General features: G+C 38.2%; 1 pseudogene; it reads right to left on the bottom strand.

The window, feature by feature from the left end:
* Window positions 1-447: 447 nt before the first annotated feature.
* Window positions 448-59042, bottom strand: LOC104998268 (annotated as a pseudogene).
* Between the last annotated feature and the right edge of the window lie 13047 nt (window positions 59043-72089).

Consider the following 72089-nt stretch of genomic DNA (forward strand, 5'->3'; position numbering starts at 1 on the left):
ATCATAGGTCATATTACCTTCCATATAGATTTATTGTGAGTATTAAATTTTACACATGCTTCTGAGCATAACCGTTTAGCATAAAATAGGCACTCCATAAATACAAACAATTATACAACTTTTGACCTGTTTCAAAATAATAAAAATGTAACAGTGGTAATGCTGTTCACATTACTAAATAGCATATGTTGGCAGTAGTGATAATGGTATAAAAATATATCCAGATGCTTCCTTTTTTATGACTGGTTACATGTGAGAATGTGTGGAGAATAAAGGAGTACTGGTTAGTGGCAAACTTCTAAATAATTGTCAGTATAGTAATCTTCTCTTTGCTTTTAAAAAATATATGTACTTATTTATTTAAACTACTTTATTTTTAATAAGTAACGAACACACATGAAATACTGTAAATAAAACACCAGCAGTGAGTGCTATTCACGGGCCCTACTAAGAGGTCTGATACTCAACACCACCCCAAGGACGATGTTTATCATCCTCATAGGCTTCTGCATTGTAATGGCGCTATCTTTCCTGATTTGGATCAGAGTCCACTAATTCTTCCTGGTCCATTTCATCAGTCTCTTCTACTTCCTTCTTCTCAGGCAGAAGTTTTTCCAGCAGAGTTTATCAGGAGAGAGAAAAAGCCATTCTCAGGAAAGTTTACCTTAAATTCAATGATTAGGTGACCCTTTTCATATGGCCTATGATAAATTGGCATGCCTTCCTTTAGCAAACACTTGATATCTCCCTGCTGGACAATCTGACCTGGATGAGAAGTGATGACTATGGTTCGGGTGTCAAGAGTAGATATTGGCTTCTGGAAGCCACACAGTGCCTCAACCAGCTGTATGTCCATACACATGAAAAGGTCTTCTCGTGGAGTAAAAACAGCATGGTCCTTCTGATCTAAAGCAATGATAATATCTCCTGGCTCCAGTCCGGGTTCTTGGTCTCTTTCATCATGGAATGTTATCTTCTGGCCATCTTTCATGCGTTTTTCAATATGAACTTTTATAATTTTCTTTTCTCAAACTATCTTCCTTCCATTGCAGCTTTTACATCTATCCTTAGGACTGATCTGCTCCCCATGGCCCTGGCACCCCATGCATACAGACTGAATTTGCTAAACCATTCCAGGTCCCGTTTGATGAATTATTATTTGCATTCCAGTACCTTGGTAATTGGGACAGCATTCTACTGCTCCTTTCTTACCACTTCGGCCTTCATATTTGTCACAAATCACATTCTTTTGCAGAGCTAGTTTTCTGTTGCACCATTATATAAAATCTTCTAAGGTTACTGTAAGTTGACGCACAAGGTTTTTACCTCTCCTCTCTCTCTGCCTCCTTCCTCCTGCTCCGAAAAACATATCAAAGATGTCCATGGGGGAGCCAAAACTAATGACTGCTCCACCATCTTTAATTGCCTGTTCTCCTCCTTTGTCATATAATTCCCTTTTCTTTGCATCAGAGAGCACTTCATAAGCTTGAGAAATTGTTTAAACTTCTAGCCTTCATTTGGATTCTTATCAGGGTGGTACTTCAAGGCCAAGTTCCTGTAAGCCTTTTCAATTCTTCTTGGGTGGCATTGGGTTTGACCCCCAAAACATCATAGTAAAGTGGTTTCTTTAACCATTTTCTACAGCTGGTGAGCAGGCCGATGCCGGTGTGGGGGACCTGGAAGGAGCATGCTGCTGTGCACAGCTCGGGCAGCTGCCGATCCTCTGCCTCTCACTGAGCGTTCTGGAAAGTTTCACTTTATTACTATTTTTACAGAAGAATAACTTTAAGGGCAATTTCAAATAAATGGCAACTTATCAGGGAAATCTGAAGTACCAAAGCTACTCTCTTGAAATGAAGGTTGATTATTTGCAGTTATAAAAAGGTCACTGCAACAGTTGCTGGTAATCAACAAAGAGATAAATTTATACAGTTGTTGCTCTCAGACATAAGTTTTTTCTCTCATTGTCTGCTGGGCATATTTGCAAATGCCAAATTGTGCTCAGTCTTTATCGTATCACTAAGAATATTTTAAGACGGGGGTCAAACCCAATGCCACCCAAGAAGAACTGAAAAAGGTTTATTTCCCATATATATGTGTGGTGAGAGGAAAGGTACATTTCTGGATAAAATAATGATGAATGTAAGTTGATGATTCACATTGGTTTAGATGAGCATTTGGTAGATTTAGATGTGACAAATATGTTTCCTTCTAAATCAAGCATATGAAAACATTTTAAACTTAAAAACAAATTGAAGATCATATGAAGGGAGATAGAGGTCGGATTTAAGAAATGACATTCAGCGCAAATGCTGCACAAAAGTAATTTTGTTGCTTTGTGGTCCTTATGGCTTCTCAATGTCAGGTCAGAAGGATTTGTTTCTGTTAGGTCAAGCTTCCCACAGTTCCTACAAATTTACTTCTCTATATAGTTAGCAGTTTGACTTGGGAGTGAAATTTCAGAGAGAATGTCATTTCTTTGAAAATTTATGAATATCCCTATGCTTCAGTTGCTAATGGGAGTGGAGGCAGGTGGTCTGCAGAGGAACAGATTATCTAGTTTGGGCAGATACTTCCTTAAACGCTATTAGAAATACCCACAGCAATGCAAGGCCTTATACTTACTAGGTGGTCAATAAATATTTGTCAAATAAATGAAATAATTATATAAAGCAAAAAATGAAGACATATGGAATGCTTTGGGCAAGCTGCTTAACTGCTCTGATCTTCGGTTTCATCATGTATAAGATGGAGACAGTATTACTTACCTTATAATAATTGTGAGGATTACATTGTAAAATGCAGGCAAAGTATCTTATACCTTGCCAAGCACATAGCAAAAGTTCTGTAAATATTAACTGTTATGATGATTGTTTTCTTTATATAATGAAGGAGAGAATTCCATAACTTTCATTAGTACTTTCATTCATAGTATAAGGCAGAAATAACATTTTATTGAATAAGTCAGGGCTTTTTAACAACAATTTTCTTCAAAGACAACCAAATAATTTTCATTTGCTTTGCCATGTGTTGTAGTTAATATTGGTTGCCAAAATGGCACCTTGAATATTAAGTCATTTAGTCATGGCTACACTTTATTTGGGCTCCCCAGATGATATTAGTGGTGAAGAACCCATCTGCCAATGCAGGAGATGCAGGTTTGATCCCTGGGTTGGGAAGAACTCCTGAAGAAGGGAGTGGCTATCCACTCCAGTATTCTTGCCTGGAGAATCCCATGGATAGAGGAGTCTGGAGGGCTGTAGCCGATAGAGTAGCAAAGAGTCAGACATGACTGAAAGGACACACTACTTTATCTGTATCATTAGTGTTGAAAGAAACTGCACTGTTGAGTGGATTTCATTCAAAACTGACTTGAAGATTATAGGTATCTTACACATGTCAATGCACTCTTAGATTTCCCCAGTACTTTTTTCATGGACTTTGACCATTTTAACCTAGTTTACCCTTCTAGAAAACTGGGCATATATAAAATAAAATTTGAGCATACTAAGCTAAGTAACTATCTGATTAGAAACTTACTAATAATTAAAAATGGCATATGACAAGCATAAAATAAATCTTTTCATAGGGAAGTCTAAATTCTCTATACCTCTAAAATTCTAATCTATTGATACATTTCAGTGCGGCCATGTATTTGAAACAGAAGGACTGTTTCACAGATGAGTTCTTGAATCTCAGCTGGCATGATTAGCTCTTCTCTTAAAAACAAAATAATTTATTTATTTTTGGCAACAATAAGTCTTCATTGCTACCTGCAGGCTTTCATTAGTTGTGGCTGTGGGTGGGTGGGGACCTGCTTTGTTGTGGTGCTCAGGCTTCTCTTTTCTTTTTTTTTTGTTTGAGATTTGACATTTTTTGTTGGCAGAAAAGGAAAGAAAAACAGCAGGAAATAAGATTCATCTTATATTTGATTTTTACACTTTCCAAGATAAATTTAAACAGAAACTTATTTAATGCATGAAATGTTTTAATTATTTGGTTATTTATATCTATTTAATATTTTAACTGACATGTAATTGGCTTACAATAGTATATTAGTTTGAGGTTGCTGCTGCTAAGTCGCTTCAGTCGTGTCCAACTCTGTGCGACCCCATAGACGGCAGCCCACCAGGCTCCCCTGTCCCTCTGGGATTTTCCAGGCAAGAGCACTGGAGTGGGGTGCCATTGCCTTCTCCGAGTTTGAGGTTATGGCACAGTAATTTGATATTTTATCATTACAAAATGACCACTGTGGTAACTTTGGTGACCGTCTGTCACCATACAAAGTTATTACAATGTTGTTGACTCTATTCCCTGAGCTGTACATTATATCTCCGTGACTTATTTACTTCATAACTGGAAGTTTGTACCTCTTAATCCCCTTCATCTGTTTCACTCATCCCCCAGGGCGTGGTGGCTTCTCCTGTTGAAGAGCATGGGCTGTAGAATGTGGGCTCAGTAGCTGAGGCGCGTGGGCTTAGTTGCCCCATGGTATGTGTCTTCCAGGACCGTGGATTGAAACTGTGTCTCCTGTATTGGCAGGTGGATTCTTAACCACTGGACCACTAGGGAAGTCATTGATTAACTCTTATATTCAAGACCTTATATCTCATATAGTTAATGACGGTTGTTTCCAAAATAAGATGATAACTCAAAGATGAGAGTCTGACGTTTCTGGTCAGCCAAGATATTAGAAAAATAAAAGCAATGTGGTATGTTCTCCATAAATTTAAATTCAGTTTTTATAAAAATTTGAGTGTTTTATCTCAATTTTGATGTTAGATATCCACTATAAAAGGAAATGGTGATAATAGATAACAGCAATCCTTATATATCAGCCAAAAAATGTTGATTATTCCATGTGTGGCTTGTAGCATTTTTTTTCTTTTTCTTAGCTGGGTATAGAGTGAGTTCTAATCTCTCTTAGGGTTACACTTCCCATTCGGCTAATGACCATCCCTCCTCTATGGTATGATATTCTATTAGAACCATACTGCATTTATATTTCTATATTATTATTTGAATTCCACTAAATCCACTATTCCTTCCATGAATATTGAGTTCTCTCTTTATCCTTCTGTCTCTTTGTATGTATGAGTATATATATACTCACACACACACACACACAAAATGTGTATAGGTAGTGTATCACTAGTGTGATGTATAATCACTGGGTATTTGATAACTACTGCCTAGCACTACACCTAATTTGACATTTTTCTTATTTTAAACTCTTTAGACTATCACCTTTTTACTTCTTTTCTATTTCCTGACACCCTGTTCAAATAAAACAGAGAAACTGGTTTACAAATATAAAATTGAAGGGAAATTAGAAAGCGAAGAACAAAAATGTCACCATCAGAATTTCAACAGTATGTTCTATATTCACCTAGAAATAAAAGAATAAAAAGTACCTAAATTAAAAATATATCTTAACTGAACCCTGCAAAAGTAGTATAGAGTCTGAATTATTTTTCTTAAGAAAAATGAGACCTTCACATCATTGAACTCCAGATTTGGGGAAAGGTTCTAGCCCACTACTTTTCGGCACTTGAATCGGCTTAAAGGGAATTGTCTGCTGTGCTTGATGGTTTGGCAGATTTCGGAAGCTGCTGGATGTTCTGGGCTCAATGGAGTAGAACACCAGAGGCTAAAACTGATTCATGATCCAGTTAGGGGAGAAGAAAAAAGTTTTTACCTTGGAGAGTTATCTTTTCCTATAGCATTTTGTCCTGGGTTGTGGTTTGGAATAATTTCACTATATTCTGAAATAGAAATATTTTCCCCATGCTTTCAATATTGTAGTTGATGCCTTTGGGTGAAAAGCTAGTGCTGTCCATAAACTTAATTTTTGACTTAGCTTCACAATTAATTTTGTTGTTGTTGTTTAGTATTCTCATTTAAAATAGTTTGAAGTAAGACTTACAAGTTTAGAAAAATCTGTTTTCTTTTCAAATTATAAACTAAAAGTGAATTCAGGAAATCTACAAAAATGCCTTTGGCTTTTATAGACTAGAAGAGTTCAGAAAATGGATGGTGGTTCCATAAAATACAGATAATTTTATTTGATGGATGGTGGTTCCATAAAAGAGATGTAAGAGGTAACTTGTCTACACTGGCTCAACTCTTATGTGTCCCAAGATGTACTGTCTGATTCCAAGTTTGGAATCTTTCTATGAGAACTGACTACCTCTAATATTCTTTATTTTTTTCTCTCATTTAAAATATTTTTTCTGTTTTATCTACTCATTCTAACCTGATGATCCAGTTGAAAAAATTATAAGGATGCAAAATCTCCTTGATTATTTGCTGTGTATGTTGAAGCTTTTTCATATATTCATTATCTTAGATATTCCTTATCTTTTACCATTTTAATTCCTTTTCTGTGTTTGGAGAAAAATCATGGTTTATGAAAGTCACTGAGAGATAATTATCTGCCTATAATTGATGGTAACTACTCAGAATTTTCCAGGGACTATCGGATTATGGCTGGTCATCACATTAGAATCTGTCTCGTGGGGTTACATCGTACTATTTGGAAAACTGTGAGGAATAGTAGGAAACAACTAAGAATTTCAACCTAAAGTGACCTGAGAGGCTTTCTCTGGATCCTGTGTGATATTTTTCATTTTTAATATGAAGACTGGGATTTGTGATTTAAATTTTATTTTGTGAAGAACTTCCAGCTGAAAACTTCAGCTTTATTTTGTCTAATTTTTATTTCTCTGCTTTCTCCCATTTTATTATTAGAGAATTAAAATAAGATGTAAAGAATAACTTCCCCAAAAAACCTTTTTGATGAGTGCCAGCAATTTCATTCATCTGTCCTTGTTCAGCAGTTTGCATGATCATGAATTATCTTTTGTTTTCTAATTAATGTTTATATTTGGTGCATCTTTACATCCAGTTCTCCATCCTCTGAAATAGGATATGATCTCTACTTTGTTTCCCTGATAGTTATTGTGACAACATTACTGAATTCTTGTCCTGGAAAGAATGCGGGTAGAAAAAATTTTAAATGTATCAGATGTGCCACAGACGATGCAATATAAGAGAACACTGTATCAGAGGTATATGAAATTCTCAGATATCCCCCAAATTTCCTTAGCTTAGAGATTCTATTTGTACCCAATCACAATTTATAAAAGTCGATTTTATTATGAATGTAATGGACATATGGAAGAATGCATAAAATAAATAATATGGGTGCAAACATTATATCCATGTCACTACCACCTAGGTTAAGAAACAGAACATTGCCAGAATCCCAGAAAAATCTCTATATTATTTGTCCCAACTTTGGTGACATTTATGCTATCCACTTCCTAACTTTCCTTTAAATTTCGTATCAATCATGCGGTCTGTAGTGGATGCTGTTTGTTCTCTACTCTACCTCTCACATCTCCTTTAGCAGATCCTGTGAGTTTTGCATGGCAAGAATTCACAGCTGCCCACTTATTTGGAGAACTGCCCTGGGCCAGATGGGAACTGCTACCTGGGAAACTGTGTCTCTTCTGTGCAGCCCCAGTACCGACTGACTGGCAGTATGGCCCCCAAGGGCAACCCTGAAACTCAAGGTTCTAATTGTGTGATGCTCTGGGATATCACTTTGGGATTGACTGATGCTACTTTCTAGCTGAGACCTTGTTCTTGCAGGCTTCTTTCCCCTACCTTATCCTGCTTCCTGTATTCCCCTTCCCCTGACAGCACTTGTCCAATAATGAATCCTTGAACAAGAATCTCTGTCTCAAGTTCTGATGCTAGGGAACTGGAGTTAGGACACCTCCAGTATTAGTTTCCTGTTGTTGTATAATATATTACAACAGATTTTGTGTCTTAAAACAACATTCATATTTAAACTCATAGTTTCTGGAAGTCAAGAACTTCCAGATGTGGCTTAACCAGGTCCTTTGCAAGGCTCCCGTCAAGATGCTGGTTCAAGTGGGGATCTCATCTGAAAGTTTGACTCCACAAAGATTTACTTCCAAGCTCACTTGGGTTGTGATGAAATTCACGTCCTTCCAGTAGGAATAAGAGCTTCATCTTATTGCTGTCAGCTAGGAACACTTGCAAGAATTCAACTGTAAATCCTTGCTGCATGGGTCCCCCAACATGGCAACCTGCTTCATCAAAACTTGAAAGGAAAAGAGACTGTAGAAGGACAGACGTTAGTCTTATGTAACATAATCATATATACATAATTGAGTACATCTCATCGCTTTTGCTGTATCCTTTTGGTTAATAGAGAGTCACAAGTTTAGCCTAGATTCCAGAGATGGGGATCACACAAGAGTGGGAATCTCAGGAGCTGTGAATTATGGGGGCTACCTTAGGAATCTGCCTGCCACACATCCCCCCTAGGCAATTTAGACTATTTTTGCCTGTTCTTGAATTTATATATTCAGGATTGCACATTGTATATTTATTGTGTCTATTTTATTATTTCCCTCTTTTCTGTTTATATGCATACCCACTTTTCTCAAATCATTAACTGTATTTTTAAGATTTATCTGCATTTTGCATGTGGTTGTGGTTTACTCATTTTTATTTCTATGTAATATTGTATTTAATGAAAACCAATAAATTATTTTTTCATTCTACTATGTTAGACATGTTGTTGAATTGAATTGTTTCCATTATGTTTTTTGCTATAGCAAATTATGCAATTATGAAAATAATAATGCATGTTTCCTGATGCATATAATCTCACTTCTCTGTGAAACTGTGCTTCTCAAACTTTAGCACACTTCAGAATTATTCACTGGCCTTGTTAAAACCCAGATTCTGGGACCCAACCATAGAGTTTCTGTTTCAGAGGGTCTTGATGGAGATTTGAATCCTATCATTTGCCCCAGATGATGCTGATGCTGCCAATCTGGGGTCCACACTTGGGGAAGCACAGCTGTAGAATGCATTCTTAGGTGTAGAATTGCTAGGTCAAAAGTATTGGTGTTTGTAAATACATATTTTTGTTGAATTTAACATTTTTTATTGGTTCAGACCATTTCTCTAATCATTTTTCTTATCTTAAGATTTGTTTTCTTTGCTTCGTACCTTGAACTCGCACTGGTCATCTGTTTTACATATGGTACTGTGTATGTCTCAATGCTATTCTCTCAAATCATCCCATCCTTGCCTTCTCCCACTGAGTCCAAAAGTCTGTTCTTTATGTCTATGTCTCCTTTGCTTCCCTTCATGTAGGACTGTCGGTACCATCTTTCTAAATTCCATATATTTGCATTAATATACAATATTTGTGTTTCTCTCTCTGATTTATTTCAGTCTGTATAATAGGTTCCAGGTTCATCCTTTAATATTACTATAGTTGCATTTGAGCTTTGGAAGAAATTTGTTTGATTGAGTTTTCAAAAATCATTTTACATTCAAGATTTTTGTAAATGTCAACTTCAAATGTGTATATTATAAAGGGCTAGGATTAGTTATTATTTTTTAAAAACCGGTATAACAGTCAGTGCTTTCAAACCTGTGTGTAGTTAGTTTACATTTAATGAAATTACCAAAATATTTGGTTTTAAATTGATTATATTCTTATGTGATTAGTAATTGTTTTGCCTGTTCTATATTCTCATGTTTTCTTTGTTGTTGCACGCACACACACACACACACATACACATACACACACAAATATTTAAGAGCTTAGAAGTTATAAATTTTTTAACTGCCAAAATTTTAAGTGCTTCCATTTATGCACTGATAATTTATCAAGGGTTAATAATTATCTTTACCTGAAAAAAAGATAATTATCTTTATCTTTCAGAAAATGAAGATTTTAGCACACTTTAATATTCAATTACTTCTTCCCAATTTATATGCTATTATTTTATGTATTTTAATTATTTTTCTATATATTAAGTCCCACAAGAGACTTTTAATTTTAGTTTCTATAATCAGTGCTCATTTAAATTTACCACATATGTACCATTTTCCTTGCTCATCACACCTCCCTGCATTTCTGAGGTTAAATCTCCATGAATGTAGTGAGAATGGTTATTTTATTGTCTATACCTGCTGATTCCAGCATCTGGATTCCCAGTTGTCTCTTTTGGTTTTCTATTGTTCCTCCTGATCTGACTCATTTTGTCTTATGTGTCTCATTCTCTTTCTTTGTTGGGCATTATATTCAAAAATTACTTTCTGACATAATTTGAGGCCTGAAATAGCATTTGTTTTCCAGAGAAGATAGAATGGTCAGGGCCACAGCAAAAACAGTGTTCCCTCGAAAAGACTGAGGACTATTCACAAAGCGTTGTGGCCTAGAAAACCAACAAAGGGTGTTGAGTCCCCTAGTCTGAGTTTGTAGGGACACAGGCTGGTTCAGTGCAGGGAGGCCAACTGAAGGCCTTCACTTGTAGGTGGAGGCAGCCATTGCCAGAACTGCAGCCCCAAAGCAGGAATGGGGGTGGGGAAGGCAGTGTCCTAATGTCTCTGTCCTCCCACCCTCTGATCTTCTGCCCCTGTTTCCCTTTGTCCAAAACCAACCAGAAGCCAGAGGACAAGGAAGTCTGGACAATGCAGTTTGTTATGGGTCAGTGATACTGCAAAGAGCAGGGAAGATAAGGGTAGAAAGTAGCTCTGGAGAGCAAATGTGGATAGCAACTATAGTGGATGTATTTTTCTCTTCTCTTAGGCTCCTTGCTGGGGCCAAGGCTTGAGTTTTTTCTGGAACATGAGAAATATAGTCCAGTCACTTACTGTCAGGGTGGAGAACCTCCAGACCCCAACCCAGAGGAATGATGACTCGCCCAAATTTCCTGTCTTGGTGGGTACTATATGCTACCCTCTGCTCAGTGAGTCCACTCAAAGCAAAGTTCTACCTTTCAGCTTCTGTCAGTCAATGTGTAAAATCTCCAGCACAGAATCAGGGCTCAGCTGTAATGTTCTTTGACTTCCTCCCTTTAATGTTTGACCCACTCCCTTTAATGTTTTTTCTAGAAATTTTGGAGGGAGATAGGGGCAACCTAATTATTTTGTTTGTCTTCAGTAAGAAGGTTGGACAGGGTTTTGCAAACTATGACTCATGGGACATATCCTGCCCAATGCTTGTTTTTGTAAATGAAGTTTTATTGGGGGGAAAAAAAAAACCTCAGCTATTATTAACATATTGTTGATGGCTGCTTTAATTCTGCAAGTCAGAGTTGAATAATTGTGATAGCAACAATCCATGTCATGCTCAGTTGTGTCCGACTCTTTGCGACCCCAGGCCAGGGTCCTCTGTCCATAGGATTTTCCTGGCAAGAATAATGACAGGAAAATCCTATGGACAGAATATTGAAGTGGGTGCCATTTCCTCTTCCAGGGGATCTTCCCAACGCAAGGATCGAACCCAGATCTGCTGCATTGCCAGCAGATGCTTTACGGCTGAGTCACTGGGGAAGCCCATTAGGGACCATCAGAACCTTAACACTTATATTTAGCTTTTTACAGAAAACCTTGGTTGAATTCTGCTAGACATGCCCTCCATTTTCAGAAACCAACCATCCCCACAAGAATATTTAAAATATATATAATTCACAGTGTGAAGCACCTTCATACATATCATCTAATTAAATTTTAGTGGCAGACTAGAGTTGAGAGCTTCTTTTCCATATTATCACAGATCTATCTAATGATGGTGATATTAATGAGATGTTCAGTACTCAAATTGAAGTTAATTGGAAGGGAAATAAGTGGAAAGAAGTGGTCCAGATTATTGGAAAAACCTAATCAAACTGCCACTGATAAAGATAAATAGAACACTATAACTTTAAGGTAATTAAAATCTGATTAAGAGAGTTAATTAAATGTGCACATACATAAATATAGACATAATCATTTAAATCACACTTTGATAATTTCTAGCACCTACTGTGTGGCTGATAATGTGCTAAATTTTAAATGTGTACTATCCTGATTAAGTTCCAATCTCTAAATCTCTGTTGAGTTAATTATAATTCTTCTCACTTTACAGATGGGTAGACTGAGTTCCAGTAAGTTTAAACAAATTTGATTATGATTTCAAGCTTGCAGGTAACAGGGGATTTGGATCCACTTCAGAAGAACCAGCCAGGGCCATTTCATGTACTTCCTTTAGACAACAATGCAGCCCCAATACGTTTTGTTTATATTAAACCCAGTAACAATCACATCTCTAGCTTTTTAAATATATCTCTTTCAGTTGTATGCCAGAAAAAAAGTCAAATGGCCCAAGCAGAAATATTTCCTTCTAAGAAACAGTAGGACCATTCTGATTGATTCGGGCTGAGAGGTACTGACAATTCAACAGTAGCCAGCTGAGATTGCCTTTCCAACTGAAGTGGTTAAGCCTGGCCCAGAGCACTGCAGTCAGCTTGCACCTGCTGCCCAAATCCTCCTAGTGCTTCAGAGGCAACGTGGGTCTTTGAGGCGTCTTATGGCCCTGTTATGTATTTATTAATATTATGTTCGTGAATATCAAAGAAGTGGAGGGCAAGTTTGGAAGCTTTAAATAAACTACAGATAGGCTCTGGAAACTTCTAATTGCATTTTTAAGTTGTACTTTATGGTACTCTTTAGAAAACATATTTTTTTCTGCCCAGAAATTCCCAAGAGACTATTCCTTATCCTGAATTGAACAACTGGAAAGTTTTTATCTCTTAAAATCCAATTGATTTTTAGATTTTCTGTAACTTCATAATGTCCTCAATTGCTTTTTAAGCAATATATTTGTACTTAGAGGACTTTGTCTTGCTTTAATTTTGCCAAATATTTGCCCTGAGCCTGAGGCCAACATGGAGTTGATTGAGTCCCCGGAAGGACAATTTTATCTTGACTGATAAGTAGTAGAAAATGGGGGTTTTATTGCAGAAGACTTAAAGGTTTCACTTTAGCAGTTGCAAATACTGCAATTGATTTAAAATGTTTATGTTTTTAAGATAATTAAGCAAAAAATGCATAATTCTAAACAATGTTATACCAGTAGGCATGTTTACAGATTATAATTAGTTTGAGGTGAAAAATTAGCAATGTAGGTGACTGAACCACTAGAATGTTTCCAGTGTTAGTGTTTCAGCATTTCCTTCTCTATTTTCTGTTCCACCACCCCCACCACCCCCTGCCAGTTTTTAAACTGGCAATGGTAGAGAGAGGTAGAAAGTTAGTAATTAAAATTTTTTTTATGGAACTACAGTTGATTTACAATATTGCATGTTTCCAGTGTACAGAAAATTGGTTCAGTTACAAATATTTTGTACAAGATTTTTTTTTACCACTGTAAGTTATTACAAAATATTGACTATAGATCCCTGTGTATGCATGTGTGCTCAGTCATGTCCAGTTTTTTGTGACCCCATGGACTGTAGCCCACCAAGCTCCGGGGATTCTCCAGGCAAGAATACTGGAATGGATTGCCATTTCCTTCCCCATAATTTCCTGTGTTATATAGTAAATCTTTGTTCTCTATTTTATATTTAGGAATATATATCTGTTAATCCCTAATCCTAATTTATCCCTCTCCCTACCACTTTCTGCTTTGGTAATCATAAATTTCTTTTCTATGTCTGTGAGTCCATTTCTGTTTTGTAAGTTCACTTGTATTATTTTTTATATTCCACACATAAGTGATATATAACATTTGTCATTGTCTGGCTTACTTCACTTAGTATGATAAATCTCTAAGTCTATCCATGTTATTGTAAATGGAAATATTTCATTCTTTTTATGGCTGAGTAATATTCCATAGGGTATATATACTGTATCTTCTTTATCCATTCATCTGTTGATAGTTAGGTTGCTTGCATGTCTTGGCTATTGTAAAAAGTGCTGCTATGAACATTGGTGTGCATGCATCATTTTGAATTAGAGTTTTTGTCTCTTCTGGATATATGCCTGGGAGTGGGATTGCTGGATTGTATTGTAGCTCTACTTTTAGTTTGTTAAGGAATTTCCACAGTGTTTTTCATAATGGCTGCACTAATCTATATTCCCACCAACAGCCTAGGAGAGTTCCAAAAGGTTAGTACTTTCTCATAAAGGAGATTGTTAGATCATAGACTATCACTGGAGAATCAAGCCACTTAGAGATTCAAATATATGATCTCAACATAATGTAGCATGAGAGACTGCAGAAAGTTAATCTCTGTGTTTTTCATAATGTATCTTTCAACAAGCATACAGTAACTCTACTATCTCTGGAAGAGCTGATCAGTGCATGAAGTCTTCTCTCACACAACTTGAAAACACTGAAAAATATTTTTGTGAGTTACCTTTACATGTCTTCTGTAGGACAAAAACAAAATAAGGAGATGGCCTAGAATATTTTTTAAGACAGTGAAATGGCCTTTTAAGGATAGAGAAAAGAATATCAGTCCATTCAACCAACTTTGTTTGCTTGCAATAATTTTTTAAGTTTCAAACCCTCTTCTAGTTAATGACTACTCTGTCATGCACACACACACACACACGTGCACACACATCCATACCCATGGGTTACTATTATCTTGATAGTTGCACCATCATAGGTTAGTTTTGGAAACTTGTGCATGTGGAATTATACAGTATATATTCTTTTATATCTTTGCTTTTTCATCCATGAGATTCACCCACGCCATTACATTTAGTTTTAGTATATTCATTCTCACTGATAATAGTCTTCATACTATTCATTGTGTGACTATACTAATCAATATTTATTAATTTTACTTTTGAAGGTATTAGGTTTGCTGGGCCACCCCTAAGGTATGAAGAATTCTGGAAAATGTTTGTTTTTTGCCTGTATAAATGATTCAGTTAAAAACTAATTACAAATTTGTGGGCCCATATGCATAGGATGATTTACCAATAAATGTTTGAAAGCATAAATAGAGAAGAGGTACTTACCTGTCTATTGTTCAAGCAGTAGACATAAAGATTCCTCATAATGTTCAGGCCTAGGAACTGTATCTTCATGTTCTTTATCATCAAATTTCCTATTCCTGGCTAGTAGTATCCTTATTCATGACATAAGGAAAAGATAACAGCACTGTTACTATCCATTATGTCTTGGCTCTTCAGACCTGTTGGTATTGAAGCAATATAGATCTTCTTGCTTTTGCATTACCCTAGTAGCTTTTATTAAATGCTGGTTACCTCATTACTCATGATTTTGCATCATCCACTGTGCCATCTGTGAATACCGGCTTCCAATGACTCAAAGAATGTAACTTCACTTTGTTGATTATGATCACAAATGTAAGTCTTATCCATAATATGTAGAAAACAGTTGACAATAATTCGTTTTCTAGTCATGTTAAATTTACCATTTATCGTTTTATAAGATAAACACATGGAGAAGGCAATGGCACCCCACTCCAGTACTCTTGCCTGGAAAATCCCATGGATGAAGGAGCCTGGCGGGCTGCAGTCCATGGGGTCGCTAAGAGTCGGACACAACTGAGCGACTTCACTTTCACGCATTGGAGAAGGAAATGGCAACCCACTCCAGTGTTCTTGCCTGGAGAATCCCAGGGACGGCGGAGCCTGGTGGGCTGCCATCTATGGGGTCGCACAGAGTTGGACACGACTGAAGTGACTTAGCAGCAAGATAAACGTAAATCAACACATCTTATAACTGTGTCTTACCTTGAACTCTTTTGACCGTGATCACTTAAAGTCTTAGAATGTGGTATCTTTCAATGCCTTCTGCCTCCTCTCACCATTGGGAAAGAGAGGCTAGGAATCTGTCAGTAGAGCGAACAGTGTGGTCTCACGTACATGAAGGATGTCTTTGCCTTGTTCAGTACATCTCAAGACCCATCCAGGGAAGCATTATGTTGTCCCACCTGTTGAAGCAAGAAGAGATACAGATCGAGGGGACCAGTGAGCATTACATAGTATCAGCCTGGATGGCTATGGAGGACATAGGCATGACTAGTCCTAGAGGACTGGCTGATATGTCATTTACGTTCTGTGGAGAGGTTCTACTATTGTGTTCCGGGTGGAATGTGTGCTGCAAAACCCATCACTGCAAAGTATAATAGCTTAGAGGTGGCACTGAGGTAAGAGCTGGTGCGCAAACATACAAAGGTGACTCAAGTTCAAGGGTTGAGAGCAGACTATTGGTAGCCCGGAGCTGGAATCTATCATGTGTCACCCAAAATTAGTGTATTAGTACTATTCTGGTGACTCAGTCTCATTTGACACAATAAAACAACAACAAATCCAGCATTTGCCAGCCAAGAAGTTCTTGATCTCCTTGGAGCGACTAGTCAACCTCATGAGTGGCATAGAGGGTTGGAAGGTACCTAGAGGGAGAAAATAGGACCAGCACCCATGTGAGTCCTAGTCTGGGCTCAGACACACCACATGGGTGGCATTTCCAACTCCAGGTCATCCTGCCCACTAGAAAGAGATGAAAGTTTTAACAATGACACTCCAAAGCATGAGGCTTCTTGAGGCATTGCTAGATAGGGCACTACTTGTTTAGGGACAATACTGTTGGGTCATTTCTAATTTCAGATGAAGCTTCTATGAACATTTTTGGTGCACATATGAACTGATTCCTGCTTGTTTTATACCTAGGGTGGGTTACTTGATTATAACTAATTATAATTGAAATAATGTGCATGTTAACTTTACTAAAGTTAACACATTAACTTAACTTCAGTAAAGTTAAGTTTAGTAAACAAATCCTGACAGTTTTCTAGAGCGTTTAGACTAAGTCACGCTCCCAGTAGGACGATAGTACCAGAACTCCACATTCTTTTCGTATTTGGTGAGGTCATTGTCATTACTTAAAAAAAGAAATATAGCTCTTCTAGTGGATTCGATGGTACTTCATAGAGATTTTCATTCACATTTTCCTGAATAATAATGATTTAAAGTACCTTTTCATATGCTTATTGGTTATGTTGATATCCTTGTTGAATTACCTGTTCATCTTTTTTCCTTATTGCTTTGTAGAAGTCTTTTCTTACTAATGTATAGTAGTTCTCAGTACACATCTTTAATACTCACCTATTATTCATATGTGAATAATATCTTTATTATTATTCAGCACATATCTTTATCCTATTAAGGCTTGCAGTTTCATTCTCTTAATGGTGTCTTTGAGTGCCAAAACCTTTTAATTTTAATGCAATTTAATTTATCAGCATTTTGTTAATTGTTAGAGAACATTTTCCTCTTTGAGAAATCTTTGACTCATGGGTATGGATATACTCTCTTTTGTTTTCTTCTACATGCTTAATTTTTTCTCATTATTCCAGTTGTTCTAGCAGCAGATTTAAAATGAACACTGTTTCACCCACAGCATGTTTGTGGAAAAGCAAGTGACTGTGTTAGCAGGATTCTGGGCTCTCTTTCCTGTTAACCTTGTACCATTACTGCAATGTGTTAGTTTTACTATAGTTACAGTAGAAATCTTAATATCTGGGTGTGTATTCCCTTTAAAATTATATTTTAAAACTATATTTCCTTTAAAATCATATTGTATTCCCTTTAAAATTATATTTTTTAAAGATATTTCTTCAGTAATCTTGATCTTTCTGACATCATTCATACATATGTATATTATCAAAATTTATCTAGGATTTTTCTTATACTTGAAAAATTTCCTTTCCTTTTTAATTTCAGTGTATGCATCTTAAAAAGATGCATCTCAGATTTATTTTAGACATTTTATTGTCTAAAATATGTTTATTTTTGCCTTCATTTGTGAAGCACATATTTGCTGATGTAGTGAATTCTAGATGGGCAGGTTTCTTTTCTTTAAGTTTCAAATTGTTTTCAAGAAATGGGTTTTTGTTGTTGTTGCTGTTTGCTCTCATTGTTTCTGATGAAAAGTTAGCAGTAGTTACGCCCTTTGAAGAGAACTTTAATTTTTGTTTCATTTTTTTCCCCCTTCTGCCTGCCATTTTCTTAAAAAAATTTTTTAGAATGGCTTTAGATTAACAGAGGAGTTAGGAAGACAATTCTGAGAATTTTCATATTCCCTTTACCCAGTTTCCAGTTAACATGCTACATTAGTGTGGTACACTGGTTACAATTCCTGAACCAATATTGATACATTATCAACAGAAATCCATACTTTATTTAGATTTCCTTATTAAAGCCATCTATTAAATTTTTAATCTCAATTGCTTTTGTTTCTGTTTCAATTCTAGAACTAATGTAAGATATGTCTCCTGTGTAAATCCACAGCATTAGCCTAAGAAGTAAAATGGAAGAGGATCCTAGGCTTAAATGGGCAATAGTCGTATTATAGTATAATTCTTTATTTAGAAGTCAACCATAACAATTAAAAATACTTATTTCACATTTGTTTATTTTAAAATGTTTAAAAATACATACATACATATAAACATTCTTGGTAAAACTCCAGAATTTCACGTGAGTCCCCAAAAGGCTATCCCATAGGTAAAAGGTAATTGCCCTAAGAATGGGTGAAACCAAGACTTTAGCAATGATTGTTCCTTCCTTTTTTGTCTATGAGAAGAAAACTGAATCCTTTCTGAAGAAAGATATCACCTAAATGCTTGTACACAGTGTCCAGCATCCAGTTAAAAGGTATACCGAAATTAAAGAGCATGTAATCAAAAGCCAAATGAAAAACATAAAACAGAGTCTTTGGTAAGACAGATACTGGAGATACTAGACAGACTTTAAATAAATACAATAAAAATTACAAGAAAATTAAAGTAAAAATGAAAAATTTCACCCATTTAAGCCTAAGACCCTCTTCCATTTTACTTCTTAGGCTAATGCTGTAGATTTACCTAGATGCCATCATTTAAACAGATTCTTGGGCTTCCCTGATGGCTTAGCAGGTAAAGAATCTGCACGAAATGCAGGAGACCTATGTTCGACCTCTGGATTGGGAAGATCCTCTGGAGGAGGAAATGGCAACCCACTTCAGTATTCTTGCCTGAATATTCCCATGGACAGAGAAGCCTGGTGAACTACAGTCCAAAGAGTTGCAAAAATATGGACAGGACTGAGTGACTAAACACATAAACAGATTCTCAATGTATAAGAGCTGTTCATTCATTCAACAAGTATCTGTCGAATGCTAACTCCATGCCAGATTCTATGCTATTCTAGGCATACTATGGTGAGCAAAAAGCATGTGGTCACTGTCTTCATGAAGCCTACGGTTCTAGGGTAGGAAAAGATATTAATAAAATGGCATAAAAATAGAAACTACAAATTGTGAAAATTGTTGAAAAGTAAATGTGCGCCTCTGTGAGAGCATAGAGGGATCACATATTGTCTGGGAGTTGCCAAACAAAGCCTCATTATGTTGAGATTTTACCTAAAGTAACATGTAATTTCTGTCATTACCCTAAATAATCAGCAAGGTGAATGATTTTCAGTTACAACTGAAGTCAAAGCTTTTTTTCTGAATGTAGCACAAAATTTCTAATAACCACAAGATTGCAATAATAAAATTCCAGTGTGTAGGAGGTATCCCACAAGACTATATAGTATGTGGGTAGGATGTCCTTTATTTTTAAGAATTGTTCTATTTAATGGCATAGGTGGGTGGCATAGGGATAGAGAAAAAAAGAGAGTTCTTTGTTACATAGTACTAAGTATTCAGTGTATTATTTTAAAATTTCATTTGTGTTCCAGGTTGGTGCTGATAGATGGAAAGAAGGATGTACTAATATTTTTTCAAGTCACATTTACTCCTGGTCCTTGGGCATAAATTTCCATGCATATGCAAAAATGGTGAAAGTTGACTATCTCAGAAGAGAATTCCTGCAGACACTATTTTCGTTTGAAATGCTACTAATTTTACTCTTGCAGTTTTGCCAAGGAAGCGCTATGAAAAAAAGGAATGGAGGCATAAATGTGTGTAGTATTCTCAGGGAATGGCAAGCATGACCAAGACGTGGAAGAGAGGCAGAATGGAGTAGAAAAAATAGATTGTACCAGATTACGGGTTGAGGGGTACCTTGCAAAAGATTGGTAGGTAGTCGGGGAGCCACTGAAATGGTTGCGTGTATGTGTCAGGGAAAATATCTGTTATTTGGTAAGATTGCTCTGAGAAACCTCAGAAAGGAGATTGAAAAGAGGAAAGCTCTAGACTGTGAGACAGGTTGGAGCACATTCTCAGTCTGCTAAGAGGTGACGCTCAAGTGTTTCAGAAATATCATCTCTGATTAAAAGTCATCTCTTTGTTTTTGTTTGTTTGCTTTTGGAAAAAGTCCAACAAATGGGAATTTTAATGAATCTGAATGGATTGAGAAATACTAATGGTTTGAAAACCCTCACTTTTAGGAGAATTGATCTGTTTGAATAATTTGAGTTCTTTAGATGATTTTCACATTACTTAAAACATTCTATGTTCTGACCTTTTGCTTTTTGACTCCCTGAAACCTTGCTGCCCCACAATTTAAGAATACATCAATATAAATATATAAGGAAGTCCTCAACTTTATCATTTGCTACTGTGCCCTGGACAGTTCTGATGGAAATCATTTCAGAAGCCTCCCTAATTAAAATGGAAACCCATTGTGTCAGTTTGTGTGACAAAGCTGGAGCACATTTGAATGTTTGTTTGAATACAGCTTTTAGGCTATTGACAGAAATTTGAGACCAAGGCCAAGCTTGGTAGCATGGGCCCTGAGAAAGACCAAAGCCAGACATGAATGTTTACTGACAGGCGGTTAAGCAAAACAGCTACTCTGCTGTTTGTCTTTGTCCTGGATATTTGCTTCTTATTAATCTTTTAGGATGTATTCTTCCTTTGCTGAATCCATTATTAATCAGAGAATAGACATTGTGTTCCCATTGTTTGTTCTTGCTCAGGTCGATGGAGAAAAAAAATGTGTTAGATATAGTTAGAAGAAGTTGTATTTTCTAATTATAATTACAACAAATAGAACAAGATTTCTAATAAGATACTTTGTACTTTTGGTTGGTTTTAGGTAAGAAAATGTATATCTTAACACTAGATTGCAAAGAATGATCTCACAAATTCTCTAAAATCTTTCTCCTGTTCCCTGGGAATTTTAGTGACTTATAAAAGCAATTATGCTGATAATTTTTGTGATATAAAGAATACACTGGATTTTGTGTCTCATAGGCCAACTAAGCATTGTTATTTGAGATGATGTTGCTATATTTATCTGCAGCTTAATTATTGCTTTGTAATAATAGAATAATATTATATTGTTTTTAATATTATGGATATATGTATTTATAATTATCTTTCCTTTAACAACCATACAGTTTCGAGATAAAGTGACTGTGGCCCAGAGAGTTTAAATAACTTGCCCAATATCAACCACCTATAAATAAAAACATTGATATTCAAATTTAAGTCTGTCTCCAAAAAGCCTATTTTTTCCTAACACATCCTGCTGCTTTTTTATAGAGATAAATGTCACACCAAATTATTTTCCTTTTTCTACTAAGGGTAGGAGGATGAGCAAGGAGGAGCAGTGCCTTGACAACATGAAGCAGTAAGACCTCATTGTAATAAAAAATGGCAGCCAATCTTCTGGTGGCCTGCTCATTAGCGTCTGAAAATAAAGAATTCTGTTCTGGTGGTGGCAAATTCTTGGCAAGAAAGAAGCAAAATACGAACAGTTTGAAGTATGCTTCTACTGTTACTTCTATGTGAGGGAATTATACTTTCTGTCTTTTTATTTTCCCAAAGTGTTAATTTCAGGAAAATCAAATCTCCATTTCAGTTTGACCTAAATGGAATCTGTGAAGCCTTGTAACTTACTGCCTGATGGATGATGTCGTGGTGAGTGGCATGTACAAGGATGGAGTCAGTGATCCCAAACTTTCCAAAGCTTGATTTGTATTTTAAGAATGCATATGTCTAGCTGAAAGGAAAGATACATTCAGTGGTAAGGAAGCAGATTTGGGCATTTTAAAAATCCGTATTATTAAATAGTGCAATTGGAATTATATCAGCAATTAGCCAACCACAGCCCCTTGGACCAAATCTCCATCATCTGAGATCTGTTTTTATATAGTCCCTCCAAGTTAAGAATGCCCTTTACATTTTAGAGGGTTGTAAACAAAACAAACAAAAATCTCCAAAAGCAAAGAATATGTGAGAGACCTTATGTGGCACTCAGAGTCTCCAAATGTTTGCTCTCTGCCTATTTACATAAAAAGTTTGCCTATTTCTGAACTAAACAATGGAGGTTAAGCTATCTGAACATATATCAATTCTATTCCATGTAGCTTGCCTTAGAGAAACAATAGATTTGGGCTTGAATCCTATTTACTGCTTGTGTGAACTTGGGCAGAATACACAATGGTTTTGAGGCACCGTTACTCATTCTTGAAATAAATATAATATTACCTATGTCATAATATAGTCAGAGGATTCTATATGTAAAGAGAGTTTTAAGTGCCAAAAGCAGATTGCAAAGTAGAATATTGGGTATAATCTCTTTGTCTTAAAAATGTTTGTTTTTATGATTATAATCACATGAAAAATGCCTGGGAACATAGCCTCTGAATTGTTAACAGTGGCAGGCAAATCCTGGAGAGTGAGAATAAAATAAAGATGTTTACTCTTTATTCTGTATAGTTCTGTATGAAAACTTTTATAAGGCACTGCTTTGTTAATTGTCACCTAATGGTAATTTAAAAGTTTTTGGCGTACAGTAGGGATAGGCCAAATGTCAATCCTTTCTTGCTCCTTAAAGAAGGGAGAAAGATTCTCCAGATAGCTGATTCTAACTTGTGGATTGGAACAGCATTAAGCTCAGATTTTTTTAGGAGAATAAACATGCAGTGTTTTAAAATGTATTTTATAATTTAACAGCTTTGACATCTTGACTTCTAAAAGGGAAACAAGATTCACTAATTCATTTCCGGGTTTAGCCTCTAACTATCTGGCAAGATAGGGTGTCTTCACATTCAGTTCAGTTCAGTCACTCAGTTGTGTCCAACTCTTTGCAACCCCATGAATTGCAGCACGCCAGGCCTCCCTGTCCATCACCAACTCCTGGAGTTCACTCAAACTCATGTCCATCGAGTCGGTGATGCCATCCAGCCATCTCATCCTCTGTCATCCCCTTCTCCTCCTGCCCCCAATCCCTCCCAGCATCAGGTCTTTTCCAATGAGTCAACTCTTCGCATGAGGTGACCAAAGTACTGGAGTTTCAGCTTTAGCATCATTCCTTCCAAAGAACACCCAGGACTGATCTCTGGATTGGACTGGCTGGATCTCCTTACAGTCCAAGGGATTCTCAAGAGTCTTCTCCAACACCACAGTTCAAAAGCATCAATTCTTTCGTGCTCAGCTTTCTTCATAGTCCATCTCTCACATCCATAAATGTCTTTACATTAGGATATCATTTTCTCATGTCTCATGTGGGGAAGATTCCACCACTTGCATGTCCTTCTGGAGTCTCTTTTGTCCCTGAATTCAAATTCATGGATAGCTTAGTCTAACCTCAGGAACCCAACACTTCTGTTATTATAGGCTGTTATTGAAATTCTGTCTGTAACTAATAAGAAATTAAAGGCATAGTTAGTCACCTTCTCTGGAGAAGGAAATGGCAGCCCACTCCAGTATTCTTGCCTGGAGAATCCTATGGATACAGGAGCCTGGTGGGCTGCTGTCCAAAGGGTCGCACAGAGTCAGACACGACTGAGGCAACTTAGCATGCATGCATGCACTGGAGATGGAAATGGCAACCCACTCCAGTATTCCTGCCTGGAGAACCCCAGGGACAGAGGAGCCTGGTGGGCTGCCGTCTATGGGGTCGCACGGAGTCGGACATGACTGAAGCGACTTAGCAGCAGCAGCAGCAGCAGTCACCTTCTCCTTACATTATAGATTAACTGGGGCTCCACAAGGTCTGTAAAAATCTAGGATTCTCTTAGGCCGATAGGCAGCCTTGTTTGTCATGGTTTGGCTGTGTATAAGCTTCATTCAGATATATAATGAAACTTGAAAGAGCCCAGTTTCTCTTGAAGTTGAATAAACATGTCCATTAGCATTATTCCTAAATTTCATGACTTCTTACTAATGCTGCTAGAGTTCTAAGACTTCCAAAATCCCCTCATTAAATATCTCAAAATAACCCAAACTTCCTCTCGGTCCCCAAAACCATAGGATCCTAGGTAAGGTCACTTAAGGAGTTTCTCACCAAGACTGATGACTGCTCTTGTCCTCTGTCATTGCAGTGCTCTTTTATTTTTTGCACAGACCCTGGATATCATGTCCCGTAATGCCCATTCTTCCAGGACCAGTTTGCCTGTCTCAGGTTCCTCTCCAACTAGGATTCTGACTCGCCCTCACCCTCTGTCTTCCAAGGTGGGTCATCCATCTTCACCATCTCTTTTCGCCTGTCCCTAGGATTGCCATTATTCATCTATCCTTTGGACCTTTATGGAGAAGCCTTTCTCCTTCTGGACATATTTCTTTTACAGGATGTAATACAGATGATTTAATTTTATTATTCAGCTCTCTTGAATACAATTATCTCAATGGAGTGACTCTCTCCTGTCAAAGGTGTGTAAGCAGTTTGGAGACAGGAAGGGGAGAGACTGGTTAAGTTCAAGTTCAATTTAACTTTGCTTCCATCCCAAGCCCTGGTAAGGCCTAGTGAATCTCACTTCTCACCTCTCAGTGATTATCCCTTAGAGTGCTGGCTTGTCTCCCTGAGTCTGACTGAGCGGCACCGTTGTCCTTTCTCAATCAGGTCTCCATTTGGTCTGCAGTTGTGAGCAGGGATTTAGTGAAAATTGTAAAACATGTACAGAGTTCTCATTATACACCTCACCAAGTTTTCTCTATTGTTAACATTTTACATTACTGTAGTACTGTTGGGTAGTTACAATAGGAAAAAGGAGTCCAGAATGGTGGTGACTAAAAGACAAAGAAGGGAAAACCCTGAGAAAATAGAACAAAGAAAGGTCCGAGGTACACACTCCCCGGACAATACGTTTGTCTCCTCTTTTGCAGACAGCTTGTGACAATTAGTTGCTTGGCTGACAATTAATTGCAGTATTTTCTAGGTGTGTCCTGATCAAATGATTTGAAAGGGGTGTGATTAGGGACAAACTTTTTTTTTGTATTGTATCAGCTTTTGCCTTTGGCGTTTTGGGAACTCCATAGTAAGAGGACAAATTAGGGTAGCCTGAGTCTTCTTTTACTAAAGTCTTTGCTGAGAAAGAGTAGGCTAGGGTAGTTGCTCCTGTGGGGCTCTATGGGACAGAAGCTGAATTCAGGCAAAACTGAAAATCTGGGCAGTAGGCATTTAGGTGAGGCTTTCAAATAGGGAAGAAATAAAAATCATATTGGATAGAGCAGAATGAAATAAAACAACTATCAACTTGAAAACATGTAAAACCATTAACGTGTCCAAAGAAATTATGGTTGATGGTCATAAAGTCGTTATATATATATATATATATATACTGTACCTTCTTAAAATATAAAGTTTATCTCTATAAATGTTCTGAAGGTGTGTGTGTGTCTGAGTTATAGTGAGCAACTACCTATGGACCAGACACTGTGTTAATTACTAGAGATACTGACTAAAGAAAACCATGTTCTTATCCCCAAGAAGCTTATGGCCTGGATGGCGATGATCTTACATATATATAACCTAACTAGTTTTCCTTAACTGTTTCTTTTCCTCCAATTTGTACTATATTTTATCTGGCAGGGCAGGAGATATCCAACAATGGGTGATATGACCATCATCAAAAATGTAATTATCTGCTAAGAAAGTGACACAAACACCAAGTGTCACCCTCATTAACAACTATCCATTAAGCACTTGCTCTCTGTGGCACACTTTGCAGCCATTAATTAGGCAAATAATATAAGACCACGTGACCACCCTCTCTTACCTTGTTCTCAGGGTGTTTCCTAAAACGAAGAACGATGATACAAGATAGTCTCAATTAGTTCTAAAGAGTATTTCAGATCTAAATTCTCTAGGAGATTAGAAAACGAGGCAATCACCCCTACCTGGAACTGGCAGGTGAGGAGGCTTGGTGGAGGAAAGCTTCTAGTTATGTCCAGAAATAAAGCCCTACATGTGCCCAGGGTTTTCAAGGGTGGAATTAGACTAGCCAAGTTTATTGAATTGCCTTCCCTTCCTTTTCTGGCCTTTTTCTTTTACTTCTTGCCTTCTGTGTGCCAAGGTGACTGCATTTGGTGCAGTCATATGGTGACCCATCGTTCATTTCTTGTTAGCTGAATTAGGAAAAATGGTTGAGGTGGATTAAGATGGGCAGCAGCAGCCTTCATGCCATCCTGAGAGTAATTAAATGTAACAGAGCAAGTAAGGAAATAATCCTGGGTGCTTCACTTCCCTGAGTTCCGATTCAGGCCTTGAAATCCCCCTATGCCAATGAGTAGCTAACTGGTGATCTGGATGTTGTGCCACAATGTAGACTTTTGGCTTAGAGTCCTAGTTTATGGTAGAAATGAACGGTCATTCTGTACTTTGCCTTGATGTCTTCAAATGTTTTTTCACCCATAGGATATAATTGGAGAATTTCTGTCGTAATTCTGTCATACTATTTCAAGTTCAGCTTTTGGTTTCCTAATAGTCTAAATGTCACATGCATTTTTATTTTAAAATATAAATGGCCCACAGTTTATTGTGCTACTTTCCTGTGTATTGTGAAATGTATGTCTGTGTGTGTGTATGTGTGTTTATGTGTGTGTGCGTATTTCCTCCCCCTAAAGAGGTGAATTCTTTAAAGGAAATGAAAATAAAATTTTCATAGGGTGTAGGGCAGAGCAAATGCTCATCACAGACTTATCTGACAAGTCTCTTTCAAGAACCTGTCCACAGACTGAAGATTCACTCTTTGCTCAATTTGCATCCTTGGCCCAATAAATGTTTTATGACCTCCCTCTATGAGCACTCACAGCCAGAAGGAGGTAATGCAAAATTGATCTGTATATTAAAACTGCTGAGCCAAGCGGGCTTGCTCCTGGAATTACACTGATTATGTGTATGTGTGATTCAACAGGCCCTATTGAAACACCAGAGTATTTGAAAAGACACCCACCAGCTGCATTTTTTATACATATAGCTTCTTCCTTCCCTCTTCCTCTTAACCCTGTGGACTAACTCCCCTTTGGGCTCATGAATAGCAATGATGTTTGCAGAAAAGAAAATACTTCCCCATAAGGCTTCACAGTCTATTATTTCTAGAATGCAAAGAAAGACATGGACCTCGGACTCAAACACACAAGGGTTGGAATCCCACCTTCATCATTTATTTGCTGTGTGGATTTGGGCCAATTATTATATCTCTCTGGGCCTCATATTGATATTTTAAAGTGGAGAAAATAACATCCACCTGCTCAAATTATTGCAAATACAACCAGTATAGTTAGGCTTCGGCTGTCTGTAATGTAAAATGATGTCTATTTCCTTTACTATCCTTGTTACAGTGGCGTGAGTTAATAGTAGCATGATGGATCTCCTTAAATCATGCCCTAATTATTTCTGGAAATGACACCAGGTTCTCTCTTACATGGGCTGAGAAAAGGTTCTTCATTCTGGTGTTTTTTTTACATGCTGCCAAGATATTCATTTATATAACAGCTGTTTCTTATTGAGTACCTATTTTATACCAGGAACTTCTCTCACCCTTGGGTTATGTCATGAGTGGGACAGACAAGATCCCTGATTTCCTGAAACTTAGAGATGATTGCAAGTAACAGGCGAGGAAATCACACAAGAAAGATAAATAGTTATAGGTAAAGACAAATATTCCAAAGGAAATAAAGCAGTGACTCTATAGACATTGACTAGAAAGGTGGTATAAGGGAGCAACATTAGAGATAGTGGTCAGCAAAGTCTTCTCTGATGAGCTGACATTTGACCTAAAACCTACATGGTGAGATGGATCTTACATGTAAAGATCAGAGGTAAAGGAAGACCATTCCAGACTGAAGGAACAAAGGGAAAGAACCACCGAATTAGACTGATTGAGGAAAGGGGGCTAAGATTCTGGTCACGCATTCCATCATGTGTGTTTTCCCCCATGCCTTCAAACAATTCTCCAACACTAGCTGTGTGTCCCAGAATTTGACACTCTACCCAAAGAAAGCATCAGACTGTTCCCCACTTCAGACTGTTACCTGCACTTCTTATTCACAGGCTATTAATCGGTGCTTCCTATTTCCCCATCTTTGCATTTGATTAGTTTGCTAGAAGGTCTCACAGAACTCAGGAAACCAGTTTATTTACTAGACAGTAAATTACAAGCCAGTTTATTACAAAGAATATGGGAGGATACATAGCGCAAGTTATGGAGAACAGATGTAGAGCCTCTGTATCTTCTCTAAGCAGGTCACGTCCCCAAATCTCCAAGCGTTCACCAATCCAGAAGCTCTCCAATACTGTCCTTCTGGGTTTTTATGAAGACTTCATTACACAAGTACAATTGATTAAATCATTGGCCACTGGCAATTAATTCAACCTCCAGCCCCTCTTCCCTCCCCAGAGGTCAGGGGAATAGAACTGAAAGTTAGAACTCTCTAATCTTCTGGTTTCTCTGGTAACCAGCCTGTGTCCTTAGGTGACCTAGGGTCTTTCCAAAAGTCACCTCATTAACATAACAAAAGCTGCTTTTATCGTTCTTCTCACTTAGGAAATTTCAAAGTTTTAAGGAGAAGGCAATGGCACCCCACTCCAGTACTCTAGCCTGGAAAATCCCATGGATGGAGGAGCCTGGAAGGCTGCAGTCCATGGGGTCGCTGAGGGTAGGACACGACTGAGCAACTTCACTTTCACTTTTATACATTGGAGAAGGAAATGGCAACCCACTCCAGTGTTCTTGCCTGGAGAATCCTAGGGACTGGGCATCCTGGTGGGCTGCCGTCTATGGGGTCGCACAGAATCAGACACGACTGAAGTGACTCAGCAGCAGCAGTGCCAGAAAGAGAGGAACACCAAGTATATGTATTTCATATTATAAATCACAATATTACAGGGAGAAAAAGTGAGAAAAAGATATAGTGGTACAAGATGACCCTGAGAGTTATGCAGGGACCTGATCATGTAGGCAAGTAGAATGATTGGAAGAGGGACTTCCCTGGTGGTCCGGTGGCTAAGACTGCACTCACAAAGCAGGGGGCCCAGGTTTGATCCTAGGTCATGGAACTAGGAGGGTTTCTCTGGTGGCTCAGATGGTAAAGAATCTGCCTGCAATGCAGGAAACCAGGGTTCAATCCCTGGTTTGCGAAGATCCCCTGGAGAAGAAAATGGCAACCCATTCCAGTATTCTTGCCTGGAGAATTCCATGGACAGTCTGACAGGCTATAGTCCATAGGGTTGCAAAGATTCAGACAAGAATGAGTGACTATCACTCGCATGGAACTAGAAAGTGTTAGTATCACTACAAACAAAGCTAGTGGAGATGATAAAATTCCAGCTGAGCTATTTCAAATCCTAAAATATGTTGCTGTTAAAGTGCTGCACTCAATTTATGTCAGCAAATTTGTAAAGCTCAGCAGTGGTCACAGGACTGGAAAAAGTCTGTTTTCATTCTAACCCCAAAGAAGGGCAATGCTAAGGAATGTTCATTCCACCATGCAATTGCTCTCATTTCACATGCTAACAAAGTAATGCTCAAAATCCTTCAAACTAGGATTCAGCAGTATGTGAACTGAGAAACCAGATGAACAATCTGGATTTCTGAACAATCTGAAAAGGCAGAGGAACCAGAGATCAAATTGCCAAATCTTCTGGATAGTAGAAAAAGCAAAGGAATTCCAGAAAAACATCTGCTTCACTGACTATGCTAAAACTTTCAACTGTGTGGATCACAACAAACTGTGGAAAATTCTTCAAGAGTTGGGAATGCCAGATCAATTTACTGTCTCCTAAGAAACATGTATGCAGGACCAGAAGCAACAGTTAGAACTGGACATGGAAAGACAGATGGGTTCCAAATTGGGAAAGGAGTATGTCAAGACTGTATATTGTCACCTGCTTATTTAACATCTATGCAGAATATATCATGAAAAAATGCCAGGCTGGATGAATTACAAGTTGGAATCAAGATTGCCAGGAGAAATATCAACAACCTCAGATATGCAGATGATGCCACTCTTATGGCAGAAGAGGAACTAGAAAGCCTCTTGATGAGGGTGAAAAAGGAGAGTAAAAAAGTTGGCTTAAAACTCAACATTCAAAAAACTAAGATCATGGCATTCAGTCGAATCACTTCATGGCAAATAGATGCGGAAAAAATGGAAACAGTGACAGTTTTCTTTTTCTTGAACTTCAAAATCACTGTGGACAGTAACTGCAGCTATGAAATTAAAAGACACTTGCTCCTTGGAAGAAAAGCTATGACAAACCTAGACGGTGTATTAAAATGCAGAGTAATCATTTGGGTGACAAAGATCCATGTAGTCAAAGCTATAGTTTTTCCAATAGTCATGTTTAGATATGAAAGTTAGACCATAAAGAAGGCTGAGCACTGAAGAACTGATGCTTTCAAATTGTGGTGCTGGAGAAGATTCTTGAGAGTCCCCTGGACAGCAGCGAGATCAGACCAGTCAATCTGAAAGGAAATCAATCCTGAATCTTCATTGGTGGACTGATGCTGAACCTGAAGCTCCAATATTTTGGCCACCTCATGCGAAGAACTGACTTATTGGAAGAGACTCTGATGCTGGGAAGATTGAGGGCAGGAGAAGAAGGGGTGACAGAGGATGAGATGGTGGGATAGCATCACTGACTCAATGGATATATATTTAAAAATACATTATTAATCTCAATCTCACTGGTTTCTTTTGCTTTCTTTTGATGTATCTACCAGAAATTTAAAATTATAAATGCAACTTAAATTATACCTCTGTTGGACAGTACTGTTCTAGACTATTCAGACCATAAATAAAGATGATTATTTGAAAAAATAGGAAATATTAATTTTAGTAATCTAGAAAGAACACACACATGTAGATATTTAAGAGAGATTATATGATCTAAAGTGCAATCCATACTTCTTAGATTAGATACATTTAGAGATTTATTCTCATTCTGACTTAGAATCTTATTTCTTACAATTTTTTTTCAGCTTCTTTTTTTCTAGTAAACAATTGGATTTATAGAATTTTTCTTTGATTTTCGGTACACCTCTCCTCCCTTTCATTTTATTATCTCTGACCAGTTTCAAGGCTTTGAAAATGACCCATTTATGACACTCCACAATAAGTTCTGAGGATCCATTGAGAAACTATCATTCTAAAGTTGAGTGTCTGTTTCTCACTGCTGAGTTATTTATAGCTTTCCATTCATAGCCGTCCCCTGAGCACTGCAATTATGTCTCTCAACACCCACATCTTCTCCCTCCCTCCCTTCACCTTCTTGTGTTGTGTGGGCATAGGCACTTTGGATTTTGTATATCTTCAGACTGTATGCTGTTTAAGAATGAAAACTAATCTAATGTAAAAGCTTTAATAAGGAACACATTATCAGACAAATACTACAGTAGAGGATTTTGTTGAATATCAGTCAGGAACCCTGTTATATTTGAAATTAAGTAGCACCTAGTACTGTTGACATGAATGAAGTTGAGACTTGGAAATGCAGCAAATTCACTGCATATAAATTTAAATATTAAAGAGCAATGAGGTTATACATGTCTGAAAAATTGCTTTGGCCCATGCCCAGTAGAAATTTGCATAAGCTTAGAATTATGCAGTTATTTCTATATCTCTGAAACCATTACAAAAGTTAAGTAAAAGTTGTATAATTGAATGGACATTTTTTGATGGTTTATATATTTTTCTATAGATTGAGGTCTTATTACAAAAAATTTTTATATACTTATACAAAAATACAAAATTAAAGTAACCCAATAAATGTAATATGTAAGCTAGTTTATAAATGCAGAAGGGTCTGCTAAATATCCGGGAATGATAAGGTTCTTACACTCTACTTATGTACTTTAGACGAAAATATAGTCACAATTTATAATCACTTAAATTTAGCCTATGTGCTTCTATATGTGTATCAGTTCAGTTCAGTCGCTCAGTCGTGTCCGACTCTTTGCGACCCCATGAATTGCAGCATGCCAGGCCTCCCTGTCCATCACCAACTCCCGGAGTTCACTCAAACTCACGTGCATTGAGTTGGTGATGCCATCCAGCCATCTCATCCTCTGTCGTCCCCTTCTCCTCCTGCCCCCAATCCCTCCCAGCATCAGAGTCTTTTCCAATAAGTCAACACTTTGCATGAGGTGGCCAAAGTATTGGAATTTCAGCTTTAGCATCAGTCATTCCAATGGACACCCAAGACTGACCTCTTTTAGAATGGACTGGTTGGATCTCCTTGCATTCCAAGGGACTCTCAAGAGTCTTCTCCAACACCACAGTTCAAAAGCCTCAATTCTTCAGCACTCAGCTTTCTTTATAGTCCAACTGTCACATCCATACACGACTACTGGAAAAACCATAGCCTTGACTAGACGGACCTTTGTTGGCAAAGTAATGTCTCTGCTTTTGAATATGCTATCTAGGTTGGTCATAGCTTTCTTTCCAAGGAGTACATGTCTTTTAATTTCATGGCTGCAATCACCATCTGCAGTGATTTTGGAGCCCCCCGAAATAAAGTCTGACACTGTTTCCACTGTTTCCCCATCTATTTCCCATGAAGTGGTGGGACCGGATGCCATGATCTTCGTTTTCTGAATGTTGAGCTTTAAGCCAACTTTTTCACTCTCCACTTTCACTTTCATCAAGAGGCTTTTTAGTTCCTCTTCACTTTCTGCCATAAGGGTAGTGTCATCTGCATATCTGAGGTTATTGATATTCTCCTGCAATCTTGATTCCAGCTTGTGCTTCTTCCAGCCCAGCATGTATAACAGTCCATAGAATAAATAGCAACATATTATATCATTAGAGCTTAATTTTGAGGTATAATGGATGAAATATTTACATGCATGTTTACTGCATAGGTTTCCTGAACGTCTACTCTGTGCTGGTGCTTCTTTACACTAGCCTAATGTAGCCACTGATACTGATGGTCCTCTTGTGGTTATGTGTAAAAGCATTCCTGTTTTAAAGTATTTGGGTGTGATGGGATGTCAGGTCAACAACTCAAATTGTTCAGGAAGAAAACAGTTCTTTGTATTATATGTACATATTCTCTGTAAATTTGATTTTTTTAATAGAAGAAAAGAATTACTTTTAGCTGTTTGAACTTGGGAAACTCACTTCGACAATCAGTCTGGGTTCTGTTTCCCTTTGTGTAAAATGGAGATACTAATACCTTAAGAAGCTGCTTTAAAGATTAAAATTGCAAGTCACTTAGAGACATGGTTTTCTTCTTTATTCAGTGGTCTATAATCTATTTCTCTCTTTATTTACTTAGATGTTCAAATTGTCCCATATTTGCTAGTGGAGAATGAAAGCTCCTTCTAGATGAGAGCCCATTTTCTTAACATCCTTGCAATGATATAATACCGTTTTATAATTTAAAAGAAAGCTTTATGTTGTATCAGTATATCACATCAAAAAAGTATACATTAGGTAAGGACATTTTCAGACATGTCAGAATAGAGATCCAGACTGTGGTTTGCAATAACACAAAGCTATTATAAAATACCTGAAGAACCAACCACCTCATTACGGAGGATGCAACACCTGTAGGAAGTGTCTGTGATAGCAAGCACTGGAGCAATAACCTAAAGTGTTGTTTGCTCTATTCATAGGTGGGAGGCTGGGATAACCCTCTGATTTTTTTTTTTAATGAAGTTTATTACTTGCTTCCAAAAATATTAACCCCCATAAAGAAGTAAGAGCATAGTTACCCAAATAGAATTCTAATATTAAAAAAATTGAAGTATAGTTGTTATACAATCTTGTGTTAGCTTCTCATGTACAGAAAAGTGATTCAGTTGTATGTATATAATGTATATATATTATTTTTCCAGTATCATTTATTACAGGATACGAATATATTTCCTTGTGCTATAGTAGGACCACATTATTTATCTATTTTCCATAGATTGTGTATCTGGTAATCCTGAACTCCTAATTTATCCTTCCCCTGCTTTCCCCTTGGTAACTATGTTTTCTGTGTCTGTGAGTCTGTTTCTGTTTCATAAATAAGTTCGTTTTTGTCATATTTTAGATTCTACAAGTAAATGATATATGCTATTTGGCTTTCTTTTTCTGACTTCCTGCACCTAGTACGACTATCTCTAGGTTCATCCATGTTGCTGTAAATGTCATTATTTCTTTTTTTATAGCTGAGTAGTATTCCATTGTATATTTATATACCACATTTTGTTTATACATTCCTCTGTTGGTGGACATTTTGATTGCTTCCCTGTGTTGCTATAAACATTGGAGTGAGTGCATCTTTTTAAAATAAAGTTTTCTCCAGATACATGCCCAAGAGTAGGATTGTTGGATCATATGACAACTTTAGTTTTAGTCTTCTGAGGTACCTCCATACTGTTTTCCATAGTGAGTGTGCCAATCTGCATTTCCACTAACAGTGAAGGAGGGTTCCCTTTCCACCACAGCATCTCCAGCATTTGGTAGACTTTATAATGATGGCCATTCTGATTGCTGTGAGGTGGTATTCATTGTAGTTTTGAATGGTGTTTCTCTAGTAATTACCAATGTTGAGCATCTTTTTATATGCTTATTGATCATCTGTATGTCTTTGGAGAAATGTCTATTTAGGTACTCAGTCTTTTTTTTTTTTTGGATTGGGTTGTTTGATAATTTTGTTATTGAGCTGTATGAGCTATTTGTCTATTTTGGAAATTAAGGCCTTGTAGTTCACATCATCTGCAAATAGTTTCTCCTAACCTATAGGTTGTCTTTTCATTTTGTTTATGGTTTCCTTCACTGTGCAAAAGCTTATAGGCTTCATTCAGCCCAAACCAATTTTTGCTTTTATCTCTACTATCTTAGGGAGATTGACCTAAGAAAACATTGGCAAAATTTATGTCAGAGACTATTTTCTAGGACTTTTATGGTGTCATATCTTACATTTAAATCTTTAAACCATTTTTAGTTTATTCTTTTGTATGGTATGAAAGTGTGTTCTAACTTCATTGCTTAACATGTGGCTGTTGAGTTTTCCTGACAGCACTTCCTGTAGAGACTGTTTCTTCTCCATTATGTAGAATTCTAAAGTTTTTGCTCAGATTTTCAGGAAGCTGAAGAAATGAAATTACCAGAAGGAAATATGGGGTGAGTGGGTTGTAATTTAGTTCTTCTTCCTACCTTTAGGGAATATTAGATTCAAGCTATTCTAGACACATGATATTATTTCTTAATTTAAAGACCTCCTGAAATAGGAGATCCCATAGCCTTCTATGGGATAGAATAGTCCATTTTGACATCTACTTACACTTACTGCCTGAAATTCTGTGTTTCTATGAGTACTGTGGCCTACTTGGAGATTAAACCCTCTCTTCTTGTTCTGTACTCAAAGAAAATTAAAATTCTGGTCATGTTCTCTCCAAAGTGTCTGTAAAAGAATAGTGTTCAAATTTCTGGTCACTTAATATACGTAGTCTCTACTTCCAAAGGGAAGTGACCTACCATTTCCTAAATTTCTAGAGAGGAAATTTTACTAACATTTTTTTAGTATTTAGAGTCCCTTGGACTGCAAGGAGATCCAACCAGTCCATTCTGAAGGAGATCAGCCCTGGGATTTCTTTGGAGGGAATGATGCTAAAGCTGAAACTCCAGTACTTTGGCCACCTCATGCGAAGAGTTGACTCATTGGAAAAGACTCTGGTGCTGGGAGGGATTGGGGGCAAGAGGAGAAGGGGACGACAGAGGATGAGATGGCTGGATGGCATCACTGACTCGATGGATGTGAGTCTGAGTGAACTCTGGAAGTTGGTGATGGACAGGGAGGCCTGGCGTGCTGCGATTCATGGGGTCACAAAGAGTCAGACACGACTGAGCGACTGATCTGATCAGATCTGATCTGATATGGCAAAGACTGTTACATGTACTTAACATGTTTGAACTTATTCAGTTTCTAGAGCTACCCTCTGTTTTCAATCTCCTAATAAAAATCACGTGGCTGGATTATTTCTTGAAGTTGGCACAATTAGCATAATAGTTAACTTTATGTGTTAACTTGATAAGCATGGGATGCCCAGATATTTGTTTAAATAATATTATTTATTTAAATATTATTTCTAGATGTATTTGTGAGGGTGTTGTTAGGTGAGGTTAACATACATTTGAATTAATAGACTGAGCACTATAAACAATATTTGTGACTCTGCCAAAATTCATATGCTAAATCCTAATGTCTAATGTGATGGTACTTGGAGATAGGATTTTGAGGAAGTGAGTCAAGATTGTGGAGCCCTTATGGATGGAAGTTTTGCCCTTATAAAAGAGACTCCACAGAGCTCCCTTGCCCCCTCTACCACTTGTTAATAGACAGCCATCTATTAACTAGGAACTGAGGTTTCACCAGACACCAGAAACTTCTCAAGACTGATCTTGGTCTCTCTAGCCTCCAGAAATAAATTTCTATAGTTAATAAACTACCTAGTCTATAGTATTTTTGCTAAAGGAACATGAATGGGCTAATACACTGAGTAAAGCAGATTGTCCTCTCCATTGTGAGTGGGGCTCATCCAATCATTTGAAGGCCTGAATAGAACAAAGAGATGAATAACAAAGAATTCTTTCTCTGTCTGACTGTCTCTCAGTTGGGACATCAGTTCTCTCCTGTTTTCAGACTTAAACTTGGACTGGAGGTAACACCATCTGCTCTCTTGGGTCTGGTTTTGTCAACCTTCTATGTGAGCCAATTCTTTATAACAAATCTCTATCATCTATCTGTCCCTCTGTCTATCTATTTATCTATCTACCTACTCACCTACCTATCTGTCTCCCTACCTATCATCCATCCTATCTATCTGTCATCTATCTCCAGTTGGTTTTATTTCTCTGGAGAATCCTGACTAGCACAAGAGGCAGAGCTTGGAGTCAGGGCATTTTCCCTTTAGTATTCTTGCTCTTAACTAATTGTATTAAGACAGCTTAATACAATAAGCTGTCTCTGATTCAGTAAATATTGTATAACCTTCACAGTACAGCAAAGTCAATGGGATTTTTTTTCTCTCCATTTTATAGATTTAGTGAAGTGAAGTGAAGTAGCTCAGTCATATCCGACCCTTTGCAACCCCATGGACTGTAGCCTACCAGGCTCCTCCATCCATGGGATTTTCCAGGCAAGAATACTGGAGTGGGTTGCCATTTCCTTCTCCAGGGGATCTTCCTGACCCAGGGATTGAACCCAAGTCTCCCACATTCCAGGCAGGTGCTTTACCGTCTGAGCCACCAGGGAAGTTTATAGATTTAGAGGAACCCAAAACTAGGAGAGGTTAAGCAATTTACTTGTGATCAAATAATTAAGCTAGTAAATGGTGGTGGTGGTTTAGTCACTAAGTCATGTCTGACTCTTGCAACCCCATGGACTGTAGCCCACCAGGCTCCCCTGTCCATGGGGTTCTCCAGGCAAGAATACTGGAGTGGGTTGCCATTTCTTTCTCCAGGGGATCTTCCTGACCCAGGAATTGAACCTGGGTTTCCTGCATTTCAGGCAGATTCTTTACCGACTGAGCTATAAGGAAAATGAGTAAATGTCACCCACAAATTCAAAATTCAGATAAACATGGCTCTGAAGTCAGTGGTATTTTATTATTCAGATTTACTGCATTTCTTCCATGTGGTTTATTTTGGAGGGGAGAATGTTACCTACAGAAAGGGACTTCTAGGAAATAACCAGAACTATTACTTTTTCTGGAGAATAGCTGCATTTGTTAGGTATATACCATCATAAGAGCCCCCAGTTAGATCTATAAAAGGCTACAGAGGTGAGAAGACTTTCAGGTCCCTTCCTGAAATAACAAAGGTAGTTACCATTTAGGGAAGACCTATTATATGTCCATTCCTGGGTGCAATAATATATCATTTAATCTTCAATGCGAACTTTTGAGGCAGTTTATTTTCTTGGACTGGGTTTCTCAGAAGCAGAGATGTAAGAATCTGTAATGTAAGAATTCAAATGCAAATGATTTTTAAGGTAATACTCCCAGGAGAAACAATAAGCATGTGAGGAAAGCAATTCTGGTCAGGGAAAGAAAGCAAGCAAGACTGAAGATTTGGGTAAGGGCTCAGAGAAAGTAACTTCAGCTTGGTCCTACAGGGGATCTCTGGAGTGTAGGGCATACCTCAGGGTTTATCCGAGTCTGAGGCATAGAAGCTACACTTTGCCTCACCATTCATTCTCCATCCTTGGAGAAGGGGGGATATAAACTTCCAGGCACTTTATGAAGCCTTGTGTTTAGGGACAAGAGCCTCAAGGCAACTGAGGGTAGCCTGAGGAAGAAGAGTTGCATATGTGGGCAGGAAGGAGACGAAACCAACATCACAGCTGGAGAGGGGTTCAGAGGATGGTAGAAGAATCTAGGGGGATCTGGGTGAAGCCATGATGTTATGAAGGGTAGAGTTCGGAGAGAGATTTCTCTGATGCCTGGGTGCTTTTCCTACCACACCATTCTGCCTCTTTTTGTTTCCCTTACACTAGTCTGCCTCTGATGACTCTTGACTCATTTAGCAGCCTCAGGTCTCAGGGCTGAGTTGCCCTGCAGCTTGGCAGCAAGAGAACTGATAGGCTCAGTTCCATTTCCTAGAAGGGTTAATAGCCTTCTAGAATTAGAACTTCAGAACCAGGAATTTAGGAAAGTGACCTCATATGTTGTAATTGATGAAACTTTAAAAAATTTTTAAACTTATGAAAAAACACTTTTAAACCTTATGAAAAAATTTAACAGTGATAAAAATAAAACTGAGCCTCTTACATGCCGGCCAGATCTCTGTCTTTCAGAGCATTGATTCCTTTTGTGAGTACTTTGGGGGCCTTCCTTTTTCTGGATTTCACTGCATTGAAGTTCCAGCTTGGATTACTTGTACTCCCTGGTGGGAGTGGGTTCTGGACAAAGATGAGTCACCAACTGCCGTAGGTCCAGATACCATGAGGATTTCAGACATATGAATGCACAGAAAACAACAGATGGGATCTCTGAATTTTGGATTTTTCTTTCTGAAAGTCTCCTTTCTTTTTCTCTGACAAATCAGATTTATGTTTCTCTAAGCTTGAATTATGTAAAGCTTTGTGGTCTTGTGTTGGCTGCACCTTGACAAACAGAGACAATAGCACTACGTCAAGGTGTGAAGAACAATTTTACATTTTTATAGCATTTTTCACAACCATTGTATCCTGAGGCACTTCACAGGAAGTAGCAACAGCAACTTCTATAGATCCTATTGGGGTGTGAATTCTGAAACCCAGTTCTGACCTTCTATGGTTCATTTGATGGTGCGAGAGACTCTAAAAATGGCACTCTCTGGCTTTTTTTCCTCTTTCCTTTTTTTGTTACATTCCTTTGAATGTTTCTCTTTGATATTTTTATGCATCTCTCTTTTAAATAAATTTTATTCATTATCTTGCAATATACTAAACAATGGGGATAAAATGGCAAACGAGATAATTTTGAATTTCACTTTTTCCACTTACTAACTTTGTGTCTGAGCTTCCCAGGAGGCTCTGTGGTAAAGAATTGCCTGCCAAGCAGGAGATGCAAGTTTGATCCCTGGGTCGGGAAGATCCCCTGGAGAATGAAATGGCAACCCATTCTGGTATTCTTGCCAAGGAAATCCCATGGACATAGGAGCCTGGCAGGCTATAGTCTATGGGATTGCAAAAGAGTCAGACATGACTTAGTGACTAAACAAACAAAAAACAACTTTGTGTCTGGGTTTCATTATCCGTAACATGGAAATTACATATGTCCTGTGGGGAGTGAAATGAAGTAGTGCGTATAAACGTCTTAGAACAATATCTGACAGTTAGTCAATAGTGAGGCATTGAGAACTGATTGTGTGTGTCAGGCACTGCTCTAGGGAGTATGAAAGTAATACAATGCTACTGTCCTCACAGAGCTTACTTCTAGTAGTAGCAGATAGATAATGCAGAAACATACAAAAATCCAAAATCCAAAAAAAAAAAAGTGCAATGAGGAAAATACAATAAATAAAACACAATAAAATGATAATCAATTAGAAGTGTGCTGTACTCAGTTGCTAAGTCATGTCCGACTCATTGTGACCTCATGAACCACAGCCCACCAGGCTTCCCTGGTGGCTCAGATGGTAAAGAATCTGCCTGCAATGCAAGAGACCCAGGCTCAGTCCCTGGGTTGGGAAGATCCTCTGGAGAAGGGAATGGCTATCCACTCCAGTATTCTTGCTTGGAGAATCCCATAGACAGAGGAGGCTGCCAGGCCACACAGTTCATAGGGTTGCAAAGAGTTGGACATGACTGAAGTGACTTAGCATGCACACATGCATAACTCTAAGAAATGTTACTATATTAATTTTACTGATGGGGAGCAGAGACACAGAGACGTTAAATAACATACTAGTAAACAGTTTTGAATAAATTAGATTTTGAATCTAGGTTGTACAGCTGGTAAGATATGGACCCAGGACCCAACCCCAGCAGTCCAGCTCTTGAAACCATGTGCTTAACCAGCATCCATCCCTTCCTTAGTCTAAGCCATAACAAATGTACATTCCATAAAGCAAAATACTAATTGACTGGAATACACAGTTTAAATTTTTCATCAAAAGTAATCATAGATAAAAAAAAACACAAACCACAAACCAGGAGTGTGTGTGTGTGTGTGTGTGTGTGTGCATTTTATATACATTATATATATAATGATGCATGAAACCAATCAAATGATTAGTATACAGAATATATGAAAGTAAAAGTCACTCAGTCGTGTCTGACTCTTTGTGACCCCATGGACTATACAATCAATGGAAATCTCCAGGCCAGAATACTAGAGTAGCCTTTCCCTTCTCTAGGGGATCTTCCCAACCCAAGGATAAAACCCAGGTCTCCCACATTGCAGCTAGATTCTTTACCAACTAAGCCACAAGGGAAGCCCAAGAATACTGAAATGGGTAGCCTATCCCTTCTCCAGTGGATCTTCCCGACATAGGAATTGAACCAGTCCTGCATTGCAGGCAGATTCTTTACCAACTGAGCTATCAGGGAAGCCCTGAATATATACAGAATATATAGACAGATCTTAAAAAGAAAGAAAATCACAAAGAATTTCATGGGAAAAAAGGGCAAAAGACCTGAACAGCCATCTATCACAGAAGGAAAACATAAGTCATCTATAAGCTTACTAAAAGTTACTCAATCTTCTTAATAATTATGAAAATACCAATTATAATCAGTAGCCACTTGATACTCAGTACATTAGCAAACATTAAAATGTCTGACAATAATAAGCTTTGGGGAGAATATGGAGCAATTTATTCTGTTTTTAGGATGCAAGCTAGTATAGTTACTTAGGAAAATATTTTGGTGTTACCTAGTAAAATTACCTAGGCTTCAGTAATATCACTACTAAGTATTTGATCTTAGGAAAACTTTGATGCATGTTTACTAGAAGAAATATCTGAAATGTTTATAGGTTAAACAATGAAAAAAAAAAACCCACAAAAACCCAAATCTGGAAATAGCCCCAATATTTGCTTTGTTGATATGGGAAAGATGAAATGAATTGTAATATATTTATGCAATGCAAAGCTTCTCATTGTACTGCTGTTGTTGCTATAGTGTTGCAATGTCGGTGTTTTGTTTTTCTTTTTTTTTTTTTTTTAAGATTAGTGGTATAAGAAGATGCTAGCATGCTGGTGTAAAGAGTTGAAAAGAAAGTGCTGAATTGATGATACAGCATAGAGAGAAAATAAGAGTAGAAATAAAGCTCCTGAGATGGCAAGAAGAAATGAGATCAAAAGCTCATGTGTGCAAGTGGGCTTTAGGAACAGACAGATGCGAAATAGGTGGTTGTGTACTTCTGTGAGTTGTACATGAGGTGGTAGTAGGGTGAGGCAGTTCCTTGTTTGCTTTTACTTTTTTCTGTGATGTTTGAAGTTATTGGCTGGGTATACTATGGGGAGACAGATTGTTGGAAAACTGAGAAAGAAGGGGAAAGCATTAAACAAAATTCCCAGAGTATGGGAAAATGAGTCAAACAGTTCTCAAGATAGTGACACTCTCATATAGAAACGAAACACAATGCTCAAAAAAAAAATTTAAATAAATTTGATACATTTCCACAGCTAGGCAGCAACAAAACTAGACTTCCCACACAACTTCCTTCTCAGCTCTAGTGGTTTTCTCCTATGTCTCAGTTTCTGAGAGGCAAAAATTTGCTTTCTCTGTGAAACTTACTCATCTCTGGAAATTCTGGGTGAATTGGAATTGTTTCAAAGGTATGCTTGCTCCTAAGAGGCACTGTCAAGGTGGTCTGATACATTTAGCAGCACTGTCTCGTTATTTGGCTTTATTTTAGGAGTGAAAATACAAGGAATGAATGAGTGCTTATTACCAAGTCCAAACACTGCATAGCAGGCAGTGAGTTGAGAGACAAGGTTTTGGGACAAAGAAAAGTGACTTCTAACAGAAAGCCACCAAAGCGAGAAGATGGCAGACTAATGGCCTAAAGAATCATCTTAATTCAAGGTAGAATTCAAGCCTCTTTTATGTCAGGGAAGAGGGAAGCAGGAGGAGTTTAAGGTCAGGAAGTGACAGATAATCACAAACATCTGGGTGCCAGCAGGGACCCAAGGAGGTTTGTGAAAACCCTTTGTTCTTGGTAAGTTGACTTTGATTGAGGTGAGTCTGATCATGATAGTCCTGCAGAACTCAATAAGACAAATGTTAATTTTTCTTGTTCACATTTCCTTGTCACTGCAGGGGAGACACTTTCTTTGGAAGGAGGCTACCGCCTATACCCCAAAGTGGAACAAAATTCCTTTCAGTCGCTCAGTCGTGTCCGACTTTTTGCAACCCCATGAATCGTAGCACACCAGGCCTCCCTGTCCATCACCAACTCCCGGAGTTCACTCAGACTCACATCCATCGGGTCAGTGATGCCATCCAGCCATCTCATCCTCTGTCGTCCCCTTCTCCTCCTGCCCCCAATCCCTCCCAGCATCAGAGTCTTTTCCAATGAGTCAACATTTTGCATGAGGTGGCCAAAGTACTGGAGTTTGAGCTTTAGCATCATTCCTTCCAAAGAAATCCCAGGGCTGATCTCCTTCAGAATGGACTGGTTGGATCTCCTTTAGTGGCTAACATATCTATGTGTAGGGCTAAGCTGAGTCTTATGACTTAGGTTAAAGCAGCAGAAAAAGATAGATGAAATATAGAGGCAGAGATGGCAAGCTTCTTCTACAAACAAGAGGCTGGTAGGGAACATAGTGGGAAAGGTGGGTGGGTCTTAGTTCCTAAAGACTTATCCAACAGATTGTTACGTATATTCCTTGAGTAGGAACTAGAACTCTGCTTTATTTTGAAACTATTGGCATTACTCCTTTCAGTTCAGTTTATTTTAGTCTCTCAGTCATGTCCGACTCTTTGCAACCCCACGGACTGTAGCACGCCAGGCTTCCCTGTCCATCACCAACTCCCGAAACACGCTCAAACTCATGTCCACTGAGTCAGTGATGCCATCCAACCATTTCATCCTCTGTCATCCCCTTCTCCTCCTGCCCTCAATCTTTCCCAGCATCAGGGTCTTTTCCAAGGAGTCAGTTCTTTGCATCAGGTGGCCAAAGTATTGGAGTTTCAGCTTCAGCATCAGTCCTTCCAATGAACACTCAGGACTGATCTCCTTTAGTATGGACTGGTTGGATCTCCTTGCAGTTTAAGGGACTCTCAAGAGTCTTCTCCAACACCACAGTTCAAAAGCATCAATTCTTCGGTACTCAGCATTCTTTATCTTTTTCTTATCTTATTTAACTGCCTTACTTTTTACTTATTTAGCTTTACTTTTCTTATCTAACTGCTTTTCCTTTGTTTCTGCATTCCTTCACTTATTCTCCTCATTAGTCATTGCCTGTGCCTGCTCTTCGGAACTCAGGGAAGGCCTAGGAGGCAAAAGCCTTTTCAACAAACAGGAAATGGGGACAGGGAGAGGCTTTTGTACCCTGAAGGGCCCTGCAGGGTCCATTGCTTTGTGCCTGTTCCAGGATTTTTATTTTTATAAAAATTTTGAAACATTGAGCACCTACTCTGTGCTCTAAAATAACTATGAGCCCTAAGATATTCATGAGTACCTCCAAGTACTTTCTGTGTTTATTCATTCATTCATTGAACATATTGAGCATCCACCACATGTATTAAATTCTAGTATAGGTGGCAAAAAACAGGCAAATATGTCAGATGGTGATAATTTATGTGGAGATAAATTAAGTACAGTAAGGGCATTGAGGGAGAGTTTGGCATTTCATTGGCCTGCTGAGTGGACAGGCTTGACGGGGGAAGCATAGTAGATAGGCAAAGGTCTTCTGATAAATTTCACTGTAAAAGAGAGTGAGATGAAAGAGTAATTGGAGAGGATGTGGAGGTCAAGGGAGAGAGGTTTTGTTTTGTTTTTTCAGGTGGAAGATTGTGATGGTTAATTTTATTAATGGTCAACTTGACTGTGCCACGGGGTCCAGATACTTGATTAAACATTATTCTAGGTGTGTCTGTGAAGGTGTTTCTGGATGAGATTAACTTTTGAATCTGTAGACTGAGTAAAGCAGACTGCACTCCAAATTTGGGTGGCCTCATTCAGTCCACTGAAGGCCTGGATAGAACCTGAGTAAGGAAGAATTCATTCTTTTTCTGCCTGTCTTTGAGCTGGGACATCAGTCTGCTTTTGCCCTCAGACTTGAACTTGGACTGGAACTTACACCACTGGCTCTCCTGGAACTCAAGCCTTTTGAATACAGGTCTTTTGGACTTCTCAGCCTCTATAACCACGTGAGCCAATTCCTTATATATGTGTATATATAAATTAGAATGCTCTAGGAGGAAGGAAAATCAGTGATTCTGTAAAGGTACCGTATTCTTAGCTAACTGAAAGGTGCATGCGTGTAAGCGTGCCAGGTTGCTTCAGTCGTGTCCGAATCCTTGCGACTCCATGGACTGTGACCTGCCAGGCTCCTCCGTCCTTGGGGATTCTCTGGGCAAGAATACTGGAGTGGGTTGCCATGTGCTCTTCCAGGGGACTTTTCCAACCCAGGGATTGAAACCGCATCTCTTTTGTCGCCTGCACTGGCAGGCAGGGTCTTTACCGCTACGCCACCTGGGAAGCTCAGATAGGTAGAGGTAGTGGTTGCTATCCATAGACAGTTTATGTAAAAGCAGGAAGTCAGGAAGAACAGGTGCAGGTACAGGATGTGGTGGTGGGCACCTGTAGAAGTCCTTTTTTGGTTGCCTCCTTTCTCTTAGTGAGAGAGAAGGGAAATTCCACAGGTTGAGTGAGAAGGGGATGCAGGTGTTACAAGTTTGATAACAGGGTGTAGCTATTTAGTTGAAAAGTAAGCAATTTTAAAGGAAAAAATATAATAGTAAATAGTGCCTCAGATGAAATGAATTTCTATACAACTTTAAAGTGTAATTTGTGTTTCTAAGTTCCAACCTCCTCAAACAACATAGCATTCTATCAAAATCTTAACTGAGAAAATTATACTTTACTCTTGTGTAGAGTAGATGATAAGCAATAAATATGGACAAGATTAATGAAGACAGTGGGGAAAAAAAATCAAGGACATTTAGTTATCCACAAAGAGATCACTCTTCTGAATCCTTTCCTTTCTGATAGAGGTTGAGTTTGTACTCTGAAACTGAACTATGGGACTTGATATATTTTCAGCTTCTTTTTTTTTTAAAAAGAGGTTCAAGCATTTTGCCTTGTGATTTCCATTTTTCTTTAAAGTGGAAGAATGGTTTCACGTTTATCTATGTGCAAACATTACTCTTGTAATCCTAGAACGTTATGGAGACCTTGGCTTATCCATCTCATCACTTTCATTTGCCCATGGGTGGCTTCGTCTTGTGTATATTCAAAATTTCTAAGTAGCTCTGCTATTTCCAGATGGATAATAACACATTTTTATTGATCTCCAATCTTGACCCCATGTATCTGTTTCCCTGACAAAAACCTATGCCTGTGTACAATAAAGTATTCATGTTGAAGCACATAATTCTGAGTTTTGACATTTTAAAACACTAAAACTTTAACTTCTGCGGTGCTAAGGTATGGGGAGAGGAGGGTCCTGAGTCATAACTAGGTAGAAACAAGTAGGAGTGGATAAATCTAGGTGGAGAAATCAAGCCACCCACGGGAATTGCCAGAAATAGACTGAGCAGTTTTTTATTCCCCTTCCACTTTTGCCTTTCTTTCAGCTTTGTCTATAAGATTTTAAATTTGAGCATGAAGAGCTGTTGCAGTCTTTTTGTGAGTTTTTCTCATTCAGGTGAATCTTCTAATCCAAAATAAACTTTCTGGCTTTTATTAATTTCTAGCAACATCATTCTGAAAGCCAAGCATGCTGTCTTATTGTTGAAAAACATTAGCTTAATTTGAGAAGTACTTGGCATAAGTAGATTTTGTTCCAATGATGTATTGATTTTTTTAACTTCTTTTTTTTTCAAGGTACATGTGTCCATATGATTAGTGATTATAATATTATTTTTTATTTAGTGGAGGCTTCTCTTTGGGTTATAAACTGCTTTCTTTTTTTGGTATGTCATTGTGTATGTTTTTGTGGTATATTTATGTAAAAAAAGAGATATAATTACCATCCAGGAAATCAGTAGCAAGAGTACCTCAGAATATGTTGTTGTTGACAGTGTTTAATTTTATTTTGCATATATATTATTTATGAAAACTTTATAAATCCTGCCAAAGCACATTTCAGCAGAATTGGAAATTGTATCACAAGAAAAATTGCCTGGTATGGATCAACAGGCTTTGAGGTCTGTTTTGTAAATGTGCCTTTTTGTTGTTTAATTTATAAATCATGTATGTAGAAAGAAGAAAAAGAAAGATTTATTAAATGTTTATGAGAAACTCTAGTACACCCTGTTTTTAAAGTGCAAGGAATAAACAATTAGCTCAGGGTTTTGTCACTGAGGTTATTGATCACAATGGGAGTCTAAATGAAGGGAAAACATGAATTTCTCAAGTCAGCAGTCAATATAGACATGAAATAACCCTAATTTTGAATTCCCTTTCCTTCTCAAAAGTTTTTTACCACTCAACTTGCCACACTGAGACCTTTTGCCTTTGACCAAAAGAGACAAGAATAACTGAAGAGAACTATATTTATCCTCTTTTATCAGTTTCTATGAGGAAGGAAGACTTGTTTTTGTCCCTTTTCTTGCTTAAGAAAAGGTGGGCATAGTGTTATAGATCTTGTTTGCTGTGAAAGAAGAATAACTGTATCAATTTGATTGAAGGTGTCAGAAATGCTTTGGGAAATAGCAGAAACTCTGAGGTGGGAAAGGTTTGACATATAGCAGCAGCAGAGCCTGCTTTGTTTGTGTTTTGATTTAATGTACCTGCTGGGTTTTTAAGCATATTATGTCAGAAGAGCCAATTGCTATTTGCAAAAGCTGGCCAGAGTGTTTTATGGACATTTGTCCTTGTTTTACCTCTGTGTTTAAGTAAATAAATTTAATTTTTAAATTTTGGGGAGGGGTCTGGTAGAGTTTTCTCCCTTGATTGAAAGCCTTAGACATTTTATAGGCTTCTCAGTTGAATGGAAAAGAGGTGAAGGGTGTTCTAGGTAACAGATTGTTTTAATAAAAGGTGTCCCTAACCCACAGAGATGCTCTGTTGCACGGATGGCTGCTGTTGGAAGTATTTGCCTTTTAATGGAAATAAATAGTTAAAAATCTGGGCTGACACTAAAGAAAGCGAATCACACCCATAATTATCCTTATATTCTTAATTGTTTTCATTTGTTTACTTCTATGCATTTTGATGAGGCACTTCACTTCCCAGTGCCTTAGTTTTCATATTCACATGGTGGGGTCCATAATGTGCTTTTATAACCCTGCTGGGAGGATCAATGAGGTCCCTGTACATGAAGGGGCTTACTAAATGGTATGTGATTTGAGCTTTCTGGATGAAAGGTGCTACGTGAGTACAAAGTAGAGCAGCCTCCCACAGGTAATGCCTTTGCCTGGATAACTCTGATTATAGGCTTTCTTTATCTCTTCAAAGCAGAGATTTTTCTCCTTGATTCCTTCCTGTATCTTCATTTCAGAAGCTAAAATGCCTATTTACTCAGTGCCATTTTCTTTTGAGCATGCATACACCAATCAAGGAACACACTTGCAGAAAGATTTGTTTACTTAGTGCACACATGGTCAATCACATAAATGCAAATAGGAAAAAGGAACAGTACGAAAGAAATGTTCACATCACATCAAACCCCCAGATGGTTCTCAGAACCTCTGCCATCTCAGGTGGAACTGAATTCTGGAATATGCATTTTCAAGTGAAGAGACTGTATCCCAGGAACATTGAATCAAGGCTTTGTTAGGTCTATTTAAATTTTACTTCATTATGTTCCCATTTTTTCTGCAGTTCTAGAAAAAAAAAGTAATAAAAAGAAATAATTTTATACAACACTTTTAAATGTTTGAAGAACAGTTTTACAAACATTATTTCATTTCTTTCTCTCCAACAACCTTGTGATGTAGGAAAGACCTGTGTGCTCAGAAAGGTTATGTAACTTGTCAAAACACCCCTCTGTTAAGTGGAAATATGTAAATTGGAATAAACATCTTCAGTACTTTCCCACATTTCCAGGGATGGCAAGTGAGTTTTATCACACATCTTATAATCTGATTAACAAGTAGTGACTGTCTATAGTGCTTTGCTTAGGATTTTTAGGCTATATTCTGTACCTGAGGGAAAGAGAGCAGTAATTGATTAGTGATGTCTGCTCTGTATGTGGGCATAGACCTGGGTCATGAGTAATGCATACCTGCCAACCCAGAAATGTACTATAATGTGGGTGTTATGGACTAAAATTTCCCCCAACCAAATTTCTTTGTTAAAATCTAGTCCTTAATATAATGGTATTTAGAGGTTGGGCAGTTGGGAGATAATTAGATCCCAAAGGGGTAGCCCTCATAAACAAGATTAATGCCTTAGAAGACAAGACCAGAAAACTAGCTGCTTTTTCCATTGTACAAGGACAGGGCAAGAAGATGACCCTCTGTAGAAGAGAGGAGATCACTCATTAGAGCGTGGTCATACTGGTACCTTGACCTTGGACTTCCAGCCTGTAGTACTGTGAGAAATAAATTTCTGTTGCTTGTAAACCATGAAGTCAATGGAGCTTTGTTATAGCAGCCTGAATTGACTAAGATAGTGGTTTTTTTAAAAAGCGTTTTTTGAATAATCAATTTGTCTCTATAGTACTCAAGTAAAACAGGTTCTCTCTGAACAATTGGAAGTCCAGGTAAGGACTGAGCCTGTTAGTTAGCCATGGAATGCAAACATAGCTTCTTGATCTAGAAGAATTTAATTGAACTACTATTTGTCTAGATTTATGATTTTGAAACGTGGCAGAAACGTAACATAGGTATGTATTTCTTTGATTTTTCTCTTAGTCTTATTTGTTGTTTGTTTGTTTACTTCTTATCACAAAAGCTCCTCCTTATCCTTTAGAAACTTAGGCAGTCCTTGGATTAGGTGAAATCCGTTTTAGAAAAGCTAATGCATGAGAATGTAAGGATGGTGACGAACAAAATTCTTTCTAAATATTCATTGGTAATATGAAGGAGAATGTGGGGGAGATCTTTTGAAATAGAAGTAATATGGTAGAGCATTCTACTCTCCTAGTATTATATCAGGTAGATGACAGTCTATTTTTGGTATTGGTAAGGAGAGCATTGATTGCTGGAGTAAGTTACTTTGGAATGGCATTAATATTATGGTAAATAATTTAGTCCTATCAACCACAGGAAATATCCTTTTAAAGAAAAAGATATGTCAGAAGACATGACTTTTGGCTTTTAAGAAAACGATAAAAGACTCATATAGTTGAAATTATGTTTGAAGCTGACTACCACTGGGTGCATAACTGTCCTGATATTTTCCATTCAGTTTGCAGACAACTGACCCACTTTGGTGATGAGCCATCCAGTTACACTTTCAAACTCGGCTTTGAAAAATACACAGATAACTCTAGTGTGAAAAAAGGTATTTCCATATTCTTGCCTTAAAGTTAGATTTAGAACTATACTACCTGCTATTTTGTTTCTTCCACCAGAAGGTTTTAGCAATGACATTTTTATAAAATTAGCTGTAACACATTTTTATAGTTGAAAAGGACCATTTGAAAATATGAATTGGAATTCATCATTGGATGGTCAGCTTCAAAATTTATGTCTTCTCTGAATTCCAGAACATATGATACTAATACAAAAGGATATTTGAAGTGGAGTTAAGCAATAAATGTAGACATCATCTCTGATACTTGCTTATCCCTGGCCCCCCTACAAAAATTCATCACCATGTACCATGATTTTACTTCCTAAATATCTCCAAAATCTGACTGTATCACTCTGGCCTTACTAGTAGCAACTTTAGGCTTAAGCTTAGGCCAAGCTACCAATCTCTCCTTAGGCTTTTAACGGAGTCATAACTGATTTTCTTCTTTAACTTAATTTTTCCTCTATCCTATTCATTCCTCAAAATGAATCTTTTTAGTGAAGCTGGTATAGATTCTTCTCCCCAACACTGGAGTGTTAGGAACTTTTATTTCTATAAACAAATTAAATGTGCTTCAGGACCCAGCTACCCTGGGCCTTGGGACATTCAACCTCAGACAGCACAGTGGATTTAGACCAGGAAGGCCGGAGTCAGACTCTCTGAGCTCAAACAATGAATTTATAAGACATATGCTTTAAGCAACTACTTATCTCTTAAACTCTCATGCTCTTTCTTGGATAATTGGATAATAATAGTCTTCAACTTACAGATAGTCATAATGAGGTAATCCTAGTATAGCTTTAAGTACAGTACTGGCCATGAGGAAGTGAAGATGGCATGGCTGCCATGGCAGCCCTCACTGCCTTCCCCGACTACCTTCCCCCAGCCTCTGAGCAGGCAGTGTTTGGCCACATCCACAGGAGCCTCTGTGGAGGAGGAAATGGCAACCCACTCTAGTATTCCTTTTTGGAGAATTCCATGGACAGAGGAGCCTAGTGGGCTACAGTTTATGAGGGTCTCAAAGAGTCAGATGCTGAGTGACTAATACACACACACACACACACACACACACGAGCCTCTGGGCCAGCAGTGTTTGGCCACACCCACAGGAGCTCTCACTGTGGTTTTCCTGGCATGATTCATATTGTCCACCTCCTATAGACATCCTACAGTGAGAAATCAAGACCTGGGACTCTGCTGTCATGCAAGGTTATCAACCTCCTCCTGTAATGTCTTCCCTTCTCTACTCTAACCCCTCGTCATGGACCTGATGGTGTGGAGTTGTAGGGAAAGGGCAAGGAGGTGGAGATAAAAAGACTACTTAGTCCTTTGAATAAATAATTCTGGGCCCCTCTTTCCTTATGTCAGGATGGGAAAGGAGAAACTATTTTTTTTTTTTGTCTTAGTAACCTTTCTTGTTATCCCAAACTCAGTGCTTACCACGGCAGTGACCTTGATAGAGTAATCCATTGAGGCTGAGTTCCATCCTGGCACAGAGCCTATGCTCATACTGTGCCCATGCTCTTCCTCTCTTTACCTGGTGAATTTCTACTGGTCCTTCATATCTCAGATCAAAGTTACTGCAGAATCTAAAAAGAAATGATACAAATGAACTTAACTGCAAAATGGAAACAGACTCACAGACTTGGAGAATGAACTTATGGTTACCAGGAGGGATGGATGTGGGGAAGGGATAGTTAGGAAGTTTGGGATGGACACATATACACTGCTATATTTAAAATGGATAACTAACAAGGACCTATTGTATAGCACAGGGAATTCTGCTCAATGTTATATGGCAGCCTGAAAGGGAGAGTTGTTTGGGGGAGAATGGATATATTCATACATATATACATATGTATATGTATCAGTTCAGTTCAGTCTCTCAGTTGTGTCTGACTCTTTGAGACCCCATGGACTGCAGCACACCAGGCTTCCCTATCCATCTCCAACTCCCAGAGCTTACTCAAACTCATGTCCATTGAGTCAGTGATGCCATCCAACCATCTCATCCTCTGTCGTCCCCTTCTCCTCCCGCCTTCAATCTTTCCCAGCATCAGGGTCTTTTCAAATGACTCAGTTCTTCACATCTCATGGTTTATAATGATTTTTCTTTAAATGTAGATATGATACCTGTCTCTCACCAGACAGACAGCTCTAGGTGGGTAGGGACCATATCTGTAAAGACAGAAATTTGTGAAATTAACAGGGTGCTTGGCATGTAGTAACAATAAATACTTGATAGCTGATGGAATAGCTAATTTTTCGTGAGCACTGAGAATTCATATTGTCTGTAGACCCACTCCAGTACTCTTGCCTGGAAAATCCCATGGACAGGGGAGCCTGGTAGGCTGCAGTCCGTGGGGTTGCTGAGTCTGATACAACTGAGCGACTTCACTTTCACTTTTCATTTTCATGCACTGGAGAAGGAAATGGCAACCCACTCCAGTGTTCTTGCCTGGAGAATCCCAGGGACAGGGGAGCCTGGTGGGCTGCCGTCTATGGGGTCATGCAGAGTTGGACACGACTGTAGTACCTTACTGCCTTTTAATATTTTCTCTTAATTTTAAGGTTTTTAAATCTGCAAAGGACAGCAACTATGCAGTAATCTATTATTAATTATGTTATAGCTGAAGAACAATTTTCATGTTTGGGTTTTCCTGTTACCTTCATTGACCAAGCATAGGAATTAGTCATTACTGCTTTCTGTTGTCTACATTGTTTATTGCAAACTATTAGTATTTAGAAGTGATCTTTTGATAAAACATTGTAAGCTTACATATTGATTTACAGCTCTGCATGTACACACACATATACACACAAAGATGGATAATAAATTCCTTTATTGCTTTTGGTCAGTTCAGTCACTCAGTCATGTCTGAATCTTTGCAACCCCATGAACTGCAGCATGCCAGGCCTCCCTGTCCATCACCAACTCCTGGACTCCACCCAAACCCATTTCCATTGAGTCATTGATGCCATCCAACCGTCTCATCCTCTGTCGTCCCCTTCTCCTCCTGCCCTCAATCTTTCCCAGCATCAGGGTCTTTTCAAATGAGTCAGCTCTTCGTATCAGGTGGCCAAAGTATTGGAGTTTCAGCTTCAACATCAGTCCTTCCAATGAATATTCAGGACTGATCTCCTTTAGATGGATTGGTTGGATCTCCTTGCAGTCCAAAGGACTCTTAAGAGTCTCCTCCAACATGACGGTTCAAAAGCATCAATTCTTCGGTGCTCAGCCTTCTTCACCGTCCAACTCTCACATCCATACATGACCACTGGAAAAACCATAGCCTTGACTAGATGGACCTTTGTTGGCAAAGTAATGTCTCTGCTTTTGAATATGCTATCTAGGTTGATCATAACTTCCCTTCCAAGGAGTAAGCGTCTTTTAATTTCATGGCTGCAATCACCATCTGAAGTGATTTTGGAGCCCAAAAAAATAAAGTCAGCCACTGTTTCCAGTGTTTCCCCATCTATTTGCCATGAAGTGATGGGACCATTTATTGCTTTGCTGCTGCTGCTGCTGCTAAGTTGCTTCAGTCGTGTCCGACTCTGTGCGACCCCATAGACTGCAGCCCACCAGGCTCCCCTGTCCCTGGGATTCTCCAAGCAAGAGCACTGGAGTGGGTTGCCATTTCCTTCTCCAATGCATGAAAGTGAAAAGTGAAAGTGAAGTTGATCAGTCGTGTCCGTCACTTTATTGCTTTAGGATGATATTAATCATGGATGGTAGAAATCTTCCTTCTCCTATTTCCTTCTTTCTCTGTCTTCCCTGTTTTCCTCCTCTCCCCTCCATCTGTTTCTGTCTCTCTGTCTCTGTCTCTCTCTCTCTCACACACACACTTCCTGATGTGAACTTATAATTGTCAGAAATCATGGACGCACCGGTCCATGTTAGCTTCAAGATACATGCAATATTGGGACTTCCCTCATGGCTCAGTGGTAAAGAATCTGCCTGCAATGCAGGAAATGCAAGTTCCAGCCCTGGGTTGAGAAGATCCCTTGGAGAATGAAATGGCAATCCACTTCAGTTTTCTTTCCTGGAAAATTGTACAGACCCAGGAGCCTGGCGGGCTACAGTCCATGAAGTCGCCAAAGAGTCAGATGCTATTTAGCAACTCAACAACAACACATGCAATATTGAAACATTCTCTTAGAGTTTGCCATTGTGATTTAAAATTTTGCATTATCACCTTAAAGGATTAATTTTATTTGGTTGTCCTTCCAGGATTCTGCTCTTAAAATCACTTTGGTAATTAACACATGCATTTGTTTTCCAAATCTGCTCAGCTCTGCACCTTCAGCTCCAAAGTGCTCTGAGCTTACACCCCTCACTCTCTTCTTGCCACCCCAGTTAACTCAGAGGAGGAATACATCCTAAAAAAATGTAAAAAGGTTATTCCGCGATCTCTCCTTTTCTCTTTTGCAGGGAGAATTTCATTTGACAAATTTGGCATGTGTGTCATCAGTCAATTAATAATTAACAAAATGTGGACCAGAATAAAATTAATATTCAGGATATTGGCAAATCAGTGGCACTTCCACTAATATGAATTCAGCGTGGATGAGAATCTTATTGGAGACTGAATATGTCTGTTCATTATGTAGATAAATTGATTGTTTCCAGCCTACTCTGCTAACTGGCATAGGTGTAATTTACAGAGCCAAGTCTGGGTAATATGTTGGTCTTACCTTCCATCGATGCTAAGAAGATCACAATAATTATATGAGGTGATGTTGGAAATAATTCCATCCTCCTCAGCCCTTCAAATGCTCAGAAGATTCCTTAGCCCTCTTAAATTTTGCCAAATTTTAATGTTAGGACAATAATGTACAGGGCTACTTTTAAAATATGAGTTTTATTGTATTAAGTGTAGAAATACCCTTAAGATTGTATTAAGTGTAGAAATACATTATGGAATGGCAAAAAAAAAAAAAGAAGAAAAATGAAATTACTACTACACCACTGCAGTAACACATCTAATATCATTTTGATGTGAGCTCTTCTAAATTATTTTTGCATGTATTTTAAAATAGTTGCATTCGTAATTTAACATACTTATTTTTCCTTGATACTATTTCAGAAATACTTCCACAATTTAGAGTTTTCAAAGTATCAATATTATCTTGATAATATATATGGAATTATTTGCTAAACATGTCTTATTGTTGGTCATTGACTGTTTGCAACTTCTCAACATTTTAAATAACATTGTAATGACTTGTTTTATGCATAGATATTTTGATTTATTTTTCTTAAAAGAGCTCCACAAAGTGGTATTATCACTGCTTGACTTTTGAAAGGTTGAGATTAATAACATTATTATTCTTTTTGAATTGCCATAGACTCTCAATAGGAGAGAAATGTGTATTTACATAATAATTCTATAAGAGCTTTATTCAACTGAATAGTTTCAAATGCCCTTTCAATGGTCTTTCTTACTTTCCTTTTCTTGGAATAAGGTGAATCAACTTCATTTGTGGAGATATCAACAACAGCAGCAGCAACTCCAAACTGAATACTTATGCCAATGTTCCACGCCATTTTTACATTATGCTAATTCATAATCTTTGACTATGTGGATCACAATAAACTATGGAAAATTCTGAAAGAGATGGGAATACCAGACCACCTGACCTGCCACTTGAGAAACCTATATGCAGGTCAGGAAGCAAGAGTTAGAACTGGACATTGAACAACAAACTGGTTCCAAATAGGAAAAGGAGTACGTCAAGGCTGTATATTGTCACCTTGCTTATTTAACTTATATGCAGAATACATCATGAGAAACGCTGGGCTGGAAAAAGCACAAGCTGGAATCAAGATTGCCAGGAGAAATATCAGTAACCTCAGATATGCAGATGACACCATCCTTATGGCAGAAAGTGAAGAGGAACTAAAAAGCCTCTTGATGAAAGTGAAAGAGGAGAGTGAAAAAGTTGGCTTAAAGCTCAACATTCAGAAAACGAAGATCATGGCAGGAAATATATGGGGAAACAGTGTCAGACTTTATTTTTTTGGGCTCAAAAATCACTGTTGTTTGTGACTGCAGCCATGAAGTTAAAAGATGCTTACTCCTTGGAAGGAAAGTTATGAGCAACCTAGATAGTATATTCAAAAGCAGAGACATTACTTTGCCAACAAAGGTCCGTCTAATCAAGGCTATGGTTTTTCCAGTGGTCATGTATGGATGTGAAAGTTGGACTGTGAAGAAAGCTGAGTGCCGAAGAATTGATGCTTTTGAACTGTGGTGTTGGAGAAGACTCTTGAGAGTCCCTTGGACTGCAAGGAGATCCAACCAGTCCATTATGAAGGAGATCAGTCCTGGGATTTCTTTGGAAGGACTGATGTTGAAGCTGAAACTCCAATACTTTGGCCACCTCATGTGAAGAGCTGACTCATTTGAAAAGACCCTGATGCTGGGAAAGATTGAGGGCAGGAGGAGAAGGGGATGACAGAGGATGAGATGGCTGGATAGCATCACTGACACAATGGACGTGAATTTGGATGAACTCCGGAAGTTGGTGATGGAGAGGGAGGCCTGGAGTGCTGCAATTCATGGGGTCGCAAAGAGTCAGACATGACTGAGCAACTGAACTGAACTAAACTGAACTAATAATCACAACAATCCCATAAAGTAGATACCTACTTTTTAGAAGAAGAAAGGAAGGTTCAGGATGGTTAGATAACTTACCTAAGGGCATACCAGGTAAATGGTAGAACTGGGATTCAAGCCCTACTCTGGTGACATATATCATGGCTTCATTATATGGATTGTCTAAAATTATGGACACAGTTTTTCAGAGTGTCCCAAAGAAGAACCGAAACTTTATGCTATGTACATTTTAATGCCACTCCAAGTGTTGATTCAAGTTAATAAATGCTATTTTACCAGGTGAATAAGGACTCTGCAGAAACAATAGTCACTTAAGGAGAAACACTGGATATAATTAAGTAATGGGCCATGTATTTCTGGGTATCTGAGTGGATAGATTGAAAACTTCATAACCAGAAAACCATGTCTCATTGTTCACTCCTACATTTCTTATCTTAAGCACAGTATTCAGGAAGAATGCACACTCACTGTATTTTGAATGAATAAGTACTGAACTGCACATGCTAACCAGTTCTTTCAAAGCAATTACTACCCACAGCATCTGAGCCATTTACTGAGTCTTGACCAAATGTGCCTGTAAGTTGCTCAGGATCCTTTTGTAGACATTAAATCCTTTTTTCATATAAAACTAAAATACTTTTTTTGGGAAACTGCAAAAATCTGCCAGTTAGAAAAGCAAAACAAAGCAAAAAAAGAAACAAAACATAGAGCCAGCAGGCCTAGAGCATACCATGATACTTGCATGGGGTTGGGGGGGGGCGGGGGAATACACAGCTGAAAATAATTGTAAACCTATAGAATAAAAATTAATGAATATTTAAGTAGATACATAAAATGTAACAGTGCTGTGTAGTCAAATGCAATTCCACTCATTTCTTGAACTGTTATAGATTTATTTTTAGCTATATATGAGTGTGTTTTATCACATTTAAAACGACGTGGGGTGGCGCCTCCAATATTAAGAGTTCCCACAGCTGCAAAAGTTGCAACACACTGTAGCACTGCTACCTGGTTTGAGTAAAAGACAGCTCATTAGCTCTGTCCTTATTTGTTGATGGCCAGATTCCAGAAGAACAGGTGTGAGTCTTTCTTGCTGCTAGTGGTTGAGGATCAGGAGTTGATGAGCCTCATGAAATAACATGGGCTTCCTATCTTCAGTTAAATCCCAATAGAGCCTAGTATAGTCTTTTCCTTTTTTTAATTTTATTTGGTCAAATATGTGCATGCATTTATACTTCATGAAATTGTCTTCTGCTTAAGGGATTACAATGAGGTATCAGATACCTCATGAACTTCATGGAAACTATCCTCCACATTTGGATCCTCACCCTTTCCTGTGGAAAAACTTTACCCTGGTGTGGAAACTATTAGACTTTCTCCAACCAGAAGCGTTAGGTTCTGCCTTGAGTCAATTCTGGTTTGGGGCTTGGTTCTGGATCTCTGAGCTGGGCTTTGCTACTTATCTTTGGTTGCTATGGTTGGGTTTCCACCATGATGGCTAGATCCCCAGATGCCATCTATCAGATTGATTGACCCTCGGCTGAACACCGGCCATCAGAGTCTGCTAATGATAAACTCTGTTCATCTGCAGGTGTTATTTACTTCTCGACCTCTTTAATGCTTGACAACTGTCTGCCCGAGCTTTCTTTACTGTCCCCGCAGTCTTTAGTTTGCTTCTAGGCTTTTCCCCACAAAAGCTGAGAAACTTTTCTTTTGGTTTGTCTGGCTTGGCCTCCGAGGGATAGCCTAACGTCTGTGTCCAGCCTCCTCCAGGCTGGCCGATTATGACACTGACGAAGTCCCGGATCCTGAAGCAAAAGAGAATGATATACAGTTGAGCTACGTGAGAAGCAGAAACAGTGAGTAATAATATTAAGCAAATGCATTTGTAATTTTGTTATTTAAAAGCATGCTGAAACAGATTTTTTTTTTTTCAAGACTGTCTTCACCTTAACTTTCTCATTTATTCTGTGTAGAAATTTTTGGTTTCAGGCAAATGGAGTCAGAATGAAAATGGATGCTTTTTCATTTTTTGGAGTGTGGGGGGAGGTGTGGTGTCTTAATTACTAAGGTATATAACTTATTGGAGAAGGAAATGGCAACCTACTCCACTGTTCTTGCCTGGAAAATCCCAGGGATGGTGGAGCCTGGTGGGCTGCCGTCTATGGGGTCGCACAGAGTTGGACACGACTGAAGCGACCTAGCAGCAGCAGCAGCATAACTTATTGAAGAAGAATCATACAGATTTCAACATGGAAACTTTTATTTTTTAAAATATTTTCCATCTCAGTTTGAACTTTAAGAAGGTTCCTTCAGTGACTTTTCCCCCGCTTACTGGTTCTCGACCATAATGCCTCAAGCTGCCTTGCTTTCTCTCAGAGAAGTTGCTTCCTCCTTTGCTCACTATCTAGTTTCTTGTGGTTGTCATTCAGTCGCTAAGTTGTGTCCAACTCTTTTTTAATCCATGGACAGTAGCCCACCAGGCTCCATTCTCCAAGGGACTTTTCAGGGAAGAACACTGGAGTGAGTTGCCATTTCCTTCTCCAAGGATCTTCCTGATGCAGGGATCGAATCCACATCTCCTGCGTCGGCAGGTGAAAACCACTAAGGAGGACCCAGTATCTGGTTAGACAGTTACTAATGTTGGTTACGGTGGTTTGCTTTTTTTTTTTCTGGAGTTGGAGACTTCGGTCTTGACTCTGGCCAGTCATCCTATAAATATGTGTGGTATATTTCAGTGGGAACAGGCTAGAGAATAGGATTGAATTTGAATGTAACACACACGTGAACAGTGCTTCTGATGGAAGGTCAGTAACATCGCCTTGGTATGAAGGAAAGCTTTATTAAGTAATGAAACCACTTTCTTGGCTTTTTCCTCCTTATTTATTTTTTTGTCATCCACTGATGGTGGATTTATCAGTTGGTTGATTGGGAGTAGAATATTTTTACTCTTGTTCTTATTTGGTGCTTGGCTTCATCTGAAAAGAAATAATGATTTTCCTCTTAGATTCATTTGTATATCTTATTTCCAGTGCTCTTATGAAGGAAGAAAGTACAACTATGGTTCTATACAACATATGGTGTGCTATTTAGCTACCTGTGGGACCTTTTCTGCCATCTAATAACCCTTAGTATACTATCAAAGATAGAGCTGAAATTGTGGCTCCAACTGGCTACCTTCTTTTAAAAAAATGAAAATGGAATGAGGCCAAGTAAGATGAAACAGGAAAGTTATGCCTTTTAATCATAATTGCCTAAAACTATGGTTGCCCTTTCCTTCTGGTGTCCAAGTGGTTGCGTGGCTTTCTGTTATCCAAACATCAATTACTCAGCCTGAAGTGATTTAGATTTAAAGCAGAAGTCATACCCTTCTGTAATTATGGCTATTTGATAAATGATCTTGACATTTTTGCGTTTTCAGTATTGTGAGGAAAAAATCCAGTTTTAAAATTTGCCCTTTTAGAAATTAGAAAATTAAAAATTAATCAGATTGAATGTTGCATGTCTGCAAAAAAGAAAATTCCAGATGTCATTTCACCCATTAAAGGACAGGTGTTCCCTTTTTAAGATTTGATGTATGCAGTGAATACCAGCTTTACTATTTTAATAACACCTTGGATTGAATAGTTAAAATTTTTGTCAAATATTTCCATATAATCTTACATAGCTAATGGGGTTGAAAAATAAGGCAACCTCTGATGAATGGATATTGCCAATTAAAAAGATTTCCCCAAAGTGCTCTATGCTTCATGAAACTTTTATTGGAAAGTTACATATTAAGTAGTGAATCCTAATTTTCTAATTCTGTATTAGAATGATAATTTTTATATACGGAATGGTATATAATTTATAAAGAGTCTATTTGGTAAATGGCATTCATACTCAGATTGAGAACAAAACAATCTTTTAATAAAATACTGATCTGGGACTCATTTGAGGACTTCAGTGATCTCATTTTCCTATTTATTATTTTTGTTCCTATCCCCCACTCCAAAGACATAAGTCATTCCTCTACACTGAGAGGTGAAACATAGAGTGTTAGGAAATGGATAGACTTTGGAATTATAAGGATATGAGGTTGAATTTTATCTTGATTCTTTTTTTTTTAATTTTATTTTTAAAACTTTACAATATTGTATTAGTTTTGCCAAACATCAAATTGAATCCGCCACAGGTATACCCGTGCTCCCCATCCTGAACCCTCCTCCCTCCCCATGCCCTCCCTCTGGGTCGTCCCAGTGCACCAGCCCCAAGCATCCAGTATCGTGCATCGAACCTGGACTGGCGACTCGTTTCATACATGATATTATACATGTTTCAGTGCCATTCTCCCAAATCTCCCTACCCTCTCCCTCTCCCACAGAGTCCATAAGACTGATCTATACATCAGTGTCTCTGTGGGCAATTTAACAACTCTTACAGAGTAAAATTTTTCTCACCAATATTACTATAAGAGCAATAGGTAATATTGCAATTAGCAATAGCTAGATAATATATGCTAATTCCTTTAAGACAAATTATAAACATAATCTAGTTTAATTTTCACAATACCACCACAGGACAGCTATTATTATTTACATATTACATATGAGAAAATAAAGTCCTGGGCTAAGTAATTCTTCCCATTTCATTCAGTAAGTGCCAAGAGTCAATATTCAAACTCAGACCTCTATTTCCCTTTGTGAAAAGTGGCATTATATTCTCTTGCAAGGTTGTTGTGAGAATTTAATGAGATAATGTAGTATATTTCCAGGCACTGTGTAAATGCTCTACATTTTAAAATCATATTTAGCCTTCTTTTTTTTTCTCTACTTCTAGTCATTTTCTAATTCCTGCTTTTTATATCTTTTAGCCTTCTTTTCCCTCTTCTTTTTCTCAATATTACTGTCCTATTTCATGATATCATTTTTTTTCCTTTGCATTGTTTTCCCTGGCCCTGCTTCTTAGCATTTTATCTACTTTCCCTTAACAACATATCCTAAGAAATATTCTAAGATAGAATTTCAGTCATATGACAACCTCTATACCCTTCTCCTTGTAAGCCTTTATAGAAACCTAGACTAACTCCTCATGACTTATAAAGCAGTTTTAATTCTTGGCACAACTTTTAGGCCCTTTCCAAAGTGGACATGTACTACTTCTCTAAGCTTTGTTACACTTCACAGCTGCAAACTTAACTAATCTCACTTTCCTTGAGCAGAGTGTGTATCTGTCTAATTTTTGGCCTCTCTACTATTGCACATATGATGATTTCCATCTGATAGGTCTTCCCTTCCTTCCCCTCCCTGCTCCCACTGCAGCCTGCCATTTCCACCCACAAAGCCATTTGAAAACCACCTCTTGCATGATGCCTTTCCTACCTTTAATCAGAATCTTCCCTCTGTCTTTCATCCCTATTTGATATTCTGTTAAACTACTTATAAAGTTTTCCTTTTACTAATATTAGTTGTACCCACATCTTCCTCCAGTGTTAATTTTATTAAGTCAAAAAAATTTAATCCCTTTGAAAAGAGACACCATACCTAGCTTGCCTTTCCATGTTCTAAGTAGCACCACATACAATACCTTATATCCAGTAGAACTAAGATCAACTGAATTAAACAGAAGTTCAAAAAGCAGACACCCTGGAGTCAAAGAGCAGAAGCTTAGGAAGCAGGTAAAACCAATTTAAATAATACATCTGCCAATTGAGAGCTTAATTAGGCCTCAGTTTTCATATCCATAAAGTGGGATAATAGTGTCTATCTCAGATAATTGTTGGAAAGATTGAAGTAGCATATGCCAAGAGCTAACACTTCAGTATATGCTTGCTCCTAGTGCTTTACATATATTGATTCATTTAATCCTTATAATAGCCCTGTGAAGTGAGTGCTATTATCTTGTTTTTAGAATGAGCAGTCTGAGGCAAAGAGGAATTAAGCGTCTTGGCCACAGTTACACAGCTAATGAGTGGAAGAGTTGGGATTTGAATGCAGGCAGTCAGGCTCTAGAAAGCACATGTTGCCCTCTTAGTTCATTTCTCCTTTCCATGACTTGACTGAGGGATTATTACAGTCAATGATCCAGCAAGTGCTTGTGGATGTCAGTGTTCCAGGCAGGCTGTGGTCTCTGGCCCTCAGCTGTGTCAGTGTCACGGGACAGGTAGACACTAGGTAAGCAGTTTGACAAGGCCTGTGGTAGCAGTATTCACAGCATGCTCTGAGGACAAAAATATTTACTCATCACTCAGGTTTTTATTTTCTAAGAGTGTCCTTTACAAGGGAAATTTCTCTTTTCTGTTCTTGATGCCGTAATACTTAAATGATTTAGAGAAATCCTAACATGAGGTTTAGAATTCTAGGCCCTAAATAGTCTATGATTCTCAAGGCCTCATTAATATCTTTTTTTTTCTGTTGCTTAGTTCTTTGACTTTTGAAAATCAGATGGGCTGCTTCATGGACTTTGGTCTATAAATCAAATGAAACCTTAAGAAAGACAGTTTTTGTACACTCACATGAAGACCCTAGTGAAGAACTCTACCTGTGCCTGAAACAAAATGTGGGTGAGCAAATCTTACTCTTGTTCTTGTGTCCTAGGTTGAATATTCCCAAACCAGGGGTGGGGAATAGCCATATAGATGTGAGACCCTGTGCCCCAGAATTGGACGTCTTCAGTGGTTCATATTAAGGTTGTTCACCACTCTATCCTCAGTAATTATCCCCAAAGTAATAGGAAGTGAATACACACACAAAGAAATATATTCCAATAGCACTTATCCAGTCTAATTTAAAGTAAAATCTTACACACGCACACACACACAATTTCCTGGCAACTAGCCAGCTACCAAGTACCCATTTGGCAGAATAGCTGATTTCCTTTCAGAATGCGATTTGTACAAAAATAAGCCTTGAAGGAGGAGGTGAGAGATGGGAAATAGGCTGAAGAAAAAAAGGTCTTATTTAGTATGGGTACATCCTTCAGTGCTTGTCATGTGCGCTTTTGCTTTTGATACTATTAGCTTTCATGTTTATTATGGCTATAGGCATGTTGATCTGCAATTTTCACACTCAGTCCATAAATGTTCACACTCAGTCACATTCCTGTCCACAAATGTTCTTTCAAGACAGAGGGGAATTCTCTTTGTTTAATAGATTTCTGAGAAATGGCAGCACACAAAGCACTTGGTGATATCCTAGGAGTAGAAGTGAGACTAGTTAGAATCCCTGAGAAGTCGGAATTATTCCAAAAGCTACCCTAGCAGGGATAGAAATCCTTCCCAAGCAAGTAGGGCCTACGTATAAAACTCTAGTCATCGTATCTAAAACATAAAATGAATATCAAGGTTAAAAAAAAGAAGAAAAAATACACCTTTTCCCCTCCTCTTAGTATGATGGCTTTTTGCTCCTCTTTTCCCTAACTCCAGTTCAAGAGAGGTGTGATTGGATGAGATGAGATGAAGGCCAGCATCATATGTCTCAGTACAATGGTGGTATCTATACTAAGATGCATATTAGAACTATTTTAGGTGCTTCCAAAAAAAATAATAAATTTCCAGGGCCCCACCCCATATGTATTGATTTTCTTGGTCAGTGGTGGAATATGTAGTTTTAAAGAACTTACCTAGGGATTTTAATGGTCAGCCATTTTTAGAAAACTAATATCAAGAATTTGGTATTTTTAAAGTTTCACATCATTCTACTGTGTGGTCAGGAAAGAGAACTACTGTACACCATTGGGGAGGTCAGATGTAGGGGAAAAGTATAGATGGGTATAGAGTATTGAAATCAACTAAATAGAAATACTTGAAGACAATAAAAAGGAGATAACAGATTTGGAATCAGTGATGTCTGAAGCCCTTTTTGTCTTAAAATTCTAAGGCTCAAAGCACTGAGATTGATAACCCTACAGTATTTCATTTATGGCTTGTCGCCAATCTGTGATGTACATTTGCATTCTCATAGGGCTTCCTTGGTGGCTCAGATGGTAAAGAATCTGCTTGTGATGCAGGAGACCCGGGTTCAACCCCTGGGTTGGGAAGATCTCCTAGAGAGGGGAATGGTAATCCACTCCAGTATTCTTGCCTGGAGAATTCCATGGACAGAGGAGCCTTGTGGGCTGCAATTCATGTGGTTGCAAAGAGTAAGATGTGACTGAGCAACTAACACTATAAATGAAAAAAAAAAAACAAACAAAACTAGTACTAGTGTGGTTGTTAGAGATAAGGAGTGTGCCAGTCACTGTGGAGATGGAAAAGAAGGCTAGGTAGTGACCATATTTGTCTAAAAATGAGGAAGAGTGGTACCTCTTACCCAAAGATGAGAAAGATAGAACTCTCTTTTACTTAGTAACTACTATGTGACAAATATTTTGCTGGCTTTATATGAGTAAAAATCATAGTAGCAGCCAACACTTCCATGGTCTTTTTATCTGCCAGGCATTGTTCTTAAGTAGTTTCTATGTATTAACCTATTGAGTCCTTAAAAATAATCTTAAAATTTGAGACTGTTATGTTCCCCATTTACAGATGAGGAGCATCTGTAGGAGTAGCAACTGAGGCCTGGATAGACTGCAACTTACTCCAGTGTCACAGAATTAAACAGTAGCCCCTGATAGTTCAGTTGGTAAAGAATACGCCTACAATGCAGGAGACCCCGGTTCGATTCCTGGGTTGGGAATATCTGCTGGAGGAGGGATAGGCTACCCATTCCAGTATTCTTGGGCTTCCCTTGTGGCTTAGCTGGTAAAGAATCTGCCTGCAATGTGGGACACTCCGGTTCAATTCCTGCATTGGGAAGATACCCTGGAGAAGGGAAAGGCTACCCACTCCAGCATTCTGGCATGGAGAATTCCATGGATGGTACAGTTCATGGGGTCACAAAGAGGTGGACATGACTGAGCGGCTTTCACTTTCACATTTAGATTAAACCTCAGTTCAGTTCAGTCGTTCAGTGGTGTCCAACTCTTTGTGACCCCATGGACTGCAGTACGCCAGACTTCCCTGTATATCACCAACTCCTGGAGCTTACTCAAACTCATGTCTGTTGAGTTGGTGATGCCATCCAACCATCTCATCTTCTGTCATCCCCTTCTCCATACAACCATCTCATCTTCTGTCATCCCCTTCTCCTGCCTTCAATCTTTCCCAGCAACAGGGACTTTTCTAATGAGTCAGTTCTTCACATCAGGTGGCCAAAGTATTGGAGTTTCAGCTTCAGCATCAGTCCTTGCAATGAATATTCAGGACTGATTTCCTTTAGGATGGACTGGTTGGATCTCCTTGCAGTCCAAGGGACTCTCAAGAGTCTTCTCCAACACCACAGTTCAAAAGCATCAATTCTTTGGTGCTCAGCTTTCAGCTTTCTTTGTAGTCCAACTCTCAATCCATACATGACTACTGGAAAAATCATAGCTTTGGCAAGATGGATGTTTGTTGGCAAAGCAATGTCTCTGTTAATATGCTGTCTAGGTTGGTCATAGCTTTTCTTCCAAGGAGAAAGTGTCTTTTAATTTCATGGCTGCAGTCACAAACAACAGTGATTTTGGAGCCCCAAAAAATAAAGTGTGTCACTGTTTCCATTGTTTCCACATATATTTGCCATGAAGTGATGGGACTGGATGCCATGATCTTAGTTTTCTGAATATTGAATTTTAAGCCAACTTTTTCACTCTCCTCTTTCACTTTCATCAGGAGGCTCTTTAATTCTTCTTCACTTTCTGCCATAAGGGTGGTATCATTTGAATATGTGAGGTTATTGATATTTCTCCCAGCAATCTTGATTCCAGCTTGTGCTTCATCCAGTCCAGCATTTTGTATGATGTACCTGCATATAAGATAAATAAGCAGGGTGACAACATACAGCCTTGACGTACTCCTTTCTCAATTTGCAACCAGTCTGTTGTTCCATGTGCAGTTCTAACTGTTGCTTTTTGAGTGCATGAAGATTTCTCATGAGGGAGGTCAGGTAGTCTGGTATTCCTATTCCTTGAAGAATTTTCCACAGTTTGTTGTGATCCACACAGTCAAATGCTTTGGTGTAGTTGATAAAGCAGAAGTAGATGTTTTTATGAAACTCTTGCTTTTTTGATGATCCAACGGATGTTGGCAATTTAACCTCTGGTTCCTCTGCCTTTTTAAATCCATCTTGCACATACAAAAGTTCACGATTCATGTACTGTTGAAGCCTTGCTTGGAGAATTTTGAGCATTACTTTGCTAGCGTGTGAGATGAGTGCAATTGTGCGGTAGTTTGAGCATTCTTTGGCATTGCCTTTCTGTGGGATTGGAATGAAAACTGACCTTTTCCAGTCCTGTGGCCACTGCTAAGTTTTCCAAATTTGCTGGCATGCTGAGTGCAGCACTTTCACAGTATCATCTTTCAGGATTTGAAAGAGCTCAACTGGAATTCCATCACCTCCACTAGCTTTGTTTGTAGTGATGCTTTCTAAGGCCCACTTGACTTCATATTCCAGGATGTCTGGCTCTAGGTGAGTGATCACACAGTCATGGTTATCTGGGTCATGAAGATCTTTCTTGTACAGTTCTTCTGTGTATTCTTGCCACCTCTTCTTGATATCTTCTGCTTCTGTTAGGTCCATACCGTTTCTGTCCTTTATTGTGCCCATCTTTGCATGCAGTGTTCCCTTTGTATCTCTAATTTTCTTGAAGAGATCTCTAGTCTTTCCCATTCTATTGTTTTCATCTATTTCTTTGCACTGATCACTGAGGAAGGCTTTCTTATCTCTCCATGCTATTCTTTGGAACTCTGTGTTCAAGTGGGTATATCTTACCTTTTCTCCTTTGCCATTCACTTCTCTTCTTTTCTCAGCTATTTGTAAGGCCTCCTCAGACAACTGTTTTGCCTTTTTGCATTTCTCTTTCTTGGGGATGGTCTTGATCACTCTCTCCTATACAGTGTCACGAACCACCATCCATAGTTCTTCAGGCACTCTATCAGACTAATCTTTTGAATCTTGTTTGTCACTTCTACTGTATAATCATAAGGGATTTGATTTAGGTCATACCTGAATTGTCTAGTGGTTTTCCCCACTTGCTTCATTTTGGCATAAGGAGTTCATAATCTGAGCCACCGTCAGCTCCTGGTCTTGTTTTTGCTGACTGTATAGAGCTTCTCCACCTTTGGCTGCAAAGAATGTAATATCTGATTTTGGTATTGACCATCTGGTGATGTCCATTTGTAGAGTCTTCTCTTGTGTTGTTTGAAGAGGGTGTTTGCTATGACTGGTGCCTTCTCTTGTCAAAATTCTGTTAGCCTTTGTCCTGCTTCATTTTGTACTCAGCCTAGAACTGTACTTTTCCAGAGTCCCTGCTTTCAATAGCTTTCCCTCAAAAATGGACTGAAGGAAAGGCTCTGTAATTTGTGTCTAGATGGATGAAAGAAAGATCGAATTGCTTTCTGAGGAAAATATGTTGTTCAGGACATCGATGCCCACGTTACTCGTTAGTGTGCCTCTCAACTAATCTTTTTTTTCTTAAAGCAAGGGTATGGGCAAAAAAATTACAATATTCATAGTGGATAGAATCACAAGAATCTTATTTAACTGTGATGTCAGTGCATTAAATTTATTAGTTGCCAAATTTATCATTCTTCATTTTTATCCTATATATGTTTCTCCCTTTAGACATTTGGATTTCTTGTTGGATTTACCCTTTCCAAATGCAATTTTTCTACCTATCACCTCCAGGAAAAATATAAAAAGGTCAAACAAAAAATAAGCACTCTGTGACATCGAGTGACAACAATGTAACAGAGGAGTCCATTTTTATTTATTCTTTATGGCATATTATATATTTCCTTTTACCATCTCTAGTTTGCTCATCTCTCTTATGCTATTGTGAGATTGTTCTGATCATCCGAGTAAGGGATAAATCTGTTTTATATACATTACCCAAATATCAGCTGGTTAGATATCGTATGCCCTTTAATATTATAAAGAAGCAATCAAAATGAACTGACAAACAGACATCCTACCACCACAATCATGAACTGCCAACCTACCCGTTTTGGTGGAAATCCCATTCTTCACCCACCCCTGAGAATTCATGGATAATTTAAGTTTTTGCCTTGGTTTCTTATTTTCCTCTGAGTTGTAAAATCTCTTTTGTGCATTTCATTTCCTTCAATGTTTCTTTTATGTTTATCAGGACTATTTTTGCACTTTTGCCAAGATAACATTAGCAAAGGCATTCTGCACTTGAAGATTTTATTGAGGGTTTGGGGGCATCAGGAGTTTGTTATGTTGTCTCCCAGTACTGTCAACAAACTGCATTTGTATTTTAGATGTCCCTGTTTTTAAAATCCTCAGGCTTTACCCTCACCAGTATTTCCTAGTGATTAACTTTATCACAGGGTCTTCAGCCTTTTGCTTGAAGGACAGGTAGTTTGCATTCTTAGATTATGCCACAGCTACCCAAATTCTTAGTTTGTCCTCAAGTTTTTTCCATGTCCTTTGGGTGGACTCTTGAGGAAAAAATAAACCAGGCTGTGAGGTCATAATATGACAATCTTTCTCCAATATACAACTTGATCTACTATCATTAATGCTCATAGAACTAAGGATGGTTCCATTTCCAAAAGATAAGCTTATGTAAGTTCCAGTTGAGAGTGAAAACACAAAGTGTCCTGGAAAATGTTTACATCTTCCTCTAGGATATGAGAAATTATGTAGGCTTGCTATTTTGAGTTATTTCTTTAGGAAATAAAGCAGCAAGTCTCTCAGTGGCCCACATGAGAAATGAAAAGCTGTAATTGAAAGATGCTCTGTACATTTATCTTGGTTATAAAGCAAAATATTGAATCACCTCACCATCAGGGAAAGTTATGTTCATGGACTTTGACCATGGAGGATGTCTCTTTGCCCACCTTAATTCAGAAGGCAGGGATTGTCCCTATTTGGACTTTTGTAAACAAAAGGAAGGAATCTTCCTGGCACATTACTGGGATAGCTTTATTGGTAGTATCTGATTATTCTTTAATAGTCCTTCAGTAAAAAATTAAAAAGACTTTAATGAAAAATGTTTTTTACTGGTTATCTGTGTCTTAAAATTCTAAATCTCTTATTTAGAGGAGCCAACTAATTATAGAGGACATTGGCAAGGAGAAATCTGCTCTGATATTTAGCTGAGAAACCCTGAAACTTCCCCCAAGCCTCAAACTCCCAAGTCTAGCTTATTTTTATCTGCAAAATAATTCAGATCTCCCTCATTTCTTCATTACTTCCCAGTCCTTTCTGTGGGCTAATCTTTCCACATTAAAACCACCCATCAAGGTGTTTTGTGAAACTAAAATTCTCACCATTTGATTCATTATGTGACTTTCTAGAAATAACACTTTTCCCCCTCAGTGGTACAGGGTCATGCTACGCTGCAATGCATGTTTACCTTGGAAAGGGCAGTCACACATGGCCCATGTTTTTACATTAGTTGTAAACTGCCTCTTCCTTCTTCTCATTCTCCTCTTGATTATTTACCTTTTAGCCTTTCCTATCCTATTTAAGTATTCTTATCTGTAAGATCTGAAGTCCTTATTAAGAAACACTTTCTGAACCAACCTCGGTGCCACTCCCTCCGCCACCTCTGCCCACACCCCCACATACCATTGTGAGCACAGGAAATGTAGCTTCAACACTTGGACTTTCAGGATGGAGTTGAGAAAGAAAAGCAAAGCAGCCTGCTTAGTGTTTCTTGGCCAACATAGTTCATTTCGTAAAATGCACTAAGTGAATTGATCTCATCATGCTGTTGGAACAGCATGAACAATGAGGAGTTTTAAATAAATTCATATTATAAATTTTGTTGACATGCATGGGGCTTATGGTTTTGAAAAACACTATTTTAATCATTATAGATGAAAGGCAAACTATTGATATAACCATTCCTGTGAACATTTCTCTTAGAATTTGGTTAATAGGAGGTATGCCTTCAAGTGAAAGGAGAAGTTTCATTATTTTATTTCTTTATTTCACCATCAGATCAGATCAGATCAGTCGCTCAGTCGTGTCTGACTCTTTGCCACCCCATGAATCGCAGCATGCCAGGCCTCCCTGTCCATCACCAACTCCCAGAGTTCACTGAGACTCACGTCCATTGAGTCAGTGATGCCATCCAGCCATCTCATCCTCTGTCTTCCCCTTCTCCTCCTGCCCCCAATCCCTCCCAGCATCAGAGTGTTTTCCAATGAGTCAACTCTTCGCATGAGGTGACCAAAGTACTGGAGTTTCAGCTTTAGCATCATTCCTTCCAAAGAACACCCAGGGCTGATCTCCTTCAGAATGGACTGGTTGGATCTCCTTGCAGTCCAAGGGACTCTCAAGAGTCTTCTCCAACACCACAGTTCAAAAGCATCAATTCTTCGATGCTCAGCCTTCTTCACAGTCCAACTCTCACATCCATGCATGACCACTGGAAAAACCATAGCCTTGACTAGATGAACCTTTGTTGGCAAAGTAATGTCTCTGCTTTTGAATATGCTATCTAGGTTGGTCATAACTTTCCTTCCAAGGAGTAAGCGTCTTTTGTTATCACCTTTTATCCTCCTGGCTCTTTCATATCTTAAAAAGTATTAAACTTGCTTATATTTATCAGAATTATGGCTGCAATGCATTTTTCTCCACACTGCCCTGTTGCTTACACACAGTGCATACAGGCACAAAACCCATAGTCGAAGTCGGTCAGCTTCTCGTTGAGCTGTTGGCACTGGCCTGGTTAAAGTTTTCTTTCCATTTAGAGGTTAATATTATTTTTCCCCTACTCTTTTTTTTTTTTTTTTTAACCAGCTGGCTTTAAGTGGAAAAAGAAATACAAACAACTGTGTAAGTAGAAAGTAGTGGGGAAGATTCCATACGGACAATACACCAGTCTTAACCCTAAATCTGTCTTAAGAAATAGTAAAGATTTTACTGAATCTCCAAAATAAGAAGACAGTAGAGGAAGAGGGAGGTTTAACACAACACAAGGATTTATAAAACCCTTCAAAAACTTGCAGAAAGGAAAGAAAATTGTTGTCAGTGAGAAGAAATAATAATTCTATGAAGTGGGGATAAATAACTTTAGCAAGAACTCATTACACATATAGGATATACGTGTGTGTGTGTGTGTGTGTGTGTGTACACACACATATACACGTTGTTGTTGTTTAGTTGCTCAATCGTGTCTGACTCTCTATGACGTCATGGACTGCAGCACTCCAGGCTTCCCTGTCCTTAACTATCTCCCAGAATTTACTCATACTCATGTCCATTGAGTCTATGATGCCATCCAACTGATATATATATACACACACATACACACACATATAGATATATATATATTTATATCAGAGCATTTCATTTGCCACTTCTGTAAAGTACTCTGGAAAACAGCTTTCCAAGGTATCACTTGATGAATTACAGTTTCCATCCT

Source organism: Bison bison, unplaced genomic scaffold (genome assembly GCF_000754665.1).
Source record: "Bison bison bison isolate TAMUID 2011002044 unplaced genomic scaffold, Bison_UMD1.0 scf7180017864326, whole genome shotgun sequence".
In the NCBI taxonomy this organism is placed as follows: domain Eukaryota; kingdom Metazoa; phylum Chordata; class Mammalia; order Artiodactyla; family Bovidae; genus Bison; species Bison bison.